A 72,089-nucleotide genomic window follows, 5' to 3' on the forward strand; every position below is an offset into this window, starting at 1 on the left:
TCCTTTGGAAGGAACTATCTCCCTTGTGCCCGTGATTGTTTCTTGACTTAGTTCATCCATCTAGCTAGCTCTAGCAATTCTACAAATACAATCCACATCTAATAACTTTAATACAACAAGTATTAGATCACTTAATGAGGTTTAATTCTTAATAGTAATTGTTGTGTGCTGTTAATTCACGTATTAGCCCACCAAATGGAGATTTAATCCTTAAGTAAATGCACTTGAAAATTGATTCGATACAGCGACCAACAGCTTTGCCTAATGCAAATGTTAGCTCGAGGGCTGCCCAGAAGAATGTGTCATAGGCAAGGGCAACAACCACCTTAAAGCATACATCAATGCCACGGGTAGTAGTTGGACTCACATAAATGGCATACATTACCGCCCTTTAATTGGGACCCTGGTCCCTGGTTGCTCTCCATAAGTGTCACTAATCATTCATTATCCCAAAATTGTTCAAAGATCGGTAGTCTTGGTTCGATAGTATTTACCATAGTTTGTGTTCATCAACGTTTTTAACTATATAAAGAAGACCATTGGACGACTATAAACGATCTGTAGATGATGTGTGTGGCAATTCATGGACTCAGTGGAGCACAAATAAGATCCTCGTGTGCTTGACAAGTTTAACCTACGGTAAGAAAGATCGTTCAACCGGTACAATAGGTATTTGAGACTTGATGAGGCTAACAAAACTAGTTTTACAAATCGACACCCACTTCGGTACAATCTATCCGTGTCCATATTTCTTAGGTTCATTTAGGAGTATAGTCGAGTCGAGCCGAGCCGAACTTTTGAATGTTTGAGTTTGACTCATTTATAATCGAGTCGAGCTCGAACTTTATTTAACGAATATATTCATGACTAATGAGCTTATTCGAGCTTTTATCGAGCCTAAACCAGCTTAATAAATATAAATTATAAATTTAGATATTTATTAAAAACTAAATTATATATTTAGAGAAAATTATAATATTCTTATTAAAATTTATAATTTTATTTTAATAAATAAATTTAATATATTTGTTTATGTTTTTCATAAGTAGAGTGTAAAATCTATAAATTCAATATCAAAACTATTATTTTTTATTTAAAAGTTTATTCATGAATTTACTAACGAACATGTTCACGAAATAACGAGCAAAGTATTGTGAATCTTGAGCTTGATTTGTTTATCTTAACGAGCCTCATTAAACGAGCTCAAACGAGCTTTTATCGAATCGAGTTTCGAATAGCTCATGAGCGACTTGGTTCATTTACACCTTTATGTTCATTTAATAATTTGGAAATAGATGTTAGGGCCTGCTTGGTTAGAACCACAGAATGGGAATGACATTGGGATTGATAAAGTGGAGAATGGGAATGGATATGATTGATAGAAGTGTGCTGTTTGGTTGGTATTAGGAAATCATTACCATTGTCATAGATGGTGTTTGGTTTGTTAATGAAAGAATCAATATATATGTTACCTATATTTTATTTACTTTTCAACATGAAATGTATATGTTACCTATACAAATTATTCATTAGATGAAATACATATTTTCGAAATAATTATTTTCGAACATTATGCACGTCGACAACTTCTATCATAACCTCAAAAATGACACCAGTTTCAAAACCTAGAGCATACAAAGATCATATCATAACCTCAAAATAAGAACAACAGCACTGCATTTGAAATGAAACGCCTAGCGTCAAAAAAATCAAAGTTTGAGAATCGAACTTCATAAGGAATGTCATCGGCACTTGAAGTTATGCGACTCATATGCTGGATTTTGTCTAAAATAGACCTTCTGAGATCAACTGAAGTTGCTGAATCCAAAAGATCAACGTCTGTATCAGTTGATTGTGGTGTGTTGCAATTTCCCACCAAACCAACCTGCAGCTTTCCGACTGAAAGCAAGCACATTGTAGACGAAATATGGTCTTAGCTCTCAATCTCAATGTTCATGGGAGTAGTAAACATATATATATACAAAGGAGTTCAAAGTGAGAAAAAATGATAAATTTTGTAGCACCTGAACTCGCATTGAGGCTCCCAATTGAGCAACTGTCATTTGAAAATGAAGCCTCCAGAATAGATATTGGGCTAAGCTGACTACTTTCCATTTCAAGAATTGAAGCAGGACGAGTTTTAACGTTGTCCTAATGGAAAATGAAATCAAATGTCAGATATAAAACTAGATGAAGTAGGATATTAAACTAGATGAAAATGAAAATGCAATGCCATAAGGACATTGCATTTCATCTGTTTTTGTGAAGTAGGAAAACTAGATGAGCCTAAGGAGGAAGACATGACATTTTTCTTGGAGCAGGCGCTAATCTGTTTATGTTCATTCTGTCCAGATATAAAAGCAGCTCCCAGATCTTGGAGACAAGGAAAAGACATTGCAGCCCCAATCAATTACCAGCTCAGCAGAGCTCCCTCATTCTCTTTCCTGCACCATCTGAAAGCGAACAAACAACAACTTCCACACATAATATATGCCAACAATAACTTCATCAAAATAAAACAGAATCTAAATCAGCAAGTGCTAAAGTTACAGCATTGATACAAGTTTTGGTCTAGCTGATGCCTAAATATTACAAAATATTTTTACCGACATACAATATAACTAGGTTAACACAATATTGCATGCGTCTAACTACAATATTACAACTTCAAAAATACCGAATGCAATTCAAAATAACCTAGTTATTTAACATCAATAAAAAAAACATGAATCCACACATGTTTCATGGAATAGAAGATGGATAGATAAATCCAAGCACATAGGATCTTCGCAAATGGCTTGGCAATGCAAACATAACTTCAACCTTGGCAGGGTCATTGTCACAAATTTCAGCAGCCCTACCAACATCCATTGGAGATATGCCAATATTAAGTAGTTCAGCAATAACCTCGTGCATTTTTTCACCACCTATGGATTCTGGCTTGGACTCTGCAATCAAAGCATTTGTAATAGTACCATATTGTGTTGCCATTTGATCGCAAATGACCTCAAACTTATTAGTAAAGTTGTCCAATCTCGAGTCAATGGTTTGTTGGGGTGTTGCTGCTTTCTTTTTCTTGTAAAAACTTTCCCTTCTTGGTGAAAGTTTTTTTCTCTTTTTCGATCCATTGTTACATGACGAACTCGAAGGTGAGCCTTGTGATAGGATGTCCAAAACAGGTTCATCTTCATTGTCCGAGGAAGAACTCACATTCAAATTCTTTTGTCAATTAGCATCCATGCTTGCATCAACCACATCTTCAGCACTAAGTCCCGTGGCTCTGTCCTTTCCCCACACAATGTCCAGTTTGCGCAAATATGGAAATTTAAAATCCCTCAATCCAGCAGTATTAGGGTGAGTCTACACAAAAGAATACAAATAGAGGTACAAAATAAAAAATAATATTTTTGAAAATGTACTACCATTATGAGAAATAATCACTATAGTACTATCTTAAAAAATGATCGATGCATACAAAGCACTTACCAGACACCATTCATCGAACCATTGCTTTTCACAGTTAATCTTGTGCTCCACGTCATCCCACTGACACCCACTTTGCATACACATCTCAGAGAGGGGATTGTACTTGGTTTTAAGATATTTGATCTTGGATTCAATATGAGGAATAACTGCTTTATTGAAACTTGGAATCTTACCCAATACCATTTTGTGTATTTGAATCATATAACCATTTTTAAAACCAGTATCTACCTTCCATAAAGGATCGGAAGCCAGTTCTATGAGAGCGTCAACCAACACTTCCACCTCCTCATCCGTCCAATATTGTTTGTTTTTCCCTCTTCCACGTGCAATTGATGGAGTAATTGTAGTCATCCTAACAAAAAAGATGACAGTGTAAGAGGTATGAAATGAATATCATATTGGCATAAAAGAACTTTTTTAATCATTAGTAATAACTGATGGATAAATCTTATAATGTCGAGTATACATATAAAACAAAACACCACATAATATACCAATATATGAATCTTATAATGTCGAGTAGAACTGGTACCATTCAAATACATATATAAAATCAGAACACGCAATTGTTATAACATTCTTACAAAATAGAACTCAATCACTAACATTGCCACTAGGTCTAGTAGACCATGTGCTATACATATTGGTTGCCATATTATTTCTAAATGATGACCACTCATTACTTGGATTAATTTGCGTAATATACTCTACTTCTTCATTGTCACTTCCCCCATCAGATTCCTCTTCCTCATCTGCTATAAGTGACTCTTGTGGATCAAAGCTCATAAACTTGCGAATCAAATTATGCATAAGACAACATGCCATGATAATCCGAATTTGGGTTTGAATGGAGAAAAATGATGGTGATGCAAGAATCTTCCATCTCCCCTTTAACAACCCAAAACATCTTTCTATAACATTCCTAGCCTTGGAATGCTTCATGTTGAAGTATTCCTCTGGTGTCTCCGGTCGATGGCCATCAAATTCTTTTAGGTGATATCGTTGTCCTTGATATGGGACAAGAAATCCATTTGCATTGCAATATCCAGAGTCAACCAAGTAATAACAACCTTCATTGTTGAATATAAATGAAATTGTTAGTAACATTAAAAAATAAAAATAAAATTTATAGTATACATTACAACGCAAATGTACCTCGAGGGACCCTTAGACCATGCGGTCTTGATATCGCATCTCGAAGCACACGACCATCATGTGCTGATCCCTCCCAACCAGGTAATACATATATGAATTGCATGTTTGGGCAACAAACACCTAATACATTAGTTGAAATACACCCTTTTCTAGTGCGAAAACAAGGTTTATCTTCTGTAGGAGGTGTAACTTTAATTAATGTTCCATCTAACGCTCCTAAGCATCCCTACAAAGTTAACAATTATACGATTAACACTTATTATAAAAAAAACATGTATTAAAGTTGATGTTAGATGTAAAAAGTACCTGAAAACATTTCCACTTCTCATCTTGACAATCTTGAGTAATAGGTTCTGGCTTCTTGAGCAAAATAGGATATAATTTTAAAATTGCATTAAGAACTTGATGAAATTGCCGACTCACTGTTTCTGTACTACGGTAAAAAAGTAGGCTAATTGTTCTACTTTTTTTGTGATGAGCCAAGGTATATATGAACATTGCTACAACCTCCTCTATGGATGTGTTCTTAGTGGGTTTTAGTCCTCCAATGTTTGCTACCATATCACACAATATCCTAAAGGTTGCTCTATCCATGCGAAGTTGACTAATGCAAGCAGAATCACAATCCATTGTCAATCTACACATCCATCTCATTCGATTGACTCTTTTTTCTTCTTTTGTTTTGATATGACGAACATTATCTCGAAGGTATGAACAAATGAGTACATAATATAGAGCAAATAACAAGACCAGCATATTGTTGGTTGTTTGTTGAAGCAATAATAGTTTCTTTAGTTTTCGTCGTTGTTCGGTAATAGGAAGCCGAGCCATTTGATCTACATAAAAAAATCCAGCAAGTAATTGTAACTTCTGGATTGGAAGGTAGGGCAAGCATCATTAGTAACAAGCAAATTGGTTACCATTTTTAAAACAAGAAACAAATCATGGGCATCATATATTGCTAGCAAATCTCTCAAGGTGCATCTTCCCTATAAATCAAATAACCATGTGTTTCAAGTTCTGTTTTCCATATTCTTCTTCATAAGAAGAGCTACTAAAAATATTCTTCTTCATATCATATAAAGATCAAGATCGAAGACAAAGTTGCAATTGCCAAAAAAGATGACATGGAAGAACATTCATATGTGTGGAAAACAAATGCATTCTGAGCAGCATGTGTGGAACAACATTCATATCAGTAGCTGGTTAGTTGCATGCTCACATAATATTACAAAGAAAATAAACGACAAGGCAACTAGATAGAAAAGATTGAGAAAAAATAAAAATACCTAAAGATGACTTGAAAGAAGAACAAAAATCAGAACTTGGTGAGGAACATAGCAGAAAAAAAATCAAGGAAGAACTTGGTGAGGAAGATAGCAGAACTTGGTGAGGAAGATGACAAGGCAACTTGCTCAGTTTTGTGGGGGGAAAAAAAAATCAAGATCGCAGAACAAAAATTAGAACTTGGTGAGGAAGATGACAAGGCAACTTGCTCAGTTTTGTGGGGAACAAAAAATCAAGATCGTAGAACAAAAATCAGAACAAAATCAAGATCGCAAAAAAAAAAAGGGCAGAGCTATGGCGAGAACTTGGTGAGGAAGATAGCTCACCTGGCGAGGAACTGCGTCGAGGAGAGGGAAGAGTCACGGCGAGGTCACGGATAAGGAAGATTCGCGACGAGGTTGACGTCGAGGAAAAAACCTAACGTCAAGGAAAGGGAAGAGCTATGGCGAGAACTTGGTGAGGAATGCCAACGCGTCACGGAGAAGACTCGGATTCACGGTGAGGACAACGTCGAGGAGAGGGAAGAGTTGTGGCGAGAACTGGTCGGGACGAGCTGTGGCGATTTGGACGGGAGAAGAAAAGAAATAGGGCAGATGGAGGGAAAGCACGCGCGCTAAATCGGGATCAGGAATGAACAGTAGTGTTTTTTCATTCCCCCCAATTTGCTAGGGATTGGAGAAAACCCATAGACTAGTATATGAAATTTACTGTTTAGGAAACAAGCCCACTCACCAAACATACCAATTGATTCCCATACTCTTTCCTTTGGTTAACTCCCTCTAACCAAGCAGGCCCTTAGTTTCACTTGTTCGCCTCCTTTCGAGTTGTCCTATCAATTTCCAACAAACCAAGATCAAGTACCTTTTTGTATTATCATGTGATACAGTGAGTAAGGTGGGACCCCCGAAGTTGGATTCAACGTCAAGAAAGTCGACTGATGTGACAGTCAAAGTCAAGAAGGGGTCAACTCTCGGGTCGTATTGATGCCATACCGAAATAAGTCCAGTGTCACCGCTGAGTGCTTTGGCCGATCGAACCAAAATGTCGATTGGACATGCTAGGCACATCGCTCGACTGGATCGAACTCTATATTTAAGTATAGCGGCTAAGTACAAGATGAACGCCCCGTATAAAGTCCGACCAGATTGTTCGAACGAATTCTGAATTATGAACATAAATCTGATCGGCTCAAAGGCCGGTCAGACTTAGGAGCTCAGCTCCCCTCTTCTCTAAATGCAAAGCTCTCAATTTACATTTGTCAGACCCTAGCGCCCGTCAGACTTATGGGGCTCAGCTTCTCACTGCTCCAAATATAAGGCTCTTAACTTACATCCACTCGGTCCTAGAGCCGGTCGGACCTCCAGAGCTCAGCTTCCTACTCATAGGCATGACCCTCAGCTTAATCTGCTTGGCCCCATCGCCGGTTGGACATTCGGGGCCCAGTTTTCCACATGAGCATGACTCCTAGTCTATAATCGGTCGGCCCAGAGCCAATCGAACTCTCTCTCTACGAGACAACATTATCTGAGAATCATAACAACATATCAGGGAATATGCCATTATTCTGACATATGCCTGTAGTGGAGCCTTCCTCTACTTATAGGAAGGCTATTGTACATACTCCATCACCCGACATACTCAGACATTAGATATTCTCGGCCAACTCATTAATGCGGAGATTATGAGAAACTGTATAAAAAGGGGTCTTCTTTGTAGGATAGGTATACACAAGAATGCATACGTATCTGCACACTCACGTATTTATACTATTGTTCTATTATTCATCATCTTCTCCATTTCACTCTGCTATTGTTCTGACTTAAGCGTCGGAGTGTCTGTGCCAGAGACCTCTTCCCTGATTCTCGCTCTAACATTCCCATTGGCTCTGTCTGTGGTGTGCACAGGTCTGTAGCTCGTTGCTCCAAGATCGTTTAACGCTATTTTCTTTCAGCTCAGAGTCTTCTTCCAATCAACATACAATCTACCTCAACGCCACCTCTAGCCAGTACACTATCTCTCCGGCTTTAAGACAAAATTATCATGCAACGGTTAATTTCTACGAGAAAACAGATGATACATGTTCGAGCATCAACAGACAACTGCAGGTGAGTTGCTCGAGTAAATCAGATGTACTATGTTTAATTTAAGATATGACAAATACATCGACTCGTCACGATGAGAGGTTCCTTAATTGCATCTAATAATCTTATTTTGTACGAATGGAATCCGCGACCGACACATTTCTGAGAAAATCTAAGATACTTTCGGTGCCTACTAATCGTTGTAGATTGTCGAACCATTTTAGTATCAGGAAGGAGATGAAAGGTATGCTATCATGATTTCCAAAAGCCAAAAATCTAACCAGCCTCCAGTCTCTTTGAACCAAATACCTGCAGCTGACAAGGCCCATGACGGTCTTCAGAGAACCTTCTTAACTTCAAGAAACCCTGATCGCTCTTCGTTTGCTGCTGCAACATCTTCAAGGGATGCAACAACCACTGCAACACCATTGTTCTTCACTGCTTCAATGGCATCCGCGAATTCCTTGAAGTGTGTTAGACTGCATAGGCAGAAAGAAACCTAGAGTCGATCAATCACACATCCCAAAGTACAATTCAATTAGATGGAACAACAAATTTACCTGGTTGATAAAATTTCCTCGCCTTCTTTCATGTTCCTCATCTGTCACACCCAATAAGTAGCGTAATAGACTGAAAACATTTAAATCAACTTTCAATCTAGACAAGTACGTGATCATACAGAAATGGAAGTGGCATAAGGAAGCTGGTACGAATCCACATCGCCAATGGTACTGATAATGGCCTTAGTGAGTGTGTTATCATCTAGTTCGAGATCACGAAGGAAGTTGGCAGTTCCATCATATACATATAGAGTTTTTAGTAGATTTGGATCTCGATAGGACAAGTATGAGAACACACCTATTATGGAAATCTCAACATTAGTCGAAAAACACAAATCAGTTGAAAACTTGGCACTACCTGAATGAGTATCAAAATCACAAAAGCCTCCATATGTACCACCACTGACACGAACACGATCCCATAACCATGTGTTACCGATGTACTTGGAGACGACATAGGCACTTCCATGGAGACGATACCCTGTTTCATATATATTGCCAGCCTTCCCAACATAATTTACTTGCATAGCATATGATCCCGTCTGGAATCCGAGTCAGATGGAGGCCGGCTGTGCTATTGCTAGTGTTGACGAGCACCCTCCACGTTAGGGACCAAGAACTAGGGAAAAAGTCTCCGGAGCAGCCCTCCGACGCTTAAATCAGGTACTTTTTCCCCATAAGAACAGTAAAAATTACAGAAAGTAGAAGACAGATGCGAAAATGTCAGTGAGTGTACCTGCGTAAGGGAGAGGGCACCCCTTTTTATATGACAATGTGTACTTCTGGTCTTTGGCAAATGTCAGAGAATGTCGGGTGTCAGATCTTGTCTGGGGATAAGTGACGCGTGACATCCTTTCATAGGTTGCAGGAAGGTTCTTTTATCAGCGAGTCACAGACCACACTATAAAAAAAATACCCATATAGGAGCGGTTTATTAGGAGCGATTTTAACACCGCTCTTGAAAATCAAACAATAGAAACAGTTTGAGCTAAGTCGTTTCTAATGCCTTACCTTTTTAGAATAGTTTTGCAACTGCTCTTGTTGAATAGTTTTAACACTGATTTGAATAAACCGTTGTTGAAATCACTCTTAATGATTCAACTATTAAAAATAATCTTGAAACTACTGATATTGGTACATTTAGCAGCGATTCTATATTAAACGTTGCTACTAACTGTTTCTATTGCTCTAATTTCTAATAACAGTTATCAAATAGTACACTTTTAGCAGTCATTCTGTAAACCACTCTTATCGAAGTTAAAATTGATCAATATTTTTTTTAAAAAAATAACAATTAAAGTGTACAATTTACTTTATGTAATTTTATTTTGTACATCTCAAATTTAAAATTATTTATTTAATATAAATATTTATTAGTCAAACAAATTATTCTTTAAATAACTTATAAAATCTTAATTTTATTTATATTGATTTTCATTCTTTTCTTATTTTTATTTTTGTTAAAAAAAAATTCTTAATTTTATATATACCAATTTTCTTTCTTTTCTTATATGTATTTTCCTTAAATTTTTTTCCTTAATATTTTTTCCCTAAACACATGACTTTCATTCCTGGCATCGCACGCAACCTCCACACCTTCATCTTCCTCTATCTATCTCCGAAATTCTAAATCTCATGTCAAAAAACTTTTATCTTTTTCTATTCAACTCCAAACCTAGATCTTACGCCAAAAACTTTTCTTCTTCCTCTATTCAACTCCAAAATCCTAAATCTCACTCTGAAAACCTTTCTCTTTCTTTATTCGATTTTATCCATCCTCCAATTCGCACTACTAGAATATAACTTTGATATTTTTTTATAAATATTTTATAATGACATTTATTAAAAATTATTTATTTAAAAATTAAAAATAATATTAGATTATTTATGATCAGAATATTATTAAATATTATTATTATTTATATAGAACCATTATTTTTAAAACATATTAACCTTATTATTTTTTCTTTTAAATTTTTTCTTTTATTAGCCTCTAATAGCAAGTAAAGCTAACCTAATTTTTTTCCTTTCCACTTTTCAACATCAACTAAAACCAAAGTCTTTTCCATAGATCATCTTAGTCTCATATTCCCATAGGTAATCAAAATCGTTTACTAAACCTGACATTGTTGGACTTATTAAGAATAAACATATAGTAAAAGAAAATTATTAATTAATTATTTAATAATTAACTAGCATATAAAATTATCTATCAGTAAGCGATTATAAATTAATAAATAAATGAATAAATATGTCTCTTAATCTTCTCCTAATTACTAAGAATAACAATATAACAAAAGAAATTATTGACTAGTTATTAAATAATTAACTAACATATAAAAACATTAATAGCTATAGTCTAGTTGGTTAGGATATTAGGTTATAATTTAGGAGACCTAGGTTCGAATCCCAGTAACAACTAATTTCTTTTTCAACTTTAAAAGAAAATAAAAATAAAAATAGAGTCAACGGGGGATTAGTGCTCCTATAATCATGACATTTAGGCATTTTTAAATCACTCATAAACCATACCTATAATAGGAGCGGTTTTTTAATCTTTACTTACGAAAACCGCTTCGATAGGATATAGGGACGGCGACAAGAGGAGCGGTTTTCAAATCATTGGTAAAAGTATAGGAGTGGTTGAAAGCCGCTCTTAAAAGTAAAAAAAAAAAATGTCCCTATATGGGTGTTTTTTTGTAGTGCCATTGGAATATATCCTGACACATAGCAGTTATTCCTTGACAGACGGTTACGATTCTCTGGCTTAATTGTCGTGTAGTGTTCTACTGGCTTGAAGGGAGAAGCTCTTGATGACTAGCCATCTAAGGACTCAGCTGGGGTATAATTGAGTAACATGTGAGGAGATCCGTCCAGGAAATCCCGACCGATCTATCCAGACCAACATATCCTGACCTATAAGTCCTGGTCTGCAAATCCCGCCCTGCATAGCTTGACCGGTAAGTCCTGATCTATAAATCATGACCTGCATAGACTGACCAGTAAGTCCTGGTCTGTAAATCCTGACCTGCATAGCCTGGTTCATCAAATTCTCATATATATATATATATATATATATATATATATATATATATATATGTTCGCTGTGCGAAAACTCACCCGGTAAAGATAGTCCCTTCTCCTCCTTCCCTGTTCCTTGTGTTACCAGCCAGTCCCTTCTCCTCCTTCCCTGTTCCTTGTGTTACCAGCCCGTCTTCCCGACCTGAACATATCAACCTAGCAACCATTCTGCATTCCCTACTTGGGTATCTTGCCCTAGCATCCATGTTTCACTCTCGACTGGGTATCTCGATCGATCATCCTGTCTGAATCCCCGACCTTGCCTTCTGACCGCCACATCCCCTTGACTCTTGACCACCACGTCTCCTTGACTTCTGACTGTCCCACCCCCTTGACTTCTTACTGCCACGTCCACTTGACTTCTGACTGTCACTCTCCCTTGACTTCTGACTATCACGTCCCCTTGACCAGACCCTACCCTTATGCACCGTATCAGCATATTTTGAGAAAGGCTTCAAACTCGTAGAAAGTATTTGGATGAGGAGTAATTCACCTGGGTAGGAAACACAATGGCTTCATTTGAAGGAGAAATTAGAGATTGCCAAGAGTCGGTCTCATTTGGTCGAGTATTTGGCAATAAACCAATAAACTTATCAAGATATTTCAAGCAGTTTGTCAGATTCTTTCCATTGGCAGTGACATTAATCAAGCAACCCTCCCTACTGAGCAAGGATCTACGAATCTCATCAAGTGAATGAGCAATTCCTTCCCAATCTTCATCGATATTCATCTCAAGATTTTGTATAAACTCAAAATAACTGGACAAATCCAAATTGAATATTTTAAACACATTCGATTTAAATGATTGTTAAAATGATATGATTTGATGTTTTTTTGAACAAAATAGACCTGATTCCACCCATCTGTTCAGGAATCCATCCAGCAACATTTAGCTTAGCATCCATTCTTGCAGCTGCAATTCCATGACCTCTACCTCGTAATCGGCTCTGTAATCAGTGACATAAATAAAGCTTTAAAATCAAGCAGAATTCTTAAATTTGGATCATCAAGACATGAACCGACAAGCCAAGCAATTGAAGTAGCAGTCCTAATAAGTATAAAATTGCAAAAAAGGGTAGTTACCTCCTCTTGCTTTGCTTTGAGAAACAAATTGCTTAAAGCGTTGTTGATCAGTGAACTGAACCTCCTGAAGAACATAATATTGTTGGATATAATTATCTCTATTAGGTGAGCTTATTTATAAGTTGCACATATGAATATGATTCAAACCTTTTAAAGTGATCTAACTTATGTTTAATGGGTTTCGAGTAATTGGATGTGGGTTGAATGTGTAGAACCCTTTAACCTGATCCATTGTCATCTATGGGCTGATAACAGATTGGTTGCCTATATAAGGGGAGGTCCCCAAGGGTTTAGGTAAGAATCTTGACAGAGCTTTTGGTTTCCCATTGACCTAAGGCTTTTCAACACCATCACCCCTAAGCTCTTTGGAAGACATACCTTTTCTTTCTGCTGCCACCTCTTCCACAGGGATTATTTCTGGACAACGCTAAAAACAAGGATGACTCTTCAATCAGGTTTCTTCTCATATTTGTTTATGTATTTATTTTTCTTATGCCATGTTATCAATGAAACGAAAATCCATGCTCATATGTTTTTGCTTTTCCTATTCGAATTCTATTTCGGCTTTTAGAATTCATACGACTTAGATTTTACAAGAACTATCAACTGGTATCAGAGTGGGGTTTTATTTCTTCATATTTTCATGACAATATAGTATTTGTTTTTCATCGATCTATTATTTGTATGTTAGATTAAGTTTTCCTAGTATAATACAATTTTTTATCATCGAAAATCATATAAGAAAAAATTAGGATATAATTGTTTTTCGAGTTTTTGTGTTTCTGCAAAGAATACGAAGAACGGTGAAAATCATCACTATTTAACCTAATTTTAGGTAAAATTGTGATGGTTCAATCAATTGTTTTGATCGAGTAATTGATTACCGAGTCTAAAATTTTGAATAGAAACGATTGAAATTCAATCGATTAATAACTTTAAACTCGCAGCTACGTTCGATTAGAATTATTTTTAATCGATTGAGATTTTTTTTATTAAGTTTATATTTTTTAATCGGTTGAGATTAATGTTTTAATCGATTAAGAAATGGTAAGGTTTCATATCATTAATCCTGAAACAATAGTTTTCCTATTTTACGATTTTTTTTTTTAAAAAATAAAATAGTAATTTATTATTTATTGTTTCATTATTAATATTAAAAAATAATAATAATAACTGTTTCAACGTAAACCGTATAAAGAATTAATAAATAAATAAATAAAATAAAAGACACTGTTCCAATGAAACAGTATTCATTAAATAATATTAAATAATACTATTTAATTATAGAACTTAAAGAAATTTTAATGTCTTAAGGGAGAGTTCTATATATAATCATGTAGTCGCATACTGACTTTCGAATCGATTGGGATAATCGATTGGATCATACTAATTGATTATCATAAAGTCAATCGATTAATAAGCCTAATTTTATGGTGTTAAGACTGATTAAGTAATTCCAGTTTGAATTAAGTTCCTAGAGTTTTCTTGGGTCTATCTATACAATGTGCTACTAAGTTGAATTAACATGTCGGCCCAAAGGAAGACACCTTAGGTAGATTTAGTACATTTTGTGTTGGTAGACGTATCTATGCTAAAAATAATCGGCCTAAAGAAATGTCACTTTTATGTCAGATATATGCATAAAGTAGCTTACAACTATGAAACAAAATATTTAGATCATGCGCAAAATATGTCGACCCAAAGGAAGATATATTATGTGGCTGATTAAGGTTGTTGTGAGTTATGGACCAAAATATAACTCATATAAAGTATCATATTATGCGCACAATGAGTCGGCTCAAAGGAAGACACATTGTGTGACTAATTAAAGTTTGAGTTATATTAGAAAGTATCGCTAACAAATAATGTGTCGGCCCAAATGAAGTAAATTATGTTGTACTTGGTATCTCATAAAGAGCTCATTTATATACATTTAAAATTTTATTTGTATAATTTTATATTACTTATATGTTCTTGGCTTTACTTAAATCGTGAGCTTAAATAAATTTCTTTCTTTAATTTCAGTGCAATTTGTAACTGGCAGCATTAATAACATCTCAACACTAGTTTGAATTTTCCTGAATGGAAAGAATACATGACCGTAGTCTTAGGCTGCATGGACTTAGACTATGCATTAAGGAATGATCGTCTCGCACCTATGACCAGTGCTAGCACTATAGAGCAGAGGGCTGAATTTTAGTTGTGGGAGAAATCAAATCACATATGTCTGAGTATCATGAAGCTTTCCAGACCAGCACCAATAAAGGGCTCAATAACAGAGGGAGGAGATGCTAGGAGTTTCCTGGACCAATTAACAAACTGATTGACCTCAAATAAAAAAGTCGAGACTACCACAATTCTTACGAAATTGGTAACCATGCGATACATTGGTAAAGGAAACATAAGGAAGTACATTATGGAGATGTCCAATATAGTGACAAGTCTGAAGGCACTAAAACTCGATATGTCTAAGCGTATGTTAGTGTGTTTCGTCTTGATGTCTCTGCCGGTACGATTCACTCCTTTTAAGATATCGTATAATACTCAAAAGGAAAAGTGGATATTGAATGAGCTCATTGCTCAATGCGTGCAAGAGGAAGAGAGACTAAAGATTGAGACATATGAGAGTGCTCACTTAGTATTTGGTTCTCAAAGTGCGAGCAAGAAATGAAACATGATCAATAACAAAGGAAAAGGAAAACAAACTACAAATTCTGGAGGTAATGGTCATAAGGAGCACAAGAAGCAGGATAAGGAATTCACTTGTTTCTTTTGTAAGAAGAAAGGTCATATGAAAAAAGACTGTCTCAAGTACGCTAAATGGGGTGTAAAGAAAGGGTTGTCTTAGGAGTCGACTTTCGCTTGATGGTGAAAGATACATCTATACAAGAAATAGAAAGAAAGCTAAAGTCGAGTCGATTGGTGTTTTTAGGCTTTGTTTAGGAATCAATATTTTTCTAGATTTAGAAAATACATTTATTGTACTGTCTTTTTGGCAGAATTTAATTTCAATTTCTCGTTTGGATAAATCAGGTTATTCTTGTTCATTTAGAAATGGAATTTTCAGTATTTTCTTTAATTCAATGTTGGTTGGCAATGGTTCTTTGATTGATAAGCTTTATAAATTGAACACCTTTATTTCTAGGGTTGACAATGTAATAATGCATAGTATAGGTACGAAACGTAAATTGACCAACGAGAATTCTTCCATGTTGTGGCATAGACATTTAGGACATATATCCAAACAACGCCTAGAAAGGTTAATGTCATATGGAATTCTCGATTCCCTTGACATGTCAGACTTTGATATCTACAGAGAGTGTGTTAAGGGGAAGACCACTAACAAAAGGAATAAGGAGGCTAGCCGTTGTAGTGACATTTTGGAGCTAATATATACAGACAGTTATGGACCATTTCCTAAGGCATCTTGGAATGGACACACATATTTTATTAACTTTATAGACGACTATTCTAGATTTGTCCATTTGTACCTTATTCATGAGAAATCGTAATCTTTGGACATGTTTAAAATTTTCAAAGACGAAGTTGAACTTCAACTAGGTAAGAAAATTAAAGCCGCCCGATCCGACTGTAGAGGTGAATATTACGGTCGATGTAATGGATCAGGTGAACAACATCCAGGACCTCTGCAAACTACCTTGCTGAGTGTGAGATTGTGCCTCAATATACCATGTCTGGTACACCCAGTCAGAATAGTGTAGCTGAGGGTCGCAATCGAATCCTAAAAGATATGGTAAGAAGTATGATGATTTTCACTTCTCTACCAGAGTCTTTGTGGGGTGAAACACTCAAGACTGCAGTTTACTTACTCAATAGAGTACCTAGTAAGACATTAACTAAACCCCCATTTGAGATATAGACAGGTAGAAAGCCTAGCATTAGGCATTTACACGTTTGGGGTTGTCCAACTGAAGTTAGGCCTTACAGGCCTAATGAAAGGAAACTGAACTCAAGAACAGTTAGTTGCATTTTTATAGATTATTCTGAGAAGTTAAGAGGGTATAAATTTTATGATCTTCTAATAGATCCTCCTTTGAAATGGAAAATGTCAAGTTCATTGAGGATAGTGGAAGTGATAAGGTAAGGGAAATATCTTTTGAGGAATGCATTGACAATCCTCCTGCAGTACTACTAGAGCGATCAGTAGCAGCGTGGTTACCATACCACACATTATGGACATTACACATCGTAATGAACCAAGATATTTTCATGACATCTCCAATGTAATTGGAGGAGTCTGCAACTGAAATTGAAGTATTACCTCATATTGATGAGCAAGTACCTTAAACACAAGTGCCTTTAAGACGATCCACAAGGAAACGGAGAACCACGAATTCTTGTGATTATATTTATCTCCAAGAGCATGACTTTGACATAGGGTTGGAAGGTGATCCTACATCTTTCCAAGAAGTCAAACAATGCTCTAACCCTGAAAGGTGAATTAACGCCATGCAAGAAGAGTTGAAGTCTATGGCAGATAATGACGTTTAGGAACTTATCGAATTGCTTGAAGAAAAGAAGCTCGTTGGTTGTAAATGGATATTTAAAATCAAGCGAAATTCAAGGGGCAATGCCAAAAAGTATAAGGCTCGTATTGTTGCTAAGGGATTCGCTCAGAAAGAAGACATTGATTACAAGGAGACTTTCTCACGTGTGTCGATGAAACACTCCCTTAGGATAGTCATGACACTTGTAGCTCATTATAATTTAGAGTTACATCAAATGGATGTAAAGACTACATTCCTCAATGGAGACAAGAGGAGTCTATATATATGGTGCAACCAGAGAACTTTGAGTCTAAGGACTTAAAGCACCTAGTATATAGGTTAAAGAAGTTCATTTATGGTTTAAAGCAGGCATCCCGTCAGTGGTACCGAAAATTTGATCAAGTGATTACCTCATTTGGATTTAAAGAGAATCACGTTGATCAGTGCATATATGTCAAGTTCAATGGGAGCAAGTTTGTTATACTTGTTTTGTATGTGGATGATATATTGCTTGCAAGCAATATAAGGGTATGCTGCATCAAACCAAGTCATTTCTATCTGATAATTTTGAAATGAAAGATCTTGGTGAAACATCCTTTGTTTTAGGCATACAGATCTATCGTGATCGTTCAAGAGGAATTCTCGGACTTACAACATGCCTATATTGAAAAGGTGCTTATAAGGTATAGTATGTAGAACTGTACACCTGGTGGCACACCTGTGTCAAGAGATAACAAGTTCAGCTTGCAGCAGTGTCCATGACTTGAATTTGAAATAAAGGAGATGGAACAATTCCCATATGCGTGGGAAGTCTCAACCAGGTATAGTATTTACAGTGGGGATATTAGACAGATATGTAAGTAACCCAAGACCATCGCATTGGAAAGCGGTAAAGAGAGTGATGCAGTATTTGCAAAGAACTAAAGGACATATGCTCACGTATCGGAGATCAGATCATCTGGAGGTGATTGGATATTCAGACTCCGATTTTATTGGATGCTTGGATAGCAGGAGATCTACTTTGGGCTATATTTTCATGCTTGCTGGAGGGGCTACATCTTGGAAGAGCGTCATGTAGATTCTAGTAGCCACTTCTACTATAGAGGAAGAGTTGGTAGCATGTTACAAAGCATCCAATCATGGGATTTGGCTACGGAACTTCATCACAGCATTACAAATAGTTGATGGCATTGACATGCCATTGAGGATCTACTGTGATAATAAAGTCGCAGAACTTTATGCCAAGAACAACCGTAGTTCATCGAAGTCCAAGCATATCGACATCAAGTTTTTAGCGGTTAAAGAAAGAGTTCAGAGTAGTCAAATTATGGTAGAGCACATCAGCACATATTCTATGTTGGTCGATCCACTCACCAAAGGCTTGGTGCCTAAGGTGTTTCATGTGCATGTTGTGGATATGAGAGTCCTTATGGAAGAAGAACTCATCTAGTGGGAGTCTGTATTTATCTTATTGCTCTATATTTGATAATAAAGACAAACATTTTGTTTTGATTATTGTAAGTACTTAAAGTTCAAAATATTAATGGGAATTTCTATGTTTGTTTGACACACTGACTGTGATATCATTATTTACTACTATTGTTTAGCATTTGGTGTTTGTAAATATGATATAGATTCCTTTTAGAATCATAAAATTGATCATGATTTGCTATTGCAGTTTAGCATAAAATATTTCGCAAATATGATTTGACCTCTTTTGAGGTCATTTTAGGACTAGTTGAAAATTGATATGTACCGATCTCATTTCATGTAATTTTCACTTTATACATCTACATTTTGATCTATGTTATTAATGACATTGGTATTGTGATTACTGTTGGGGCTTGTTACGATCATATAGAGTAGTTATGACCTCTTTAGTCCTATATCAATGAAGTTAATGAACCAGATTGTTTTCAAGGGTATCTTGTACCATCAAGTTTGATATCAACTAAAATTTTACTTGTATTTCACATACAACTCACATATAGCTCAAGTGAGAGATTGTTAGATATAATTGTCTCTATTAGATGGGTTTATTTGTAAGTTGCGCATGTGAATACGATCCGAACACTTTAAAGTGATCTAACTTATGTTTAGTGAGTTTTAGGCAATTGGATGTGGGTTGAATGTGTAGAACCCTTTAGTCTCCAATCCGTTGTCATCTATGAGCTGATAATAGATTGCTTGCCTATATAAGGGAGGTCCCCAAGGGTTTAGATAAGAATCTTGACAGAGCTTTTGGTTTTCCATTGACCTAAAGTTTTTCGGCGCCATCATCCCTAAGTCCCTTGGAATACCTTCCTTTTCTTTCCGCTGCATCCTTTTTTACAAGGATTATTTCTAGACGACGCTAAAGACAAGGATGACTTTTTAATCAAGTTCATTGTCATATTTGTTTATGTATTTATTTTTCTTATGTCATGTTCTCGATGAAACGAAGATCCATATTCATATGTTTTTATTTTTTCTATTCAAATTCTTATTTCAGTTGTTTAGAATTTATACGGCTTAGATTTTACAAGAACTATCAAATATATCTGCACGTCGATAATACTCACGCTTCAATTTTATATTCTGGAAGACAAAATAATTTTTATAGTAAATGGCAATACCAGATTAAATAGATCTTCAACCCTATTTGCCATTGCTTTTCCACGGACAATAAGACGGGTGCATGGATCTGCACTTCCCCGTACAGAAGATGTAAAAGGATAAACCGAAACTCCTCCAGTCTTTCTGCCAAGTTAATTGATTTAGTTGCACAAAATCCATATCTTTGGTGCCCATTTCTAGCAAAGACTGACTGAAAAAGGAGATTTCAATTAACTAACAAGTAAAGACAGAGATCGTCATACAGATTTTTGATTAAATAGTTTCACTCACCAGAATAACGGGACAAGTTGAAGTTCTTTTTTCAGGAAATTCATATCAAACACAATTTCTCAATAAAGAACATCATTGGTGAAAAGGTCATGCTGCAAAATCTTCACCCCATTGATTTCTCCTATCTACAATGAATTAGAAATATGCTGTCATTTAAAATTCTTCCGCATGATTGGAAATGAAATGAAATGAAAGGTTTAAAGAATTACTTCAGTTGAAACGTGGATAGGTTTCTTGGGAATATCATGCAAGGACAAACTGGGAACACATCTTAAAGCTTTTGGTGGATCTGGAGTCTCTTGTTTCGATCAAAGGTCTTGTGTATCACGCGCAAGCTCAGCAAGATCTTCTTCTGTCATGCTGGCTTTAACTTTCTTAAGGATTGCTTTCTCATCTTCTTCATCACGAGAAGCTTTATCTAGATCAGGCTGAAAATGAAAATTCCTTAAACTTGACATCGTAAAGAAGAACCAAGTACAAGATTATACGATACCTGCATCTCAACCGTGACACAATGAGGATTGTTTAAGATGAATTTCTCTAAGAGTGGGTAAAAGACTGCTTTTGATCCTTGTTCTGCTATACGTGCTTTTAAAGATTGCAGTGGCTTCTCATATCTTAAAGGTTCGAAGGGATTCAAATCATATATCCACTTATCCTAAAGGATGAAAATTTCTGAAGGTAAGCATGGTAATTTAGTTTCTTTCAATAAAAGTAGTATAGGAACAGATATTCATACAATGGAGCGAAGCATCAAAGAAAATCCTCTTGGGAGTGAACCTGTGTTGTTCTCTCTCAGTGAGAAGTCAATTGTGTTCATGGATGCTTCTACAGCTTCAGGTGTGAAACCTTCCTCTATCAGATTCTTAAATGTTTGTGTAATCAATTGCTCAACCTTATCGATATCATCCTCAGAGACACCTTTCAGTCCAATGCTGAACTTGGGTTGAAGAAGTTCATCTTCAATTCCACCGCCAACAATTGCATCTTCCAAGCCACTTTCTAACAAAATCCTTCTTAGTGGAGAAGCTGATGTTCCCAATAAGAGGTGATCCAAAAAACTAAGGCTATGTTTACTTGGGAGAGTGGAAAGTAAAATTAAGGAAAAGTTTCCACGGTGGAAAAGTTTCCGTCGTTTACTTCATTAAAATTTTCCGAAGGAAAAGTAATATAATCCATCCGTGGATAATTTTGGAGCCAAAATCAATCACCTCAAAATCGGACGGAAAGCAACGGATGGAAAAAAAAATGACGCATGTACCCCTTTTGCATTCACAAAATTACACCATATACCAAAAAAAAATAACGCATGCACCCTTTTTAAATCACAAAATTACACTATGTACCAAAAAAATGACGCATGCACCCTTTTTAATTTACAAAATTACATCATAAGTATTCACCTTCCTCTATCAAGATAAACAAGTGTGCAAAGGAAAAGATTTCTTCACCCTTTCTTTTCTCTTCCTCCAAAGACAACTTTCTATCGTTGATTCCTTTCCTTTCCTCATCCACCCTCTAGAGTAAACATAGCCTAAGTGTAAGCTCCGTCTCCAAATCTAATGGATTTTCAAAGAGGAGCCAGTTAAGGCAGACCATGTGTTTCTTTTTCAGATCACCACTATCACCAGATGGATATTTCTCAACAATCCTCACTGGCTCCTTGAACAGCTTTTGTGATAAAATTTTTGATTCATTAGGAGAAGAACTTGAGTCGAATTGATCCAGATACTCTGCATTTAGATAAAAACTTAGATTAACTTTTGATGTGTTAATTTACAAGTCTTAGAATCATTTCACCTTTCACTGGAAACATCCAACTACAAAGAAGTCAGAAAAACCTGAACTTAACAGGATATAAAGTAACTAGAAGTCCTCATGAATGCAAATTGTTTCTAAGAACTTCAGGCACGTGATAAAAATCCAAGTCTACAGAACCATTTAAAAGAGCAACAATAAAATCAATTTGGAAACTAATTCATACCACTTAAGATCCGTAGTCGCTCGCTTGGATCATCATTTCCATAAACCATATCCTAGCATTGCTCGGGTGGTAATATTTACGGTGGAAATCCTGCAATAGAAATGGTAGAATAGAATATTTCGCTAATAATCATTTAAAAGAGATTAACAATGAGTGCTGGATTTCTCCAAATGACAGTTTTCACTGGAGATAAATGATTGTGCAATTATACAGTACAAGAGTAATTTCTACTAGGAACAGAATCTAAAATACAGATTAGTAGCAAATGCTGGACATGAAGTTAGGTCCAGCGATTGCTTGTTCTACATATTTATCCTTTGTCTTAAGCACCTGTAACAAAACTACAACTACAACGAGGATTACAAGAATTATCTTTGCAAGTAGAAACAAGTCTACCTCAAAATAGACGTGATGCAGGATCAACCCAAGAAGACCTTCCGAAGATCTCCCTAACTTCAAAAAGTCATAACTTTTAACTCGAGTATTAGAACAAGACATTATTTGGCTTAAATTGAAGTTGGTCCAAAGACCTGTATTTGTTACTAGGTGGAACCCGTAGCCGCCAAATTTGGGATCGAAAAAACCACGTTACTACCTTTTCGAAGGCTCCGAACATCTATTTTACTATTTTTGATCATTTTTATTTTTTAGTATTTAGGGTATTTTTGATAGTTTTGCCTATTATGAGTTAGGGTTTATCTATATAAGTATCTATTTCGCTATTTAAGAGATTATCCTCAGTTATTAAATAGAATTTCCTTTTTTGGAAAAATCTAGCGGACAATGGTTTCTCTTATTGTTTTCTTCTCAAATCCTCTTTCTTGTTAGCCCGCAGGATAGTCACTATCCTGCTTGATGTTAGTTGATATTAGAACAGACAGGTTCCGATTGAGTAAGCCGAGCACCAGCTCTAAAGGAAGGTCATCGTGGTCGTGGTGGCGGTCACATAAACAGACAAGTTTCGATTGAGAAAGCCGAACACCGTGATCATAACGTTCAGGACATGATGATGATTGAGGATTTACAGAGACAAGTTACAGATTTAACCAAGTGTCTAGCGACATGAAATCTTAAGGATTATGAGATCTCATAATATGAATCTGAGTCTACCTTTGAGAACCTGTATCACCATTGGGCTACATATCAGGAACGCCATGGTCAAGAGGAGCCTTATAGAGACCTCAATTTTCGGATTGATCTACTTGAATTTTCAGAACGTTATAAGCAGAGGATTTCGTTGATTGGATCAACGACGTGGAGCGGATTTTGATAATAAGGAAGTTCCGGATTGGATAAAGGTGAAGCTGATTACCATTAGACTCAAGGGAACATCGGCGTGGTGGGAGCAGTTGCGGTGCTCATGAGACAGATAACTGATTGGGAGAAGATGAAGAAAAAAAATGAGGGAACACTCCCTTCATTTCGATTACACTCAAGTTCTGTTTCAGTGACTTCACATGTTAAGACAAGGCACGAGATAGGTCGATGATTATACAGAGGAGTTCTACTATTTGGTTGTCTAGAACGACCTATCCGAGATGGAGGAGCAGATAGTGACATGATACTTAGGGGATTGCACCAGCCCTTGCAAGACATCCTCAGCCTTCATTCGTTGTGAATGGTTTCTGACACCTACCAACATGGGTCAGAGGTGACCAAAATGGCTACGACCAAAACAACTGACTAGATCGCCCTCAGGATTCTCGTCCTTCACACTAGCAGCCAACACAGGTTAATTCTAAGGCCCCTATCAGGTGTTTTCGTTGTGGTGAACAGGGACATAGGGTAAACTAATGCAGGAAACCAAATCCTAAGGAAGATGTGGACAAAGAGATAGCGACAACTAGTGAATCGGTGTATGAAGCTAACGATGTTCTTTACGATGATGGCCATGAGACTTTGGTCATTCACAAGAGTCCCAAGGGCGATTTAGGGGATGAATGGTTTTGAACCAATATTTTTTCACACTACCTGCATCGTCACGGATAAAGTCTACAAGCTGATTATCGACAATGGTAGTTCTAAGAAGTAGTATCTGAGGAGGCTGTCCATAAATTATAGTTATAGATAGATCATCATCCTAAGTCATATAAGTTGTCGTGGCTGAATAAAGATAATGAGATAATAGTAGAAAGGAGATGTCTCGTGTCTTTTTTAATTGACAACAAATATTATGATTATGCTTGGTGTGATATGGTGGTCATGGATGCATATCAAGTACCATTAGGGCAGCTTTGGCAGTATGATTGCAGTGTTATCTATGATGGACGGAAGAATACATATACCCTTCACACCATGGGAAAGAAGATTATGTTAGTGCCATGGTGGAAAGGAACCACTCTAATACCGACAACCAAGGTTACTAATCTGTTTTCTATATCTAGGTTTTTAGATGAGGATGATGAAAATAGTAATAATTTAGAGGAGGATGAAGTTCACCCTACCTCTTATCCTTATATATTATGATAGACATGAGATGGATGATAACAAATTTGATGACAATATTGTCAAAAATTGGCATATCTCTCAAGATGAAATTGAGCATGATTAAAGCCAGAAGATATAGTGTCTGACGAAGACATGCAATATGAAACATAGGGTGAAAATTTTGAGGATAAACCTAAGGAAAAATTAGTTCGCCTGCATTGGTTTTGGATATTCCTTTGCAACTTCCACCTAGCCGACTCGATAGGATGAATGTTATTAAAGCGTCTCACATCATGAGCATTGAACCAAAGCCTTTTGATCCTAATACATATGTTGAAGATGTTTTTGTAATTGATGATCTGGTGTGAAGCAACGGATTCGCTTAGAGGACAATATTATGCGTTGGAGAATGGTGAAGAACTGTGATGACACAGTCTCTTATGAAAGTAATGCACTTCTTCCAGCAATGAACTTTTGTACATATGGATCTCACTTATTGCAACAGAATCAGTTAGCAACATCACCTAATAGCAGTCCCTTCATTCTTGCTAAGTTGATGATAGATGATCTTCCTCCTAAGTTATCATATGACACTATTATAAACTCAAGAATGAGTTTTTTTTCAACACGGGTGACTGATGCTGGATCGACCCAAGAAAACCTCCTAAACTTCAAAGGGTCATAACTTTTGACTCGGGTATTAGAACAAGATGTTGTTTGGCTTGAATCAAAGCTGGCTCAGAGAACTAAATTTGTTATCGGGTGAACTAGTAACCGATAAATTTCATATAAAAAAATAATATTTAGTACCTTTTCGGAGGCTCTGAACATCTACTTTACCATTTTTGGTCATTTATATTTTTTTTTGTATTTAAGATATTTTTGGCAGTTTTGTCTATTATGAGTCAGGGTTTGTCTATATAAATATATGTTTAGCTATTTGAGGGATTATAATCGGTTATTAAATAAAATTTTCTTTTTCAGAGAAATTTGGAGGACGACGGTTTCTCTTATTATTTTCTTCTCAAATCCTCTTCTCATTAGCCTGCAGTATAATCACTATCCTGTTCAATGTCAAGATGAATAATAGGACTGAAAGTTTCTTAGAAGAGGACAAAAGATTATTCTCTCTTGTCAAAATTAGATCAAATTATAATTCAAGTGATTCCAGTATTTCTCAACAACTTTAGTCCTTCAATGACCCATATCATTGACCTTTTTTTTAAAGAATTAACTGAACCATTTTCCATTAATTAATGTTTATAGTGCGCACTTAGATGAATCGAACAGATTTATCCCCAAAATCGATTACTGGAATAAAGGTAAAAATTGTGAGTCTAGTTTCTATAGCAAAATGGTTGTACCAGGTGGTACATTGAGAAATAGCAATTCTTGTAACTAGTTAAAAGAAATTATATATATATATATATATATCAAACACAAGCAACCATATGTAGTATAATCAGCTTGAGAGGTCATAATTATAATGGTCAGATAAAAACACACTTGAACATGTTAGCAGAAACAAAAGTAGTCAGCCACTTTCAATATGGCTGAATATTTTGAAGTGCACTAAGATACAAACCTTGAATTCTTCAAATGTAGTTTTGGAATGACCCTTGGATCGCCTCCACTATCAACACCATAAATATTTTCAGGGAAAAGGGCCTAAATAATTTACAAAAAAAAAAAAATCTATTAGACACCCTCAATTTCACCGATTAATGACTTTCAAGTGAAATCAAACAAAAGACATTTTTACAGCTTATAAGTTGTTTTAGGAGCTTATAAGTTGTTAGGTCTTATTTTAAAAATAAGTTGTTAAAGTGTTTGGGTGAACTTATTACAATCAACTTAAAGATATTGATGTGTTTGGTATTATAAGATCTTTTTATTAATAAAATTACCAAAAAGGATATAATACTATTAATAGAAGGTTTTAAGAAAAGGTAGATCCGCTACCTTAGCGGCCCCCCTAGTGCCGGCCCCACGGATATGGAGGGAGGTTCATGCAGGTACACAGGCCATAGGCGCATAGCGGGGTAATAATAATAGAAGGTTTTAAGATTTTTATTAATAGAGGGTTTTGGACGAATTTCTGCACCGGGAGAGAGAAAATTAGAAAGAGCCGTTGACGAAGAAGATGACACAACGTTGGAAGAAAAGTCGGCAGAGATAAAAAGATATTAGGCTTATAAAAATTTATGAAGGATAAGATGGGGATTTATGAAATTATATAAGGATATTTTAGAGAAATAAATTATTAAAATAAGATCTTTTTTTTTAAAAGTAGGGTCTTCCATACTTTTTTAAAAACAGCTTATAAGCTCCAAAACAGCTTATTTTGACAACTTATAAACTGTTTGAAAAAAAATTTACCAAACAAATTTGAAGAACTTATAAGCTCTAAAACAGCTTATAAGCTGTTTTAGAGAGCTTATAAGCTCAGCCAAACACCCTCTAAGAAAAGAAACAAAAGGCAAATTTGAAGCTATGGTGGAAAAGACCACTGTAGTCACATTGGCATTGGCTCAGTATAAGATTTGTTGATACAGTAAGCAAACAACAATTTCAAATATTGATAAGGCAATAAGCAAACAACAGTTTGTGCATTCACTCTTATCTTTGCTAGTTTATGCTTACCCAATACTTCATTAATAATTACCTCATAAAGATTAGCGCCTATAAACTAATAAACACAAACTAAATCAATTTTTTTGTTTGGTAGTTTTTCTCCACTAGTTCACTTGGTATCAGTGACATAATACAAAATCAGAATAGACTTACTACCCAATCTTTGTTTCTACTGCTTCTTGTTGTAACCATTTTCCATCCAATAGAATGAGGTCCATGAACACTGTTAGTGCTGGTCAAACAAGTTGGATGAAAAGGCAGAAAATACCTTGCACCATAGCCAGTATTCAATGAAGATGGATCTCGACTATACAGTCTAGCACAGGTTATCTAGCTACAAATAAGATGGATACTAAATGCAATATGGCCTTGAGGCTCAATCAAGGAAAAAACTATATTGCCACATTATAAAGCTACTTAATCGGTATACACGGGTGGTTGTTGTATAGTGTACGGTTTATAGAACAATAAAAACTCAAGAAACAAAACAAGATTTATTCATATACTATTTGTGTAATAATGCAAAATTCATAGATCTAGTTGAGAGAAATTTTTTGTGTGGAAGCCAATGTGGCACCAACAATTTTGAAGTGGTGTTTCGAGTATTGTTTATAGTTTCACACTGGAGTATTGTTCCCTAGTAGGTAGGGGTGGGATCGGGTCGGGACCCGACCCGTAACCCCCTTTTCTAATACCCGTGGCGATAAGAATTGAGATTTTTTTTTTCTCCCGATCCTATACCCGAAAAGTGTCGGGACCCGAATGTTCGGGATCCCGAATATTCAGGATCGGGTAGGGACCCGTAAGAATATCCCGAAAAATATTATGGAGACTCAAACAATTTTTGTAGTACAATACAAATAAATTAAAACGATTTCGTGGTACATAACCATTAAAAACTAAAATATCTTCCTAGGACATCATAAATATATTAAAACTAATAAAAAAAACTAAAACTACTATTTAGTTTATACTTTATACCTAATACAAGAAAATCCAAAAATAAAAGTTATATGTCAGTCATTGTATCAATAATGAATTGATAATATGGTGACCTTAGTCCTTAGAAATGCTTGGATTCAACCTACAAAAAAAAAAGATCACAAAAATTATTCTTTATATCATTTTATCAGTTTTCATATGCTAAAATAAACTAACTGACTATCTTTTTCACACATTGCCAATAAATTATTTAGAAACAAAATTATGATGAAGTATGACAAAAATGGAGAGACAAAAAAAAACATAATGATTAGATGCTTAAAATATAAAAAAATAATATTTTTAATATAAAAAATAATATTATAATATAATCGGGTCGGGACGGGATTCCCGTCGGGAGAAAAAAAAATTTCCTGATCTCTTTCCCGATAGTGATCGGGACGGGAAAAATCCCGAACCTTCGGGTCGGGAAAATGTCGGGTCGGAATATTTTCGGGCCGGAAATGGGATGGGATTTGGGAAGGGTCGGGATTTTCGGGATTTTTTTCAACCCTACTAGTAGGACATGTTGATGTGAATCAAACTATGCCGAGATGAGTTCTAATAGATTTTCGCATGCTAGGAATGTGCAAGAGTATCAAGTTGAGGAATATGGATGGTCTATATGACAATAGCTGCAAGAATGTAAAAAGATAATAGGAGAGATTTGAGAGAAATTGGGAGTGAAATGTCTTAGTATGAAAAGGTTGTTAAAGAACGAATAAACTTACCTGCTGAGTTACTCTGCCTAATATGTTATCAGGCTGGGAGTAAATTCCTTTCATCTCATTGAAAACAACACCTGAAATAACATTTTGAATGCCGAATCAATAGAAGTTCATCAGTAACAAAAAGAGTGATTACTTGAGAAAGATATAATAGAAATAAGATGGAGCCACAAATAACCTTTATAGGAGATATCTTCTTCAGAATGGTCTCATAATGCCAACCTTCTTGTTGAAATATTTGAACATCCTCAATGCATTTGGGAAAGAAAACAGCATCCAAGTACACGTCAACCAAATTGTAGAAGCCCTGATAAGTAGTTCGCCATAGAAATGTCATAGCCTTGTCAACTTAAAAATTAGTGTACAGGAGATCGGAAAACGATGCCAAAAACTCTGTTCACATCATCATTTGATAACGACATAATTTCAGCACCTGTCTTCTTGTGCCTGTACAGTACAGCTGTAGATATGCATTCATCTATTGTCTGCTCAGATATTATTTCAAATCCAAACTTCTCAGCAACATCATTTCTTCTATCTGTTTCTACAAGCAAGTATATTAATATACACATAAGATAGCAAATTCGGTTGAACTTACAAAAGATATTGCAAGCAAGTTCAAAGAATATAATGCCCCTAATTAGTGTACATATGAAATTGTGAGCTGAATAAGACATTGAACATGTGAAGGATAAAGCTTAACATTCTCATTCACATACTAAGAAATTGACAGAAAAGCTTATTGTAATTTCTATTCTATTAGTTGGAATATGAAATAGAGCATATTTTGCTGTTGTGTTGCCATGTGAAATATAGTATGTTTTGTTATTGTTATTAGTGATTTTTAGTATGTGTTCTTGCGCAATGTGATATATGACTAAGAATTTAGTAACCAAAAGAGGGTCTTGTTAGTTCTTCAAGAAAATATGAAAACGTAACAGCATCTAATTCAAAGAAAAATTAAATATGACATCTTGATGCAGTAATAACCAGAAGATCAAAAGGCATTGATGAACCAAATCCTCACGGATAGAAAAAATAAACTTTTGATAGAGAAAAATAATAAAAATGATCCCATACCGCAAAAATAAAGTAAAAAACAATTCTTTAGAATTGAAAGGAGGAGGAGGAGCTCCGTTCATCCATACCTCTCGAGACGGGGGAGGGAGAAGTGGAGACTGCGCGGATGGACGTGAGAGAAAAGCTTCGCCCAAGGCGAAGAGGAAGCGAAAAAAGTGGACAGCCTGCGGAGGGCATGGCGCGGGGCTGCTTCGGCCGCTGCCGGGGCCTGCGGAGATTGGAGGAGAAGAGGCGAGACGATGAGAGCGGAGAGAAGAGCAGGCGCTTGCAGGCAGTGGTGGAGCATGACAAGGAGCGGAGCAGCGCGCCCCTTTCCATGGCCCTCGCGCGTTGTTGGAGAGAAGGCAGGTAATTTAAAAGAAAAAACAATGTGGAGCGCCCTGATGATAACACGTTGAGGATTGCATACTGGACGTCTCGATTTTAAAATCATGCGTCCCCAACTCCAATACGTCCTGGGATAAGTCGGGTAACGTTTTTAGATGTCGATTTCGTCCTATGAAATTTTTTCATGGGATAAGTTGGGTAACAATTTTAAATATCGATTTGGTCCGATTAAATTTTTTCATCGATAAATTGAGAAGTACTTGTAACTGACAGCTCATGAGCTTAATATCCTAAATTTTTTTTATAAATTCATCATAACTAAAACTTGAATTGTGAATATTTGAGTAATAATTTGAATATTCTATTGCTACATCGTAATCCCGAGGTAATTACAAGAAATCAGGTAGTTTAAACTTGCAAGGAAGGGAGTTTGTGACGTTGATATTTTATTTAATTTGGGTGTGGCCTCCAACCAAATTGGAATTATCTCCGTAAACTTATTTTAGCTTCACATAATTTTATGGATGAATTTATCTATATCTCTCCCTGTTAAATTATCTCATTACGTCTCAATCCATTTTTAAATACCCTTATTCGATAATATTATAACAATTATGATCCAAATTATTATAATATGAATATTTTAATTTTGATCATCATTAATGATACAGTGATAAAAAAGAACCCCATATAAAATGAGTTAAAGCAGAAAAGAATGATTGACGTGAAGATCAAAGTAAAAGTAGTTAAAGCATAGGTCCCTTGATTGGGCGTAGTGGGCCGAACGGATTACACGGCTGCTCGGACATGGTTGTTCGGATAGCCGACCACGGGGAGCCTGTGACTGTGGCGTCCCGGCCGGACGCCATGGTCGGTCGGATGAAAGGTAGCCCTCCGACAACAGAAAGGCCGAATAAAGGAAGATAACTCTATTCAGTATGATCGAGCGGGGACATCCTTACCAAGCGAACTCCGGTCAGAGTCCGATCAACATGCGGTGGGACCCACCTGTGTATTTCATCATACTCTTTTGGAGGTTTGTGCCACTGACAACGAAGCATGTCCAGCAGCCAGATTGTCCTTTAGAAGCTTCCAGCTTGTCACATTAGGGATTTGTAAGGTTTCTTAAGAAAAAGTGTCAAAGACATTTTTTGACTTGTCTTTTCTTAGGACGCTTTGGAATATATGCATACGATTTGAAATGCGTGCATAAACACTACAGTGACTCTATAAAAGAGGGTTCCCATCTATAGGAGAATACATGTGCAATTTTGTTATTCTACACACTCTAGCTATAATTTTCTACCGTGCCCCATTAAGTGAAGGACTAACTTGAGCATCGGAGGGCCAACGCCAGGAACTCCTTCTCGGCCTAACACTAACACTCTTTGTCTTGAAGGACCATGTGAAGTCTTTATCCAGTCAATTACAGAGCCACATCCCCAGCCAACTATCTTCTCCACTTTCGGGCAAGATCATATTTGACACTGTCTATGGGAACTTCACCTATAGCCGAAATGTGAGGATGGAAGACGCTGAACGACTTACCACTGTGACGTTAACTTAAGAAGATTTGGAGATGCTGATAAGCACCTGAGTTGCAAAGATGATGCAACAACAGCAAGAAGCAGCAGTTGACTATCGCGCGCCGAACAACTCGGCAGTATTAGCCACGAGTCAACAAGCTAACCCAAGAGCTTCAGCGGACGACCCCACCGACCAAAAGTCAAACAACAAGCCGACTGACACCTTTCGGGATGCTCCAAATGTGTCAATCCCCTCCCACCGCATATTATTCTGCATGCCCTCGGAAGAGCAAGGCCAAGCAGAAAGGACACAAGCGTCCTCTTCAGAGGACGCGCTTGTCCAGGACGGGAGGAAAGGCAAAGCACCTCGACTTGATGACTCTCTCGAGCGGATCAATAGGTAGTTCTCTCAAGCGATCTTGGATGACCGACTACCACCTCACTCAAGACCACTAACAATCAGGGAGTATACGGGGGCAACTGATCTCGAGGACCATCTGATCAAGTTCGACAACATGGCCACACTACAGCTCTATATCGATGAAGTCATGCCGAGTATTCCTCACCACACTCTCCGGATTCGTGCAAAGGTGGTTCAAGCACTTGCTGATCGGATTCATATACAACTTTAAAGACTTCCAAATGGTGTTCCTCCAGCACTTTGCAAGCAGCCGTCGCTATTAGAAGATGAACGTCAACCTGTTTGTAGTCAGCCAAGGGCCCAAGAAAACATTGCAGGCCTATATTAAGAGGTTCAACCAAGTGTCAGCTAATCTAGAAACTTGGCAAGTTATTTTTCCTAAGGACTTACAGATGGTGACTTTTTTTGCTCGCTCATCTGGAAGCCCCCAAGAGATTTCGACCACCTACTTAGATGACTACTAAATACATCAACGGAGGAGGCCTAGGTAGGTCAGAAGAAGGATGTGATTCCCGAGCCGACGGTTGTCCCAGAGGACCGACCGACCCACACCCACCAGCCGCCAAAGGGACCTTGAGCGGGCCTAACGCAGCAACACCAAGAGCTCCAAATCCATGCAGTCCAACATGTGGAGGGCGAGCGGGCGAAATCAACCGAGCCTCGACCATGGACACCACTATTCTACAGTTATCACTGCTCAACAACTCATAACACCAAAGATTGCTATCATCTCAATTCAAAGCCACGCCGATCAACTCCTCCAAGATTTCACCCCTGATCCTCGTCTCCTGATTGCCACCATCACCGCCGATCGAGAGGACAACACGAGGGAGGTAGGCCTGTGATTAAACTGTTAGGACCGAAATGTAGCTAGAAGGGGGGTGAATAGCTAGCCGCAATCTCGTACTCATCATTGCTTGTTTCTTCAAGATGATATGCAGCGGAAATACAAGAAAACAAACACACAACGCTAACTCTAGGGATTTACTTGGTATCCACCTCAAGAAGAGGTGACTAGTCTAAGGATCCACACACTCACGCACCCTCCACTATGAAAACACTCCTTCTCGGTAGCTACCGAAGGCAGAGAAGCCCTACAACACTCTCAATATAACAAGAAATAAAGAGAAGCAAATACAAGGGAAAAACTTACAAGATTTACACAATAAACCCTAACCCTAGTTTCTTCTTCTTGTTGTATTCTTGCCTCTTGACTTGGATGTGCCTCCAAGATCCTTCAAGAATTAGCGTGAGAGTGGAGAAGAAAGCTGTGAAGAAATCGCCTCTATCGCTCGTGTAGTGGAATCAAAGTCTTGCCGAGAGAAACGCTCGCCAACGGCTAATATCTGCGCCAACGGTCGGATCCCAATTGATTGGATTGCTCCCAATCGATTGGGGAGGCTTTGGATCGATCGGCTGATCGATCCAGAGCGCCTCTGTGCTCTAGGAATTGCCTGAATCGATCGACTGATCGATCCAGGGCTTATCGCACGAAATCACAGCTCCCAATCGATCACCCGATCGATTGGAGGCTCTGAATCGATCGGCCGATCGATCCAGAGCTGTTCTGTGCGATCGCGAGTTCTCCCAATCTATCAACCGATCGATTGGGCATGAGCCAATCGATCGGCTGATCGATCCAGCTCATGGTTTTTGCCCAAAACCTAGTCCAAAGTCCCCTAACCCAACATCCGATCAACCATGACCTGTTGGTACATCATGCCTAGCATCCGGTCACCCTTGACCTGCTAGGACTCTCTCACCAAGTGTCCGGTCAATCCCTTTGACCCACTTGGACTTTTCTCCTCGTGCCAAGTGTCCGGTCCTCCATGACCCACTTGGACTTCCACCAGATGTCTGGTCAACCTTGACCCATCTGGATTTCCTGTGCCTGGCTTCACTCACCAGGACTTCCCTTCTGCCTAGCTTCACTCACTAGGACTTCTCCTCTGTCTGGCTTCACTCACCAGGACTTTCCTTACTGCCTAGCTTCACTCACTAGGATTTTCTTCTGCCTAACTTCACTTACTAGGTCTTTCACCTGGCTTCACTCACCAGGATTTTCTTCTGCCTAGCTTCACTCACTAGGTCTTTCACCTGGCTTCACTCACCATGATTTTCTTCTGCCTAGCTTCACTCACTAGGACTTTCACCTGGCTTCACTCACCAGGATTATCTTCTACCTAGCTTCACTCACTAGGACTTTCCATAACTGCCTGGCTTCACTCACCAGGACTTTCTAGTCAAGTATCAAGTCAACCTTGACCTACTTGACTCTTCTTCACAATCTCCCCACATGAACAATTACACCTGCAATCTCCATGTCTTGTCTTTATGTATTGTCAAGCATCGAAATCCAAACATCAAGACTCGAGCATGACCCAATTCAAGCTCAGTCAACCAGGTCAACCTTGACCTAGGGAATATTGCATCAACAATTTTTCCCTTTTTGATGTTTGACAATACCTCCTTTAAGTTAGGCTAATCCCATAGCCTCAAACTCCTTCATGCCAATATAAATGAGGATTTCCTTCATTCTCCTCCTTTTCTAGAGGGCAACCTCCCTCTTAGGTAATGAAGACCTAACTTAACCCTACATTCTCCCCCTATTGACACACATCAACAACTCTCCCCCTGAAGAGTTATTCAACGTTGTTTACAACTTCACTCGTTGTTCACAATAAAATAACGAAGGCCCCATACCCTTCATTATTCTTAACGCTCATCCTTGAGCATATACCACTTAGTATATTCACACACGATTCAAATGAAGGTCTCATACCCTTCATTGTCATCAAATGCTCATCCGTGAGCATACATCACATGAATAATGAAGATATCCACTCTCCATTACATTCAAATGCCCAACCTTGAGCATTTTCGCTAAAGAAGGTTAACCACCTTCCTGTATGAAAAATATATTTTCATGTCCTTAAAAAGTAACTCCCCCTAAAGACATGCACGTAACTTTTGTCATTGTACCAACAATGATTTGGAATCCCTAAACCTTTAGGAAACCCAAATTTAGAAGTTTTTGAGGTTCAAAAATTCAATATTGAAACCAAACCTCAACTTAAACCTCTACTTAGTCTCCCTTAACCAATCCGTCATTGTTTTCATCATGAGACTCCCCCTAAATGTATACAAATGTGTTTTGAGGGGTAAGAAATGGTTACCTAGACTAAAGGTGGTTCAAAATGCAAAAATCAAGCTTTCCCAGCCAAAATCAGCATTCCCAATCGATTGGAGTTGGGTCACAATCGATTGAACCTGCGTGAATCGATCCATTGATCGATTCAAGGGTGGTGGATCGATCGGCTGATCGATCCAGCGAGCTTCTGCTCGTGGGAAAACTCCTCTCAATCGATTGCCCGATCGATTGAGGCACTCCAATCGATCGGCTGATCGATTGGAGCTCTGAAAAATTGAAAACTTATTTCAGTGAATTTCAGAAACTCTCCTAAAATTCTACAAAAATCAAAAAATCATGAAAATTCATGTAGACATTCCTTAGGGCATATAATATCAAGGAAAAATAGTTTTCTATGAGAATACTTTCTATTTTCCAAGATTGACACAAACTTGAAAACTTGTAAAAACTTTAGTGTTTTCTCCTAGTTTGTGTCTAACTTTTCAATGATAATCACTATCAAAAGATAGTCTTCATCAAGGTTTTCCAAAAGTATTTTAAAATCATTTTCAAAACCAATTTCCAATCATGTTCTTTGGGCTCAATGCACATGACTTGTACATTAGCTTTCCCAATGATTAGAAAACACATAACTATGTGTTTTGATGAACTTAAAACTCAAAAGAATGCACTAAATCAACATCTTGAGTTTTGTTCATCATCCTAACATCTCACTTGTATTTAATGTGTTTGAAGCCACATACAAGTCACCTTATAGTTCTTAGTGAGATGTAAACTTTGGTTTTGCCCTAATCTACGGGTCATGCATATCTATCTAGGCATTTTGAGGTTATGAACATCCACCAAGGATGTTACTTGTTAATAAATACCATTTGTCCTTAATTTCAAGGAATTTAAAAATTATGCATGATGCGATATGACATACATCAAAGATAAATAATTTTCAAAAGAAAATTTCCTAGAACTACATGATGTATGTATGACATGACATGGTATTTTTGTATTTTTCATAATAAGGCATGAATGTAAAAATAAATATGATGTCATGACATATAATGGAGAAACAAAGCATGACAAATTATCATAAATAAAATACCTAGAATAACTATCTAAGTATCCTTAAACCTTAGCTAACTTAAAGTTTAAATCCTACATTGCCCAAAATGTCCCAAGAAAATGCTAAAACCCAATTTTGACATTTCTTTTACTTTTCCTAATTTGTGACAATTTAAAATAAGCATATTCTTCAAATTTTGACACATTTTACTCTTTCAAGAGTATCAAATTAAGTTAAGGCTTAAGTTGCCTTTAATTTCCTAAGAACATACCACAATCCCAACTTGGTAGTTCTTATGATTTTCCCAAATGTGCCAATTTAATTTTAAAATCAAACTTCTCACATTATGGCACATCTTACTCTTTCCAAGAGTAAGCCATTAATCCTTATCATTTTCAAAAGTTAACAATAACCTTGAAAATGCGCTTAGAGTGTCAACTTCATCATGATTGAGTTAACTACCCTTTCAATTAGAGTTGACACTCTCTAACCCATCTAAGGGGTAGAGAAAATGCTCCTAGGAACCCAAACCTTATTGGAGCTCCTTGGATGCTCTAGGTATTCACTAGGGATAACTTCCCTAGATACCTTTCTAGTGACCTTGTTAGACTTCTTGGAGGCCTTGGTCACTTTTTCTAGATCAACTCTAGGGATTGCCTCCCTTGTGACCTTCTTAGTGACTTTCTTGAACTTCTTAGAAGTCTTAGTCACGTTTGTTGTTGCAAAAAAACTTCTAGAGATAACTTCCCTTGTATTTTTGATTTGGCCATTTGACCTAGACTCGGTTCCATAGTTATATGGAACCCTATGGTAAGAAATTACATCCTTCTTAGCCTTAGGTTTGTATTCCAAACCTCTATGGCCATTGGATGTCTTTTGCACTCCTAGAACTAGGTTATGCTCATTTTGCCCTTTTAGGATATTTTCCATCCTTTTTAGGGTCTTTTCCATTTTATCAAGCCTTGATCTCAAGACTTGATTTTCTTCCCATAAATCCCTAGATTTTGATTTTTCCTTAAATCCTTGAGCATTTTTATTTCTAGAGTTATAACTAAGGTCCTTAGTGTTATTGCCTAAACTTTTACTTACCTTCCTAACCCTAGGTGTGGTAGTCTTAGCATGGAGAGTCATATGTTTTTCTTTAATGCTATCATGCTTTCTATTTTTATGGTAAATAGTATTAAAATGATAAAAAATTGGAATTAGCATGCTTTTTACCATTATTTAAAGGGGTAGGCTCAATAAATGATACCTTTCATTTTACCTTGGAGACTCCCCCTTGAGTTGTGCTTCCTCCTTGAGCCTTGACTGCTTTCTTACCCTTGGGATATTGACTCTGATAGTGTCCCTTTTGATTGCAAGAGAAGCACACAATATGCTCCTTGCTCTTCTTTGTTCCGGGAGCGGTCTCTTTGGGCTTCTCCTTGCCCTTTGGTGCCACTTAACCCTTCTTCTTGGCCAATTTAGGCCACTTGCTCTTGTAATGCCCTTTTCCCCTACACTCAAAGCAAATGATATGATCTTTATTATTAACAATTGAAATTGGTATACCTTTTCTTGTAGGGATGACTTCTTCTCCTTTTGATCCGGATGTAGAAACTTCCTCTTGTTTCGACAATGATGCTCCTCCAATAGATTTGACTCGACTTGTGGAGGTAGAAGCTTCTTCATCCTCTTCTTCTCTTGACCCGGATGTAGAGACTTCTTTTTCTTCTTGAACCGGTGTCAACGAAAATCGTTCCCCCTCAATCCTAGAGGTGGAGGCTTCATCATCTTCATCTTGTACATGGAACAAAGAGTATGCTCCCTCCTTGCTCTTTTCATTGCATTCCTTTGAAGATGAGGCTTCTTGGACTTTTTCTTCGGAAGTTGAGCATCTCTCAACTTCGGAGTCCACTTCCTCTTGGTCTTGGCCCATGGAGTTGTCCTCTTTGGATTCTTCTTGAATCGGTACAGTGGAGGGGATATCATGAATCGTTGGCAATTTGCTCCAAAGCTCCTTGGCATATTTGAATTCTCCGACTTGAGCCAAAATATTACTTGGTAATAAATTGACCAATAGCTTGGTCACTTTGTCATTTGTCTCGCTCCTTTGAATTTGTTCTTGGCTCCATTTGCTCTTCTTTAAGATCTTGCCTTTTGAATTCTTTGGAGCTTCGAAGCCTTCCATTAGAGCAAACCATTGCTCTATCTCTATCATAAGAAAATTCTCGATTCTTGATTTCCAAGAATCGAAGCTTGTCATTGTGAATGGTGGAGGCACCCTTGTATCGAATCCAAGTCCATCTTGGAATTCCATTTGAAGTTGAGCTTCTTGAAATCTTTGACTTGAAGAATTTTACTCCAACTTCTTCACCCTCTAGCTTTTTGCCCCTTCCGGCGATGATTCCAGTGAAGAGTGTTGGTGCAGCGGAGATCGGCAAGAGGGGGGTGAATTGCCTGCAATAGAAATTATACCCTCCTCGGATTTTCAACTCAACGAGATGCAATAGCTATAAAGTAATAAACAGTAAGACTTAACAAAAATGAAAAGGAACTCAGCAGTTAACCTGGTTACAACCAAGAGGGTTGTTAATCCAAGGCAATGAAAGAGCACACTAGAGAGAACTCCTTTGCTGAAGGCGGAGAAGCCTTTTACACTTAGAGAGCACAGAACTATTGCTTCGAGAATGAGAGTACAGAGTTGATAAAAATCGTTCGTATTCGTTGTACTGTAAAACTACCCGAGACCCTCTTTATATAGGGGATTCTCGAGCTTATCAGATCACCTGATCCTTCGGGATCAGGTTTGACTCGAGAGGGATCGGTTGACCGATCCCCAGGTTCGGTCGACCGAACCTGCTGTACCTACCAAGCTTTCCGTCCAGGTGCAGTCTCTGTTGATCGAGCTCAGGTTCAGTCGACCGATCCTTTTGTTCGGTCGATCGATCGGCCAACGGTCTTTCTCTGCGCTGGCCCGATGAAAGCGCTCGACTCAGTCTCTGGATAATCTTGGGTTCGATCGACCGATCAGTCCTCCAACGGCTGGCTTGCTGACGTGGCTTCTGACGTGTCACCAGCGGTTGGTCTTCTGAGGATTAGTGTTCGGTCGACCGATCAATAGGTTCGGTCGACCGAACCGTTGACAAGTCAACTCTAGTTGACTTGCTCCGGTTCGGCTTCTTGGGTGATTGCGATCCACCGGAATAGGGCTCACCCGAACCCAATTCCCGGCCTTCTCCTCGAGCAGGCTTCCGTCCGGCTTCTCGTCCCTCGAACGCCGCGCACGTTCTTCTCGCTCCACCGGAGTACTCTTCCGCAGCTCTCTCGTCCTTCGGACGCACCGAGCCCGTCGACTCCCTTCCCGTGCCGTCCTTCTCGCTAGCTGCGTCTTCCGCTCGACTTCCTGTGCTCCTAAGTTCCTGCACACTCAGACACAGGGGTCAGACAAAACGCAGGACCTAACTAACTTGGTTGATCACATCAAAACTACCACTGGGTCCAACAATCTCCCCCTTTTTGATGTGCATCAACCCAAGTTCAAGTTAGGGTAAAACAGACATAAGAAGTATTTTAAAGGAAAAATTACTAAACTAGCATATTAAGTATAAGTTTTGCAATATGTAAATATTGCAACAATATTTAGAGAGAATATTAAAAATTTAAATCTTCCTAAATCCCCCTAAACTTGTATTTTTCTTTATTCTCCCTATTTGATCACAGCAAAAATGGGGGTAAGTAGGTTTTAACTTAAAAAAAAAAAATTCTAAGTGTTAAAAAAGAAATTTCTAAGTTAAGATGAATTTTTCAGAATTTTCAAAGGAAAATTTTTAAGTTAAAATTTCAAGAAATAACTTTTCTAGAAAAAAAAATATTTAAAGAGTTCCTAAGGATATGTTTAAAAACTTTTTAAAGCATTGTTTAAATATTAATGCTTTTATCAGAAGGTTAATTAAACATTTTTATTTCGATATTTCAGCTTCCAGGTCGTGGCGAGGCACTAGGCCTTCTTGGTTATTGGAGCAACAACCACTTCCTTAGACAAAGCTTCCATAAAGAAACTCAAAGTTTAATTTTAACACTGTAAAATTAATCAAGTACAGATTTTGGAACCCAGTAAAGGTTCCTTCCTATGGGACTCTTTAAAAATATAGAGGGTATATAACTTTTAGGAATTTTCCTAAGTTGACCCTGATGTTGTTTAATGTACCAATTCAATTTTCCATAAATTCTAACTTTTGATTTTGGAAATCTATTTAAGCATGCATCAGTTTTTAATTTTTTAATTTCTAATTTTAAATTATCATTTTCTGATTTTAGATGATCATACAATTCTAATGGGCATGCTCTTGCTAGGTTCAACTTTAGTTCAACATTCTCTTTTTCTAATTGATCTAACTCTCTAGAAAGAGACTTGATAAATTTAAAAGATTGAGTTGGGGTTAGATTGCGTACCTTACTTACCTGTTCTGGTGACGCTCCCCCTTCACTGCTGCTTGCTTCTTCTGATGTTCCTCCCCCTTCATCAATGCTCATTTCTGAGCTAGATGTTTCTTCTAGCTGATGGTTGGCTATCAGTGCTAGTCCCGAGAATTCTTCGACTTCTGACTTGGAGGATGAAGAGTCGTCCCATGTCGCCTTTAGATTTTTGTGCTTGGAGGAATCTGGTTTCTTGTACTTGGTCTTTGTCTTCTCCTTTTGCTTGCTCTTCAATTTCGGGCAGTCATCCTTGATATGCCCTTCTTCGTTGCAGTTGTAGCAACGAATCGTTCTTCTTTTTCTCTCATGCCTCTGCGATCTAAATTTGTTAGATTTAAAAAATTTATTGAAGCGTCTTACCAGTAGTGCCGCTTCTGATTCGTCGACCGAGGCTTCAGAGTCAGAACTGTTGATTTTTGCCTTTAAGGCAATGTTCTGACTGGTCTTCTCTACTCCATTGAGCTCTGAAACTCGAGATTCATGAAGTTCAAAAGTGGAAAATAATTGTTCTAAACTACTTACCTCGAGGTCCTTAGAGATGTAGTACGCATCTACTAAGAAGGCCCACTCTAGAGTTCTGGGGAAGGCGTTGAGCGCATACCGGATAGAGTCACGGTTCGTTACCTCTTCTCCAAGATTAGTTAGTTGCATGATCAGCTCTTTGATCCTTGCTTGGAGCTGCGCTACCTTCTCGCCTTGGTTCATCCAGAGGTTCATCAACTGGTTCCGGAGGATGTCGCGCCTTGCTAGCTTCGCTTCGGATGTACCTTTGTGAAGCTCTAGGAATTTCTCCCAGAGATCTTTCGCGGAGTCGTAACTTCCGATCCGATTTACCTCCTGTGGTGGCAGTACACTGAGTAGATGGAACTCAGTCTTTCCGTTGGTGACGAAGTCGGCTTGCTCCTTCTTGCTCCATGTGTTTTCTTCTTTATCTTTCGGCGCTGCAAAACCATATTTCATAGTAATTAAAATATCAAAATCTATTTTAAAGAATACCTCCATTTTTCGCTTCCATGTAGCGAAATCTCCGTCGAACTTCGGGGGATGGATGTTCGCGCCGGCCATTGTTCTGATCTTTGTGCTTCAGATGGCGGTTAGTCCCTCTGAGGTTGTTGGGCTCTGATACCACTTGTTGGTGTAGCGGAGACCGGCAAGAGGGGGGTGAATTGCCTGCAATAGAAATTATACCCTTCTCGGATTTTCAACTCAACGAGATGCAATAGCTATAAAGTAATAAACAGTAAGACTTAACAAAAATGAAAAGGAACTCAGCAGTTAACCTAGTTACAACCAAGAGGGTTGTTAATCCAGGGCAATGAAAGAGCACACTAGAGAGAACTCCTTTGCTGAAGGCGGAGAAGCCTTTTACACATAGAGAGCACAGAACTATTGCTTCGAGAATGAGAGTACAGAGTTGATAAAAATCGTTCGTATTCGTTGTACTGTAAAGCTACTCGAGACCCTCTTTATATAGGGGATTCTCGAGCTTATCAGATCACCTGATCCTTCGGGATCAGGTTTGACTCGAGAGGGATCGGTCGACCGATCCCCAGGTTCGGTCGACCGAACTTGCTGTACCTGCCAAGCTTTCTGTCCAGGTGCAGTCTCTGTTGATCGAGCTCAGGTTCGGTCGACCGATCCTTTTGTTCGGTCGACCGATCGGCCAACGGTCTTCCTCTGCGCTGGCCCAATGAAAGCGCTCGACTCAGTCTTTGGATAATCTTGGGTTCGATCGACCGATCAAGAGGTTTGGTCGACCGATCAGTCCTCCAACGGCTGGCTTGCTGACGTGGCTTATGACGTGTCACCAGCGGTTGGTCTTCTGAGGATTAGTGTTCGGTCGACCAATCAATAGGTTCGGTCGACCGAACCTTTGACAAGTCAACTCCAGTTGACTTGCTCCGGTTCGGCTCCTTGGGTGATTGCGGCCCACCGAAATAGGGCTCACTCGAACCCAATTCCAGGCCTTCTCCTCGAGCAGACTTCCGTCCGGCTTCTCGTCCCTCGAACGCCGCCACTACAAGAAAAATCCTCATAGACATCGGTGGAACAACAACGGTTTTAAGCAAAAACCGATGTCTTTGAGTATTTTACACCAGTTTTTTCAAAAACTGATGTCTATGAGCACAGATTTTCGCTCATAGACATCGATTTTTTTAGCCGATGTCTATGAGCGCCTTTTTTTCATTAATAGACATCGATTTTAACCGCGGTTTTTAAAACCGGTGTCTATGAACCAAAATTTTGGCGGACTTTCATAGCGCCCTTTCTTTTGGGCTTCTCCTCGCCCACCATAAATCGAAACCCTAATCCTCTACATCCTCCTTTTAGGAGATACCATTTGAAAGATGAGCAATGGATCTCTCGACGGCGATGTGGACGGCGGCCGTCGTCGGCGCTATCGCGGTCTACTGGTTCGTATGGGTGATGGGCTCAGCGGAAGTGAAAGGCAAACGGGCAGTGAACCTTAAGATGGGATTGATCATGCGGGATAAGGTGCAGGACAAGTACAAGCAGTACTTGTCCTTCTTTCTCCGCTCCAAGGAGGGCATTGCCGCCGCGCCCGACGACGATAACGTCCCTGCCTTCGTTGACACCTTCTACAACCTCGTCACAGACATCTACGAGTGGGGATGGGGGCAGTCCTTCCACTTCTCGCACTCACTTCCCGGCCGCACCCACCGGGAAGCCACACGCATCCACGAGGAGCTCGCCGCTGATCTGAGAGATGGGGATCTCCTCTCTCAGATCCCCATCCGAGGTTGCTCGCTCCTCCTTCCCTTCACTATGACCGGCAAAAGGATGGCCGCCCCATTTCTCTTGCTGCTAATCGTGTCCTGCTAATCTCTCTTGTTGCTAATCGCGCTCCGGGGTGAATCGTAGCGCAAAGGGTGGCTCGGACTCTTTGTCCCTCCATCTCTGTCCTTTCTCCGTCTCCCATTGCGTCGCCCGGAGCTAGATCGAGATGGTGGTGAAGCTCTCGAAAGAGGAGAAGAAGGTCCGCTACGACAAGAAGCTGTGCTCGCTTCTGGACGAGTACGGGAAGGTCCTAATCGCCGCCGCCGACAATGTCGGGTCCAACCAGCTCCAGAGCATCCGCAGGGGCCTCCGCGACGACTCAGTCATCCTCATGGGCAAGAACATCCTCATCCACCGCTGCATCCGCTTCCACACCGAGAAGACCGGCACCGAGAAGATCGGCAACAAGGACTTCCTCAACCTCCTCCCCCTTCTCGTCGTACGCACTCTTCGCCATTCCCCATTTCCTCATCTTTAGTTCCTCCATGAATTAATCATTTAGCTATTTAGTAATTATCCTTGACTGATTCAGGGGAATGTGGGATTGATATTCACAAAGGGCGATCTTAAGGAAGTTAGCGAGGAGGTTGCCAAGTACAAGGTGTTGAATATAATAAATGTGATTTTTTGATGTTGGTTATCACGATTATCATAGTTTTTTGTCGAGTGATCAATATTTTTGGTGTTTTCCATTTGCAAGTTCGTAGACAACTTTTTTGCTAGATTGTATAAACCTTTTCCACTCCGTAGTATCTTTAGTTCAGTACCCCATGCGTACATTTGAATTCCTTCACCAAAGGGGCTAGATATGAAACACTGAATCTATGCTGCTTGATCATCTATCTGTTAATGTGTTTTTAATGCTATTTTATGTTGGATATTACAATGATCAGAGTTTTGGGTCAAGTGATCAATATTTGTTGGTTGAGGTTTTCCATTTTGCAAGTTCTTAGATAACTTGTTTGCTATATTGTATAAACCTTTTCCACTCTGTAGTACTTCCTGCACCAAAGAGACCAGATATGAAACACTGAAACTAAATCAGCGATTAAAGGTGATTAATCATCTCTAGTTTAAGCCATTTTGTTCTCCAAAGAAAGTATCTTTCTTCTAGTACTCTGTCAAGCAAATGAAACATTTAATAAGAGTGTTGATGCAGGCATTGATAATGAGAAGGCAGTCAAGCTTTATGAAGTTCCACTCGTCAAATTCTTGGAGCAGAAATAGCTTTGTCATTTGGGTGGTAAGTTCCTTAAATCCAAAATTTTGTATGAACTTTTAATACACTAGGAAAAGCATACAAGAATCTCTAGCAATATAAGACTCCTTATCAAAGGTAACACCTAACTCCAGTTTATGGATGATAGGTGTAAATGCTCTTTGCCTAAATGATCTTATAGAGCCTAGGAATGTATCTTACTTGTTTCCTTTATTAATATCGTCACATCACATTATGCAGACTTGTTTCTTTCGTCAGTTTGGAAAGTCGGTTGTACGGGCTGACTACCTTACCCTTCGTCAGGGTTTTATCTTGGTATGCTGGAAGTTTTAGAGACATTTTTATATTTGATATCTTGTTCATTAGTGATGTTGGCTTCATGAGTATAAAGGCCAGAGGTTAGACTCATGGAGTGTGATAATGCATGAGTATAGGATAAAACCTTTATTTGTTAGTTGTCTTTGGGCTTGCCATAGATTGCCATCTTAAATTAATACAAATGCATGCTTGCTTTACTTTGGGAATGTTTCCAGATAAAATCTTGTCTTTCTGACTCGCTTAATTTATTCTTCGTGGGGGGGGGGGGGGGGAAAGGAAGAAGGAATCACTTTTGGTTAGGTTGTAATTGGGCTATGAAGCCAATCACTTACATCTTATGGTTACAGTTTCTCCTTTGAAGATAAAAACATTGCATTATAATCTTTATTTCTAAGAAATTTTTTAGTAGTACTTTAAATAAGTCTTCAGTATTTATAGTATGACTAGCATCATTTATTCTTCTAGCTGCTACCAGTGTAGCCACTTCATATGATTTGCTAACTTAATATCTAAAGTGCGCTTTATTTTTTGAGCTCGAGGTATAGTCAGAACTGCCAATCAGACGTGCAGAGAGTTTTTATTTATTGGATGGCATAATGAAGGATCACTGCATCTGGAATTGAGTCTTTCTTGAGCACGTGGCAAAGTTATAATGTCTTGGCTTCTAAATGTAACTCTTGCTTTTCTGATTTTCAGTTTATTAATTGCATTTTCTAGTCTCATTCGCCTGACATAGGACTGTATAACCTGTATGCTCGATGTTCAGGTTTTTCTAATTCTCTCCTTTCCATATATTTGGGATTATTTGGGATATTTTCTCTCGTTGATGGAATTAATTTATTTTACCTAAAACTATTTTTCATGATAACTGGATTCTCCTTGGTATTATTCATGATTACCAGATATATTTCGTAAACATCATACTAGGGTGTATATAGAGAAATCACTAGGGTATGTTCCAATTTAAGAAAGTTATCTATGCTGTCAAACAAATTTTTAGAGCATGGTTTAAGAAATCACAAGGTTACTAAATTGATAATCAAATCTTTATTGAGTACAACTTGACAAACTAAGCACCATCAATGTCTATGCTCCATTATGTTCTAGCTTGATGGAGAGAAGTAGAATAAATAGTTATAGACTTCAATATACATCCCAAATTGCCTATCTATTATTTTATGTATGGGATTTGTATCTGATGTAATTTTACTCTTGGTATTAATAATATAATCCCTTATTCTTAGTTGAGTTTCAATTGTTAGAGATGAGTAGTTTTCGTTGTTTGGTGCAGATGTTCAATACAATTTATGTAAATACTAACTTGACGCGGTTGATTCTTTCTTGTTGGTTAGCATACCAAGTTTGTTAGCACCTAGCCCAAGCCCTGTGCTTTTACTAGTCTTGCTTTTGCTGATAAAATTACTGGGTCTCTTGGTACAGCCAACTCTTAATGGTTCAACATCTAATCTTGCGGACTCCTCAGGCCGACCCTATACCACATTATTTTCTGGCCAGTCTGTGGCAGTGCCTGGGTTCCATCCTTCTGGTTAGACATGCTGGTCCCTTTGGAGGCCGGCAAGAGGGGAGGGGTGAATTGCCCTACAAAATAAAACTCGAACCTTTCTCGGATTTCAACTATATAATTAACACTTGTAATAAATAAATAAAAGAGACTAAGTAAAGAAAAGCAGACACCAGAGTTTTACTTGGTTTGCAATCAGGGGATTGCTAATCCAAGGAATGTAAGCGCACTATCTGATTCTCCTCTGGGAGGAGTAGCCTCTTTACAACATTGACAGCACAAATGAAAAGAACAGAATTGAAAGCACAGAAGGAATTGATTACAAGTGAGTTACTTTCAATGTACGGATCAGTACTTTATTTATAGTACTGGTCCGGGCGCCTGGAAGTGGTTCCGGGCGCCCCCGGGGGGATAAATTTTATCCCCCAACGATCAGATTGCGAAAATCGCGATCCTGGTCAAAATCATGTTCCGGGCGCCCCGGACAGCTCCGGGCGCCCGGAAGCATTCCGGGCGCCCCGGACAGCTCCGGGCGCCCGGAATGGTTCCGGGCGCCCCGGAGTAAAAAGTCAACTACGGTTGACTTTTTGTCCGGGATCACTTCTCCGTTAAGTCCCAGTCTCGGTCCGGGTCTGTTCGCTCCAGCTCCGCTAGCTTGGGTGATCTCGGCCTTCCGGAATAGGGCTCACCCGAACCCATGTTCCGGCCTTCTCCTCGAGCAGCCTTCCTTCCCGGTTTCTCGTCCCTCGAGCGCCGCGCACGCTCTTCTCGTCCACCGGTGTACTCTTCCGCGGACACCTCGTCCCTCGGACGCACCGAGCCCGTCGGCTCTCTCCCGTGTCGTCCTTCTCGCTAGCCTCGTCTTCCGCTCGACTTCCTGTGTTCCTAAGCTCCTGCACACTTAGACACAAGGGTTAAACAAACGCAGGACCTAACTTAGCTTGTTTGATCACATTAAAACACCTTGAGGTTCCAACAATCTCCCCCTTTTTGATGTGAGCAACCCAAGTTAAGTTAGGGAAAACATATGAAATAAAAACAATTTATATTCAAATAAGTCCAAGTATTTTTCAAATGAAAAATTATATTACCTCCCCCTAGACTTAACATACTTCTCCCCCTTTGATCACATAAAAATTGGGGTTATAAACAAGTCTAAGGTAAATTAAAAAAAACTTAAAGTGTAACATATTAAAAAAAAATGTCTTAGTAAAGGCACCCTTCAAAATTTTTCTTTCGAGAAAAGTAAAACATTTTTCAGATAAAAAAAAATCATAAGTGTAAAAAAATTTTAAGTTTGAAACTTATTTCAACATTCCAAAACAAATTTCTAATTTAATATTCATAAGAAACAATTCTAAGTCAATTTTAAGCAAAATTATAAGGCAAAAAAATATTCTGAGTCAATTTTCATAAAAATTTCTAAGATAATAAAAAAATTTCTAAGTTAAGTTAAATTTTTTTTAAATATTTTCTAACACAAATTGAATAACTCTTTTTAAAGCATTAAATAATTTAAATTAATACTTTTTCAGTTTAGTCAATTAAACTTTTCATTTCGATACTTGGCTTCCAGGTCGTGGCGAGGCACTAGGCCTTCTTGGTTATTGGAGCAACAACCACTTCCTTAGACAAAGCCTCATAAAGAAATTAGTTGCTTAATTTCCTTGCTGAAAATGCTAAGTCTGACTTTAATTTTAAGTTAAACAGGTTTTTGGAACACAGTAGAGGTTCCTACCTACAGGATTAACCAAGTATTTCTTAGGTATATAGATTTTTGATATATTTCTAATTTGACTTTGATGAAATCTATAATACCAATTTAAACCTCTATAATTTCTAAAAGTAGAAATATTTGAACCATTTGATTTTTTCAATCTTTCTATTTCTTCTTTTAGTTTTTCATTTTCAATTTTCAAATTTTCAAAATCCTCTATAAGACATGATTTTGCCAAAATTCTCTTTGTTTCTAAAATTTCATTTTCTAATTTGGCATTTTTATTTTCTAATTTATACATGGATTTAGTCACAGCTTTGATACCAGAGTAAAGCTGATCAGGGGGTAAGAGGCATACCTCACTTACCATGTCGGACTTGAAGCCTGAATCTCCCCCTGCTTCACTGCTTTCATCCGAGGTCGCTCCCCCTTCATCGATGCTGGGTTCTGATGTACTTTGTCCTTCGTGGCTTGTCATCAGTGCAATCCCCGCATATTCTTGAGCTTTTGATTCAGATGAAGAAGTGTCATCCCAAGTTGCTTTTAGGTTGTGTTTCTTGGGTGTCTTCATTTCGACCTTCTTGAGTTCTGGGCAGTCTTCCCTTAGGTGTCCCTCCTTCTGACACTGGTAGCACCGCACCTTTCTTCTACCTTTTTGATTCTTTTTATTCTGCATTTTAAATTTATTAGATCTAAAAAACTTTTTAAAGTTTCTTACCATGTACGCTTCTTGATCGTCTTCAGAGTCTGACTCGGGTTCATCCTTATTGGTTGCGTTCAGCGCCATAGTCTGGGTTGTGTCCTTTGATATCTCTGCACATCTAGCTTCGTGTAATTCAAGGGTAGAAAACAACTCTTCTAAAGTACTTACCTCCAAGTCTTTTGAGATATAGTAGGCGTCGACGATTGATGTCTATTCCGGAGTTCTTGGAAACGCGTTGAGCGCGTAGCGTATAGTGTCCCGGTTTGTTACCGTTTCACCGAGGTTCTCGAGACCAGTAACTAGTTCTTTTACCTTTGCGTGCAAACCAGCTACTTTCTCACCTTTCTCCAGACGGATGTTCATCAGTTTGTTGCGGAGGATGTCCCTTCTAGCGAGCTTCGCTTCGGACGTGCCTTCGTGGAGTTCCAAGAACTTCTCCCAAAGTTCTTTAGCAGATAAATAGTTTCCGATGCGGTTGACCTCTTGAGGCGGTAACACGCTCAGCAGGTGATGTTCCGCACGGCTGTTTGCTACCGACTCATTCTGCTCCTTCTTTGTCCAGTCGCTCTCTTCTTTTTCTTTTCCATCTTTATCTATTGGAGCTACAAAACCATATTTCATAATAAACCGAATTTCAAAATCTGTTTTTAGGAATACCTCTATACGATGCTTCCAGTCTGCGAAGTTCCCCTCTAATTTTGGTGGAACAATGCTTGGTCCGACCATCTTTGTTGCTTCGATCGGCGGTTAGTCCTCCTGAAGCGCCTTGCTCTGATACCACTTGTTGGTCCCTTTGGAGGCCGGCAAGAGGGGAGGGGTGAATTGCCCTACAAAATAAAACTCGAACCTTTCTCGGATTTCAACTATATAATTAACACTTGTAATAAATAAATAAAAGAGACTAAGTAAAGAAAAGCAGACACCAGAGTTTTACTTGGTTTGCAATCAGGGGATTGCTAATCCAAGGAATGTAAGCGCACTATCTGATTCTCCTCTGGGTGGAGTAGCCTCTTTACAACGTTGACAGCACAAATGAAAAGAACAGAATTGAAAGCACAGAAGGAATTGATTACAAGTGAGTTACTTTCAATGTACGGATCAGTACTTTATTTATAGTACTGGTCCGGGCGCCTGGAAGTGGTTCCGGGCGCCCCCGGGGGGATAAATTTTATCCCCCAATGATCAGATTGCGAAAATCGCGATCCTGGTCAAAATAATGTTCCTGGCGCCCGGACAGCTCCGGGCGCCCCTGACAGCTCCGGGCGCCCCGGACAGGTTCGGGCGCCCCGGAGCAAAAAGTCAACTATAGTTGACTTTTTGTCCGGGATCACTTCTCCGTTAAGTCCCAGTCTCGGTCCGGGTCTGTTCGCTCCGGCTCTGCTAGCTTGGGTGATCTCGGCCTTCCGGAATAGGGCTCACCCGAACCCATATTCCGGCCTTCTCCTCGAGCAGCCTTCCTTCCCGGTTTCTCGTCCCTCGAGCCCCGCGCACGCTCTTCTCGTCCACCGGTGTACTCTTCCGCGGACACCTCGTCCCTCGGACGCACCGAGCCCGTTGGCTCTCTCCCGTGTCGTCCTTCTCGCTAGCCGCGTCTTCCGCTCGACTTCCTGTGTTCCTAAGCTCCTGCACACTTAGACACAAGGGTTAAACAAACGCAGAACCTAACTTAGCTTGTTTGATCACATCAAAACACCTTGGGGTTCCAACAAGACATTCCTACATAAACTTTATTAACATATTCATGTGAAATTTTGCTTGTATGTGGAATTTTGATTACGGTTTGTAAAAAAATAGGTGGTCTTCAAGGATTGCATAATATTCATGGAAGCTTCAACCTGCCAAATGTGCATGGTTTGCTTGCATCCAGAGAGGCTGCAATGGGTGTTGTACCATCAGGTGGTGTTAAGCAACCAGGAGGAAGCATTCTTAGTGGATGGTTCTCATCAAACAATCTTTTGGTTGCATTATCTCAGGTCTGGCATGAGTTTATTTCCACATTACTTCACTGCATCATATGGTCCTTTGAATGTGTTTTATAGTATTGATTCTGGATTTTTTTTCATGCAGATGCCTCATGGCTCTGGTGTCACAAATAGAGGGGGTATTAATGTTGTTGGAAATCATGCTTTTAGTAGTAGTAATATTAATGAAGTCACTGGGTCAATAACTGGTATTTCCTCAAGTTCAGCTTCTGGGAATCGTAGTTCTGTTCTTAGTTTGGGAGTTTCTCCGGTATTGGGTAATGTAGGGCCAAGACTTACAAGCTCTGTAGGCAACATTGTTGGCAGTGGTAACATGGGAAGAAGCATCAGTTCTGGAGGATTATCTCTGCCTGGAGGATATTCAGGATACCAAGATGGCATCAGAGGTAGTACAATAAATAGTATATCTCTTCATCAGAGGTAGCTTTGTTCTTCTATGCTTCCTTCACTGGATTTGTTGTGTAGTCATATTTCTTTGTTCAATCATTATCATGCCTAGTAAGTTGTTGTATGATGCTGTCGGTTCTTATCAATCTGTACACTTGAATTAGAAGGAGCAAATTATCTATGTTATATTCTAAGCAGCATATACTAAGTGTCATATATGAAAGTTTTAGATTCTATGTTATATTCGTTATCTTCCACAGCAACCTTTAAAAACTCAGTATTCTATTTTATTTGATACATGTACACATTTGTTTTAGTTATTTGACATATGGTGGATTTATGTATTTTTACAGTTTACAAATCTCAAGTACTCTAGAGTTGAAATTGATGAAGTGCGGTTCGAGTGGGCTGAATGCATGCTAGATTACATTTGAAGTGCGGTTCTACTTTGATGTGTTAAAAGAATGTTCTACCTTGATTTTGATATCTATTAGCTAGCTTTTGATGTAAAAAGAATGTTTGGATATTTTATGGATATTGTTGTAAGAAGATTATTTATATAATTTGTGAATATTTATGTATTTTATGGATATTATTGAATGAAGAATATTTGTATAATTTGTGAATATTTGTGTATTTTTTTTTGTTATTGTGGGTTTTTCATTGTTTCAGAAATCAAATTGTGTTGTTAAAAAATATACATATTACATCGGGTTTCCACCGCTGTAAAACCGGTGTTATTAACTAATATTACATCGGTCATTTACCGCTGCCAAAACTGGTGTTATTAACATACAATATTACATCGATTTTACACCGTTGATGAAACGGTGTCGTTAAGTGATACTACACCGGTTAATAACCGATTTGAAGACCGGTGTCGTTAAGTGATACTACATCGATTTTAACCCGATGTCTAAAATGGCAGACTTTTAACATCGGCTTCATAGACATCGGTCGAAAATGAAATAGACACCGGTGGAAAATCGATGTCTATGAAGGTTTTTGTTGTAGTGCGCGCACGTTCTTCTCGCTCCACCGGAGTACTCTTCCGCAGCTCTCTCGTCCTTCGGACGCACCGAGCCCGTCGGCTCCCTTCCCGTGCCGTCCTTCTCACTAGCTGCGTCTTTCGCTCGACTTCCTGTGCTCCTAAGTTCCTGCACACTCAGACACAGGGGTCATACAAAACGCAGGACCTAACTAACTTGGTTGATCACATCAAAACTACCACGGGGTCCAACAAAGAGCAACCTTGCTCTGATGCCACTTGTTAGGACCGAAATGTAGCTAGAGGGGGGGGGGGTGAATAGCTCGGCGTGATCTCGTGCTCGTCGTTGCTTGTTTCTTCAAGATGATATGCAGCGGAAATACAAGAAAACAAACACACAACGCTAACTCTAGGGATTTACTTGGTATCCACCTCAAGAAGAGGTGACTAGTCCAAGGATCCACACACTCGCGCACCCTCCACTATGAAAACACTCCTTCTCGGTAACTACCGAAGGCAGAGAAGCCCTACAACACTCTCAATACAACAAGAAATAAAGAGAAGCAAATACAAGGGAAAAGCTTACAAGATTTACACAATAAACCCTAACCCTAGCTTCTTCTTCTTGTTGTATTCTCGCCTCTTGACTTGGATGTGCCTCCAAGATCTTTCAAGAACTGGCGTGAGAGTGGAGAAGAAAGCTGTGGAGAAATCACCTCTATCGCTCATGTAGTGGAATCGAAGTCTTGCTGAGAGAAACGCTCGCCAACGGCTAATATCTGCGCCAACGGTCGGATCCCAATCGATTGGATTGCTCCCAATCGATTAGGGATGTTGATACAGTCTGACCTGGCTGTTGTTTTGATGTTGACACGGATTTAAGTTTGTATCAGATGTTAATTAAACTCGGTTTGATTAATGATCAAGGTTGATCAAGTGGAAGGGAAAAGTCCAAGTTGGAAACTTGGCACGCGAAGTCGGAGAGGGCTTGGTAGCTCGTTCTCCGGACTAGGTCAGAGAGGGCTCGGTAGCTCGTTCTCTGGACTAGGTCAGAGAGGGCTCGGTAGCTCGTTCTCTGGACCGGACGAAGTCGGAGAGGGCTCGGTAGCTCGTTCTCCGGACTAGGTCAGAGAGGGCTCGGTAGCTCGTTCTCTGGACCAGACGAAGTCGGAGAGGGCTCGGCAGCTCGTTCTCCGGACTAGGTCAGAGAGGGCTCGGGAGCTCGTTCTCTGGACCGAATTAGGTCAGAGAAGGACCTAAGTGGACATTCCATGGTACATTGGATCGGTCAGCAGACCGATCCAGTGATACATAAGACAATGGATCGGTCGGCAGACCGATCCAGTGAAACTGTGAAACTGAGTTTCCATGGATCGGTCTGGTGACCGATCAGGAAACACTCAGTAACACACTGAGTGTAATCTGATCGGTCTGCGGACCGATCAGGAAACACTCAGTAGCACACTGAGTGTAATCTGATCGGTCTGCGGACCGATCAGGAGAGGATATTGCGAAGAGAAGAAGGAGGGGATCGGTCATGAAGACCGATCCACTGGCAGTCTGATCGGTCTCCACGACCGATCAGACAAGCTTCGGACCGATCAGGATATGCCCTGATCGGTCCATGGATCGGTCTGGAGACCGATCCACACACAATCAGACTTGTTATTGTTTCTGCGATTCTTCCACTGCATTTGATTTACCTGATATATGTGATATAACCCTCTGTGCTATTAGCTTTTGAGTTTGCAGGATCACAGGTATCATCCAGAGCTTAATTTCAAATTAAGTCCATAAGAGGAATACGACAAATGGTCTTTCTGCTGTGATTCGTGGTGCATGGTGCATTTGAAGCATCAACGGCTACTGGTGTGATCTGGCTGCGATCCGCTTGACTCCTTGTGATTGGTTCGAGCTCAGAAGACACCAGTGAAGACTGTGATTTCATTGGTGTGAGTTCAGAGAACCAGGTAAGGAGGAAGAGGGATTGGCTGCAGCGATGATTCTGTGCAGTTTGATCACGATCCGTGACAGCGGAGGACAGAGGCTTAAGAAGCAGTAAAAAGCGAGAGGAAAGAACAAGAAAGTAAGAAGAAAGAAAAACGTTCTGTTGATCGTTGTGGTGTGCTAAGTTCTTGAGCTCTCGGGTGAAAAAACTGCGATCTGTGAGTTCTCTGTTTCCACTGATCCTCGCGTGGTTGTAAGCTTTAGTTCATTCTTCTTTGCCACCGAGCTCTGTAAGTTTTGTGCTTTAACATATATATTTCTTGAGACTTTGTGGAGAGGTTACTCCACCGAGAAGGAGAGCTTTATTAGCCGGAGTCATCCGGGGTGTGATGTAACGCCCGCCCTCCCTGCTACCCTAAGGGACGGGGCTACGATACTCTACGTATAAATTTTTCTTTTTAAAACAGCGGAAGACTTAAAATAATTTTTATAGTTTTAATAAAACTTTTCTTTTAAATTTCTTTTGAACTATACTATCACATGGCATCAAAATCATAACATCAAATCCAGTGGAACCATAATGTCAAGCCACACATGTTTAGGTATCACAAGTCATAAAATACCAATGCATAGTTCTTTAAAGAAACTTTAAGCAGGTTCTTATTTATTTGGTTGCCTAGTCACTGCCACACACATCTTCGTTGCCCCTCCTGCTGCTCCTCTAACTCATCCAGCTTTTTCCTTTATCTGTGGTACAAGGAAAGTAAGCTATGAGCACTCATGGCTCAGTAAGTTCCTTTCCTACTCACTAAAACCAACAATCAGCACATAATCAAGAATGCATCAACAAATCATAATCTCAACTAATCATGACATAACATAGCATTCTATTCAAGCATATCATGCATCATAATATAATCACAACTAGTCATAGCATATCAAGCATTACCATGGCCGAAACATATACATAGTGCATTGCATAAAACATAGCTAGACATGGCATAACAAACAAGTATTATGGTATATCAAAGCATGGCCGAAACATGTATATCAAAGCATCATACTATGGCCGAAACATGTACATCAAGGCATCATCATATCTATGGCCGAAATCTATATATCAAGCATCAACAAATCCATGGCCGAAACATGTCTATAAGGTATAGCATGAACATAACATAATCATACCTTATCATGGCATATCATAATCAAGAGCATAACATGAAACATAGCATAATCATAAGGTGTATGCAATATGATTTTGGAAAACATGTATCCGAAAAACATGTGTATGTCTCATGATCTTTAAAACCATTTTCTTTTACATATATACTTGAAAGTAATCTCAACATAAGGGGGATCCCGGCTATGTACCACTTACATATTGCGCGCAACCTTGTAGGTCCAAGGTAGCAAGTCTTGAACCCTACGAGGTAAACATACTAGGCCCTTAGTCCTAGGGGCACTTAGGAGCCCATCCCTAACGAGGTCCTTAGTCCCCGGGGCGCTTATGGAGCCCACCCTTGGTACAAGCCACTCACACATAAAGTAAAGTACATGTCATACATATCATGTATCATAAAAGCATGCATCACTTAGGCACACATCATATCATAAAGGTATGCATCACTTAGGCATACATCATGTCATAAAAGTATGCATCACTTAGGCATACATCATATCATAAGGTATGCATCACTTAGGCATACATCATGTCATAAAGGTATGCATCACTTAGGCATACATCACATCATAAAGGCATGCATTACTTAGGCATACATCATGTCATAACAATATGCATCACTTAGGCATAGATCATAAAAACATGCATATCTTAAGCATAAAGCATATCATCAAGCATGCATGATTTAACCACATAGCATATCATGAAAGTATGCATATTTTAAGCACTAACCATGGCATCAAAGCATGCATAATTCAACCACATATCATAACATAAGCATGCATATTTTAAGCACAAAGCATATCATATCATAAAAGCATGCATATCATATCATAAGTCATAAATCACAAGCATACATTTTAAGCATAAGGGTGTATCTTGTGATTATCCTATCATAGGAAACATGGTATCATATTTATCTTGGTTTTAAGCTTCCTAAACCCTTGTGGCCGAAACCCTTTAGAGCTCAATTTAGGTTAAACACAACATCCAAGCATGTGGCACCTAAATTATCATCATAACATTTTCATAGGAAGCATTATAAACATGATTAACTTAGTTTCTAAGTTCCTCAAGTCCCTAATTTCATATGGCCGAAACCTTAAGGTGTGAAACAAGGTTCCATATGACATAAAAGTATGGACAACTTTAAATCATATTTATAACATTTTTACCAAGGAACAAGGTAAACACATTTGACACATTTGAATTAGTTCCTAAATTCTTTAAGCCCTTAACATATGTCATGGCCGAAATTTAACAAGTTCTCATTAGGGCTACAAACAAGCATACAAGCATGTGAACTTGGACTAACATTATGTATAAATTCATACAAGGCATCATACAATAGTTATGGCCGAAACATACCCTAGCATCATTTTAGGTCATAAAACAACATATAGCAATTGCACCTTGGCTTTCTACTTATCATATTTCATATAGAGTGACATGAGCATATTTAATTTAAGTCCTAGGGTTTCTAGCGCATCCATTCCTTCATGACCGAAACATTCAAGGGTTCATTTAGGTCATGGAAAAAATTATACAAGCATGTGAAACAATCAACACATTATCCTATTTTCATAAGAAGTACTTTTAACACATTTGGTTTCATTTCTAAGGCCTCTAGGTCTTTTAAACCCTACTTGGCCGAAACTCACAGAATATAAACTTGCTTCAAATAGCCTAAAAGCATGAGAATTTATACAAGTTTCATAGCATGTATAAGGACAAGCATAATGAGTATACATATGAATTGTGTCTTAGGCTTTCTAGGTTTCTTTTTCTCTTTTTCTTTTATTTTTTTCTCATGGCCGAAACCTACCATTCCTTAGCTAGGTTTTTAAGTGGCCTAAAGCATGAAAAACCTATGTAAGTTTCATGGCAAAAGTTACTAAGAAACATATATACAAATTGGTTCATGAACAAGCTAGGACCCCTTGTGGTCATACATATTATATGTCATGCAACTAATTTTTCTACACCCTAATTAAGCATGAGGGCATTAAACAACTTACATATCTAAATAGCACAGAGGTCTTGAGCATATTAAAATTTTGTTTAAGCTTTTCTAAGATATCCATCTCATCATGGCCGAAAAAAAACCTAAGAAGGAGTTCATGAAATTCTAGCAATATTCAAGCATACAAATCCTTTAAGATCTTTGTATTCTATCACATGAGCATGGTTATTTAAATTTAAAGGTCTTCCTAACCCTAAACCCTTTCTTGACCGAATCATATGAGTGGGTTTTCCTTTAGTTTCAAGTATCTTCTAAGGAAGAAAAACTAATACATGTTCCTTAATATTTCATAGGGAGAACCTTGTACTAGTTGGGTAAAACAATAAATTTCCCTAGCCTCTTAAGAATATTTTTGGCCAAAATTCTAGGGTTCAGTACTCCTCTGATCAAGCATCATATAGGTATAAAAGCATGAAGAAGAACCCCCTTTCATAGCATAGAAAAATCTATCATGTAGTGAAGACTAGTTTAAACACCATTAGATTTTGAAAGCTCTTCTTGGCCGAATTTTCTCAAACTTGTTTCTAGGTTTTAAAATCTTCATAAAATCCAAAAAGCACATAAAAGCCTTGTACCACAGGTGAGGGGAAGCTTACATCCTTTTCTCTTGTGGATCTAAGGTATGGTGAAGAAGAAGTAGTCTCTTCTTCTAGTTCCTTTCCCTTGATTCCTTTGCTAAGTCCTCCTTGTATCTTAGGCTTTCTTAGGGAAAACCTTGGCTTGGGGCTGAAGATGGAGGAGAGGGGGAACTGAGGTTTCGGTGAGGGAGAGGAGAGAATGAGAAAAATGAGAGAAAATAGAATTTTCCCTTTACATATTCTCTTTTATGTTAAGGGGGAAGAGGTAGCAAACTTAGTTTTTGCTTTCCTTCTCCCTTAGCCCTTTTTTTTTCTATTTTATTTTTATTTTTATTTGTTTATTTATCCTCATCATTCATGGTGAAATAAGGGGGAATGAATCCCCTTAATCCCTCTTTAAGTTTTCGGCAAAACCAAAGAGGAAGAAAGAGAGAAAGGGAGGAAGACAAGTTGCCTTTCTCTTGCTCCTTTCTTGTTTTCTTTTGGCTAGCTTTTACTCTTACCTTTATCATGAGTTTCCCTCCTTTGTTATCAACATATTATTCCTATCCCAACTGGTTATTATCCATTAATTCTATGAAATATAATATAAGAGGTTCAAGGTTCAATCCTTGACCTTCACTTCTTTTTATTTCATTTTATTTCTTTTTGCTTCAACTCACTTCCTATTATTTTTCTAAGGCAAAATCCCACATTCATATATTTATCTTACAAGCTTAGTGGGTATTACATGTGATCTACCGAAGATCAAGGGCTCGTCCACCTTACGGACACGCCGAGGAGTAGGGGCAAGTTATCCCCGAACCTCGTAAATCAGTGTGTTAGTGTGCTTGTTTCCTTCTTGTTTTAGTTTTCTAATTCCGTTGTGCTAACAAGTTTTTTGTAGAAGGTTTTTGTTTAAGTTTTTAAGAGGCTATTCACCCCCCCACCCCCCTCTAGCCATCTAAGATCCTAACAAGTGGTATCAGAGCCTGGTGCTCTTCATCTGGACTAACATCCTAAGGAGCAAGAAGATGGCCATGAAGGAAGGATTCAGCACCAACAGGCCACCCTTCTTTGATGGAGCAGATTTCCAGTATTGGAAGAGCCGCATGGAGTATTACCTCAAGACTGATATCTCCATGTGGTTCTCGGTCAAGGAAGGATTCACACCACCGAAGGACGAAGAAGGTAAGGAACTCGATTCATCAAGGTGGTCTACTGAACAAACTCGTAAAGGGCAAGCCGATGCCAAGGCAGTAGTCACCTTACAATGTGGGATTGCCAAGGACCAACTCGTCAAGGTAGGTCCATTCTCGAGTGCAAAAGATTTATGGAACAAGCTTATCGAGCTCCAAGAAGGAACTCGAGATTCTCGGATAGCCAAGAGGGACCTATTCTTGAATCAACTACAAAATCTCACCATGAAGGAAAACAAAACGGTAAGTGAACTACATGGGAGGTTCAAAGAGATCATCAATGGTCTCCATTCCGTGGATGAACGCGTGGAGAATCGTGATCTAGTAAGGTACGCTCTTAAATCCTTTCCAAGGAATGCCTTGTGGTCATCTATGGTAGATGCCTACAAGGTTTCCAAGGATCTTTCCATTGTTAAATTAGACGAATTCTTTTGTGAAATGGAACTTCATGAACTTACTAACAAAGGTCAAAAGGAGAAAGGTATAGCTTTGGTTGCAGGAGAAAAGAGCAAGGATGGGAGAAGAAAGAAAGAAAAGAAGAAGGAGAAAGAGATTCCTTTATCTTCATCCTCCTCCGAGTCCGATGATGAAGGTGGATCATCATCAAGCGAGATGGCAAATTTTGTGAGGAAGATCATGAGAAGAAGCAGGAGATACAAAGGTAAAACTGTAGATCAAAATATTGATAAGTCTAACGTTACTTGCTATGAGTGTAGCAAGAAAGGACACTATCGGAGCGAGTGTCCAAAGCTAAAGAAGAAGGAGGAAAGGGCCAAGAAAAAGAAAGCCCTCAAAGCCACATGGGATGAATCTTCCTCAAGCTCATCGGAGGAGGAAGAGAAGAAGGAGAAGAGTACTCGACAATTGGCACTCATGGCAAGGGAGGAGTCCGAGTCCGAGAGTGATGACTCAAGCACTTCAGCCGCGGCTTCATCATCTTTGGATGATGAAGAGGTAACCTCTTCTCACTTAGAAAAATGTTATAAGACTATTACACATTTGTCTACCTTGCTTAAAAAATCAAAAACAGAAAATAAATCATTAAAAGAAGAAGTAGAAAACTTGAGAGCTCTTAGGGAAGATGAGGTTGATGACCTACATCTAGAGCTCCTTGAGGATGAGAACAAGGCCTTGAAGGGTGAGGTTGAGAAACTCAAGAAAATGCTTGAGAAATTCTCAACTAGCTCTAAGACCCTAGACATGATTCTAAATGCCCAAAGGGCGGTCTACAACAAGGCTGGATTAGGATACCAACCTAAGGAGTCTAGCTTTATTTCTTTAGTGTCAAGAACCCAATTTCATAGATCGCATGTTTCTAGGGTTCATGAGACTAGGAAGAAGGTAACAAAGGCATGGGTGCCTAAGTCTTTCATTGTAGATGCATTAGGTCCCAAGATTTGGGTACCTAAAACATCTATCTTTCGTGTCTTGTAGGCATTGGTAAAGGGGGAGCGTCTATCAACTTGGTTTGTTGATAGTGGATGCTCCAAGCACATGACCGGGGACAAGTCACTATTTTCTACCATTCAAAACAAAAATAGAGGTAATGTGTCATTTGGTAACAATGGTAGTCTTAAGGTTATAGGAGTTGGAGACATTCATATATCCGAATATCTCCAAATCAAGAATGTCCTTCTAGTCAAGGGGATGACTTTTAATCTCCTAAGTGTCAGTCAATTGTGTGATACGGGTTACACAATTGAGTTTCATTCAAGTCAATGTCTAGTAAAAAACATTGACACACTTGACACGGTACTAGTAGGCACAAGGGTAGATAACATTTATCAAGTTTCTTTTAAAAGTGCTACTAATGCTCTTGCTAAGTGTTTCATGTCAAAAGAAGAAGAATCGTGGCTTTGGCATAGGAGGTTGGCTCATGTGAACATGAAGAATATCCGGAAGCTGGTCAACAAAGGTTTAGTGCGAGGCTTACCAAGCATCAAGTACCAAAAGACCAAATTGTGTGATGCATGTCAGAAGGGTAAGCAAACTAAAGCGCCTCATAAAGGTAAAAGCGCTGTAAGTACAACTACTGCCTTAGACTTATTACATATGGATTTGTTTGATTGCAGTAGTGTTATTTCATTAAATGGAAGTAGATACTGTTTAGTGATTATTGATGACTTTACTAGGTTTACATGGACATTCTTTTTGAAAACTAAGGATCAAACCATAGATATTTTTATTTCCTTTTGTAGAAGAACTGAAAATGAAAAATCAACAACAATTAAGACCATTAGAAGTGATCATGGTGGGGAATTTCAAAATCATAAGTTTTTAGAATTCTGTCAAGAAAAGGGATATAGGCATGAGTTCTCTACTCCAAGGACCCCACAGCAAAATGGGGTTGTGGAGAGAAAGAACCGAGTCCTACAAGAGGCTGCACGAAGTATGCTCAATGAGTACTCACTACCGAGTTACTTATGGGCTGAAGCTGTAAATACAGCTTGCTATGTGCAAAACCGAGTCCTGATACCTAGGTTTTTAGGAAAAACTCCTCATGAACTTTGGTTTGGGAAACCCCCTACAATTAAACATCTTAGGGTGTTTGGTTGTAAGGTGTTTATTTTGAACACCAAGGACCATCTTGGAAAATTTTCGGCCAAGGCTGATGAAGGGATACTGGTCGGGTATTCGTTCACCAGCAAAGCCTATCGAGTCTACAACAATAGGACTAAATTGATTGAAGAGTCCTCTGATGTAGCTTTTGAAGAAATCCCTAACTTAAATGATCAATCAAGGGATGTAGGAGAAATTCAACTCGAACTTAGAAATCTAAGTTTGAATGATCAAAATGAAGAAAGAGTTGAGGTTGACTCTGATGATGATGAGCAAAGGCAACAAAGAACTCAATCTGATCCTTTGCCTGATATTGAGTCCTTGCCTGTGCCTAGTGAGACCATTCATGAGGCACCATCAACACCAAGACAATCTAGGATAGCCACTAGTCATCCCCAAGACCAAATTGTGGGAGACATCCAACAAGGAGTTAGGACTAGGTCATTCTTTAGAAATGAGTCTAATGAAGTCGCATTGATTTCAGAGACTGAACCAAAATTAGTTGATGAGGCATTGCGCGATCCTGATTGGATCATAGCTATGCAAGATGAGTTAGGTCAATTTGAAAGGAGCCAAGTGTGGGACTTAGTTCCTAGACCTAAGAAGACCACCATTATTGGAACTAAATGGGTCTTCAAAAATAAGTTAAATCAAAAGGGAGAAGTTGTAAGAAACAAGGCAAGACTTGTAGCCAAGGGCTATAGTCAAGTCGAAGGTCTCGATTATGATGAGACTTATGCTCCCGTGGCACGATTAGAGTCCATTCGTTTAATGCTAGCTTTTGCTGCACATAGAGGTTTCAAGCTCTATCAAATGGACGTTAAATCTTCCTTCTTAAATGGCTTTATTAAAGAAGAAGTCTATGTTGAACAACCGCCGGGGTTTGTGAATACCGAAGCTCCAAACCACGTGTACAAGCTCAAGAAAGCACTTTATGGGCTTAAACAAGCACCTCGAGCTTGGTACGAAAGGTTGTCAACTTACCTACTAGAAAAGGGTTTTGTGAGAGGTCAAATAGATCCAACACTATTTCTGCGTAGAGATGGTGAAAATATTTTTGTAGCCCAAGTGTATGTCGATGACATAATTTATGGCTCAAATAACAAGGACTATTTGAATGAATTTATCACCCACATGGAAAGTGAGTTTGAGATGAGTCTAGTAGGAGAATTGACATTCTTCCTTGGACTTAAAATCAAACAAACTCGAGATGGAATTTATGTCCATCAGACGAAATACACTCAAGAGATGCTCAAGAAATTCAACATGAGTGACTCTAAGGAAGTGTCCACTCCAATGGCAAACACTCGTCTGGACAATGATGAGAGTGGAAAATCAGTTGATCTAACGCAATATAGAAGCATGATCTGTAGTCTTCTATATCTCACAGCTAGTCGACCGAACATACTCTTTGCTGTGGGCATGTGCGCTAGATATCAAGTCTGTGCCAAGGAATCTCATTTAATTGTAGTTAAGAGAATTCTGAGATACCTTAAAGGCACAATTAGAGTAGGACTGTGGTACCCTCGTACGGAGTCTTTTAATTTGATAGGCTATACCGATTCCGATTATGCTGGATGCAAATTGGATCGGAAAAGCACTAGTGGGGGTTGCCAATTTTTAGGATCATCATTGGTTAGTTGGTCAAATCGGAAGCAACATTGTGTTGCTCTCTCCACGACCGAGGCTGAATACATTGCCATGGGAGAGAGTGTATCACAATTGTTGTGGATGATTCACACTCTAGAAGATTATGGACTTTCATATAAGGGAGTGCAAGTGTTGTGTGACAACATTAGCACAATAAACCTAACGAAAAATCTAGTCCATCATTCTAGGACCAAACACATTGAAGTGCGTCATCACTTCATTAGAGATCACGTAGCTAGGGGAGACATTGCACTCATATATGTTGAGTCAAAGTCAAACCTAGCTGATATTTTCACCAAACCCCTTCCGGAAAATGAATTTAGTCATTTAAGGATGGAATTGGGAATGTGTTTGGCTCAATAAGTCATTTTGACCACATCATGATCAATAAGGACAACTAAAACTACAAGAGAAATTGGGAAATTAATTTGGGCAACTTGGGAACATCTCACACAAACTATAAGGTTTAACAAAATATTTTTGTTTGCTAGAAATGGGGTGAGATGCTAGGATCAACCAAATTATTCAAAATGTATCATGCATCCCTTGAATAATTAGGTTGAAGAGACATAAATTGAGTATGGGGAAGACCATTACATAATTCATGTGTATTTGGTTCCTAGATCTTACTCATATATTCCAACCAAGGAATCTTGGTTGGACTTTTGCCTAGGAATCATCTAACCTTGTTGATGTGTTGATTGATACCCTTGATTGATACCTTCTTGCTTTTGATTGAAAATAGGACAAGTTGGTGAAGAAATTTTGACATATTTTGACAAACTTGTAACTATTCATAGCAAGGATATATTTTGAACCGATAGTCTGAGTCAGATTTATTACCTTGGTTCACTATAGAACATAGTTTCAGCAAACAAACAAAACAAACTTCTCTGGTTTTTGAAACTTTGAGATTCAACACATTTGTCATGCAGTGTCTGAAACTTTCGAGCCCTAAATAATTCCAAATCATTAGAGCTCATCATTAGGAAATATTCATTGGTATCATTGAATATAATCTGTGGGCTCTTCAGATCCCAGGTTCTGAACTTGGAAGTTGCTGAACAAGTTTCAGAACTTTCGATACGAATTTCAGAGACTGAAATCACTGATTATCAGACACTGATCGGTCCAGGGACCGATCAGGATGCTATCTGATCGGTCTCTACGACCGATCAGGAGAGTTCCGGTTCTGTCACCTATCAATCGACCTCTGATCGGTCCGGGGACCGATCAGGAGGTTCCCTGATCGGTCCCCACGACCGATCAGGAGGCTCTGGCACGCATCCACCTCTGATCGGTCCAGGGACCGATCAGGAAGCTCCCTGATCGGTCTCCATGACCGATCAGGACTCTCCCTGACCGATCAGGATGTTCCCTGATCGGTCAGGATTTCTCCTGATCGGACAGCCGTCCGATCATTTCATCAACTGTATACCATCAGTAAACCATTAAAACTTCCCGATCTCTTCTTTTCCTCTTTCACGCGGAACCCTAGCCGACTCCTTCCCTCACCTCACTCCTTCTCTTCTCGTTGCACGCGGACCTCTAGCCGAACCCTAGCCGAAGCTCTAGCCCTCGGAAACTCTAGCCAAAAGTTCAATGGCACCAAGGTAACTCGCTACCTCTCTAGAACTTGGCATTTCGGTTTCATTTCTCACCATATATGTTTTTTTTTTGTGTTGGTGGCTCCGGTGCTCACTCATTTTCCCATTTTACCACTTTGTTAACCCTTAGAAAGAAAGTAGTGGGTGAAGGGACCTCTAAATCTAAGTCACCTGAGAAATCCAAGTCCCAGGCACCCTCCCGACCTCAACCTTCCTCTTCTTCAAGATTCCCGAACCGCCAGTTTGAGCAAGCATTTCAACAGAGGACATTCAAGCTGCTTCCATGTCGATCTGTGGATCGAAAGTACATGGATGAATTTTGTCCCTCTGTATCCGAAACCCTGGCCTATTATAAACTTGACTTGGTAGTCTACTTAGAAAGGGACATCAACCTTGACCTAGTTTCTGAGTTCTATAACAATCTTCATCAGAACAGTGATGGTGTTTATAAAACCCGAGTCGCTAAAAGAACTATCGATTTCTCCATCAGAGAATTCTTTGGGTATCTAGGTTGCCGTATGTGTTCAGGAGATCCTTTTCCCATTTATCCTGATTTACCAGAGTCACTACCTCCTCCACTTGATGTATCACCTGACACTATATATGAGTATTTTTTTGGACACCCTAGACCTGATGGACTAGATGAGCTAGATGTTGACTTCCCTACTTTTGCAGCCTTGAGATTATCTCCTCAAGACTACATTCTTTTTAAGATTGTCACGAACTGCCTTCTTCCAATCACATCCAAACCTCTAGCAGAGATCCGACCATACCACTGTCTTATGCTTTATGGTTTACGTCGGCGTCTCGATTTTGATATCATGTCGAGCATCTATTCTTCGATCATCTCTTATTCTCAGCCTAGCAGCTCCACTGTTTATATGCCTTATGGGCATATAATTACAGATTGGCTCGAGACCCTTCAGATTAATGTCTCTAAGGGTAGAATAGTCAAGATGGTCAGACAGAATTGCAGACTTGGGAAGCGGGCATTTTCCAAGTCTGGAATCATAAGACAAAATGGGGATGTTCGGTGGAAGGATGGGAGAGCACTAGGTGAGTTACCACGGGGACCTCCACGACAGGTTGCTCCTGTTGCTGCTCCTCCTGCTGCTGATGATGGAGAGGCTGATACTGATCTGCGCTGGCAGATCGCCGAGCTGGAGAGTCACTTTGATCGACACGATGAGCTACTGGCTGCTGAGCTCCATGGACTGCGTGTTCGGATCGACCAGCGCTACGATGACTTGGCAGTCAGCAGCTGGTGACGCAGCAGCTACTTCTGGGCTGGATGGCCAACTACCCACCTCCGCAGCGTTTCTCGGGCCATCCACCTTCGAGCTCCAGCATGCCGCCTCAGGATTACGTGCCTCCCGCAGATGATGATGATGCTCCTCATGTTGAGGACATTGATTGATACATTCTGTTTGCCTGTCTGTGTTTTGGATGCTATTCTGTTGGATATTTTTGTATGACCTGGATATTTACTTATTTCATATATTTATGGTGCTCATTTTCCTGTTTTTCTTTATGTGTCATTTCCTATTGGCTATTAATATGCTGTTCCTATGCCATGACTTGATTGTATCTTATCTCTTTCTTACTGTCATATTATACACTTAGAGGGAACTCTAGGTGCAAGATAGTATGGGTTAAGGGGGAGCCTTTTGAGTTTTGTAACCTCATTTGCACCTTTTCGGTGTTTGACAAAGGGGGAGAGGATACCTAAGTTTAGAGATGTATGAATGCTTGATTTTAGGAGAGAAGATAACGGGAAGGATCTTGATTCCCGTTATTGACTTAGTGGTGTATCCATCTTAGGGGGAGGATCTTGATTCCCCTAAAATTATGAAAATAAGAACATTTCTGATCTAAACTTAAATCGTGTTGTCAAACAACAAAAAGGGGGAGATTGTTGATATAGTCTGACCTGGCTGTTGTTTTGATGTTGACACGAATTTAAGTTTGTATCAGATGTTAATTAAACTCGGTTTGATTAATGATCAAGGTTGATCAAGTGGAAGGGAAAAGTCCAAGTTGGAAACTTGGCACGCGAAGTCGGAGAGGGCTTGGTAGCTCGTTCTCCGGACTAGGTCGGAGAGGGCTCGGTAGCTCGTTCTCCGGACTAGATCAGAGAGGGCTCGGTAGCTCGTTCTCTGGACCGGACGAAGTCGGAGAGGGCTCGGTAGCTCGTTCTCCGGACTAGGCCGGAGAGGCTCGGTAGCTCATTCTCCGGACTGAAGTCGGAGAGGGCTCGTAGCTCGCTCTCGGACTAGGTCGAGAGGGCTCGAGCTCGTTCTCCGGACTAGGTCGAGAGGGCTCGGAGCTCGTTCTCTGGACCAGGTCAGAGAGGGACCTAAGTGGACATTCCATGGTACATTGGATCGGTCGGCAGACCGAGGATACTGATTTGACAATGGATCGGTCGGCAGACCGATCCAGTGAAATTGTGAAACTGAGTTTTCATGGATCGGCCCGGTGACCGATCGAGAAACACTCAAGAGCACATCAGTAATCTGATCGGTCGCATCGATCGAAAGTAGCACACTGAGGTAATCTGATCGGTCTGCGGACCGATCAGGAGAGGATATTGCGAAGAGAAGAAGGCATGGATCGGTCATGAAGACCGATCCACCTGAAGCCCGATCGGTCTCCACGACCGATCAGACAAGCGGTGGACCGATCAGGATATGTCCTGATCGGTCCATGGATCGGTCTGGAGACCGATCCACACACAATCAGACTTGTTATTGTTTCTGCGATTCCTCCACTGCATTTGATTTACCTGATATATGTGATATAACCCTCTGTGCTGTTAGCTTTTGAGTTTGCAGGATCACAGGTATCATTCAGAGCTTAATTTCAAATTAAGTCCATAAGAGGAATACAACAAATGGCCTTTCTGCTGTGATTCGCGGCGCATGGTGCATTTGAAGCATCAACGGCTACTGGTGTGATCTGGCTGCGATCCGCTTGACTCCTTGTGATTGGTTCGAGCTCAGAAGATACCAGTGAAGACTGTGATTTCATTGGTGTGAGTTCAGAGAACCAGGTAAGGAGGAAGAGGGATTGGCTGCAGCGATGATTCTGTGCAGTTTGATCACGATCCATGACAGCGGAGGACAGAGGCTTAAGAAGCAGTAAAAAGCGAGAGGAAAGAACAAGAAAGTAAGAAGAAAGAAAAACGTTCTGTTGATCGTTGTGGTGTGCTAAGTTCTTGAGCTCTCGGGTGAAAAAACTGCGATCTGTGAGTTCTCTGTTTCCACTGATCCTCGCGTGGTTGTAAGCTTTAGTTCATTCTTCTTTGCCACTGAGCTCTGTAAGTCTTGTGCTTTAACATATATATTTCTTGAGACTTTGTGGAGAGGTTACTCCACCGAGAAGGAGAGCTTTATTAGCCGGAGTCATCCGGGGTGTGATCTACCGAAGATCAAGGGCTCGTCCACCTTACGGACACGCCGAGGAGTAGGGGCAAGTTATCCCCGAACCTCGTAAATCAGTGTGTTAGTGTGCTTGTTTCCTTCTTGTTTTAGTTTTCTAATTCCGCTGTGCTAACAAGTTTTTTGTAGAAGGTTTTTGTTTAAGTTTTTAAGAGGCTATTCACCCCCCTCTAGCCATCTAAGATCCTAACAAGGGAGACTTTGGATCGATCGGCTAATCGATCCAGAGCGTCTCTATGCTCTGGGAATTTCCTGAATCGATCGGCCGATCGATCCAGGGCTTATCGCGCGAAATCGCAGCTCCCAATCGATCACCCGATCGATTGGAGGCTTTGAATCGATCGGTCGATCGATCCAGAGCTGTTCTGTGTGATCGCGAGCTTCTCCCAATCGATCGACCAATCGATTGGGCATAAGCCAATCGATCGGCTGATCGATCCAACTTATGGTTTTTGCCCAAAACCTAGTTCAAAGTCCCCTAACCCAACATCCGGTCAACCATGACCTGTTGGTACATCATGCCTAGCATCCGGTCACCCTTGACCTGCTAGGACTCTCTAACCAAGTGTCCGATCAATCCCTTTGACCCACTTGGACTTTTCTCCTTGTGCCAAGTGTCCGGTCCTCCATGACCCACTTGGACTTCTACCAAATGTCTGGTCAACCTTGACCCATCTGGATTTCCTGTGCATGACTTCACTCACCAGGACTTCCCTTATGCCTAGCTTCACTCACTACGACTTCTCCTCTGCCTGACTTCACTCACCAGGACTTTCCTTACTGCCTAGCTTCACTCACTAGGTCTTTCACCCGGCTTCACTCACCAGGATTTTCTTCTGCCTAGCTTCACTCACTAGGTCTTTCACCTGACTTCACTCACCAGGATTTTCTTCTATCTAGCTTCACTCACTAGGACTTTCACCTGGCTTCACTCACCAGGATTTTCTTCTGCCTAGCTTCACTCACTAGGTCTTTCACCTGACTTCACTCACCAGGATTTTCTTCTATCTAGCTTCACTCACTAGGTCTTTCACCCGGCTTCACTCACCAGGATTTTCTTCTGCCTAGCTTCACTCACTAGGTCTTTCACCTGACTTCACTCACCAGGATTTTCTTCTATCTAGCTTCACTCACTAGGACTTTCACCTGGCTTCACTCACCAGGATTTTCTTCTGCCTAGCTTGGCTTCACTCATCAGGATTTTCTTCTACCTAGCTTCACTCATTAGGACTTTCCACAACTGCCTGGCTTCACTCACCAGGACTTTCTAGTCAAGTATCCTGTCAACCTTGACCTACTTGACTCTTCTTCACAATCTCTCCACATGAACAATTGCACATACAATCTCCATGTCTTGTCTCCATGTATTGTCAAACATCGAAATCCAAACATCAAGACTCGAGCTTGACCCAATTCAAGATCAGTCAACCAGGTCAACCTTGACCTAGGCAATATTGCACCAATATAAACCACACCAATTGCAACCCAGAGAAGAGATTATCAAAGGCCTACCCGGGCATCAACCAAGTGGTCACGGCCATCAGCTCAGGAAGAAGAGAACCACAACAATACCGCTTAGGTGATGTCGGCATGATTCCGGAGACCTGGCCAACAATGATTCCAACCAGGCTTGGAAGTCGCATGCTCGACTATTGGAAATCCATGTTGTCGAATGCAGCAAAGAAAGAGTTGAGGGGCCAGAGATCGATTTTGGTCCTCAAGATTTAGAGAGAGTAGAAGTCCCTCATGATAATGCTTTGATCATTCGAGCGGTCATTCCTAATTATAATATTCACCGTAATTTTGTAGATACAGGCAGCTTGGTGAACATTATATTCAAAAATGTATTTGATCAACTACAAATCAATCGGAGCGAGCTACATCCTATGACAACATCCTTATATGGATTCACTGACAATAAAGTATTGTCAATCGGCCAGGTGTGGCTGGCCATATCGCTCGGAGAGGAGCCACTTAAGAGGACGAGAATGACGAATTTCATTATAGTAGATGCTCCATCCTCTTATAATGTCATTTTGGGCCAACCGACACTGAACGAGTTCTGAGCGGTTGTCTCAATGTTCTACCAAAAGATCAAGTTTCCTGTGGATAACTTGGTCGATGAAGTTAAAGGCAACCAGCTAGCAGCTTGTTGGTGCTACGTAGAAATGGTAAATATTGAGTCGTGAACCACTTGGAAGGCTCAACGGCTGGAGGTAAATATGATTCTAGAAGAGTCTCCCATGCTAGTCTATGAAGAAAAAGAAGAAGTTTGAGTGTATCCCACCTGACCGGAGGTCACAACCTTTATCGCAACAAATTTGAGCATGGAGAAGAAGGCGAAGCTAGTTGCTTGTCTCAGGAAAAACCATGATGTGTTTGCATGGGTAATTCATGAGTTTCCGGGTATCTCATCGGCCATAGCACAACATGAATTACATGTTCGGCTAGAAGCTAGGCTAGTGAAGCAAAAGAATAGAGATTTCAGCTCGGAGTAGAATTAGATCATTTGAGCAGAGGTGGAGAAGCTACTGGAAGCCAGACACATTTGTGAAGTACAATTCTCGAGTTGGCTAGCTAATATGGTGCCATAAATGACGGGTCTACATCGACTTTTGAGATCTAAACAAAATCTGCCCGAATGGCTACTATCCGTTGCCACACATCGATCAGATGATGGACTCCATGACGGACTACGAGCTGATCTATATGCTAGATGCGTACCAGTGCTACCATCAAGTTATACTCGCTAAGGAATGCCAAGAAAAGATCAGCTTCATCACGACTGACGGAACCTTCTACTACAACGTGATGTCGTTCAGGCTGAAGAACATCGGAGCCACTTACCAGAGGTTGATGAACAAAGTGTTCTGGTGCCAGATAGACCAAAATATGGAGGTATACATCGACGACAGATTGATAAAATCTCTCCTAACTGCTGACTTATATGCAGATATAGAAGAGCCCTATCAAACCCTGAGGAAGTATAGAGCTAAGCTCAACTCCAGTAAGTGTCTGTTCAAAGTAAAGAGTAGATGATTCCTCGGTTACATCATAATCGAGCGGGGAATCGAAGCAAATCCGAGTAAAGTGAAGGCACTCCAAGATATGCCCCTTTGCAAAATTTAAAGGAAGCTTAGCAGTTGACCGGATGGATAACAACCTTGTCAAGATTCATCTCCAAGTTGACTGATCAAAGCCACTCATTCTTCAAAGTTCTACACCGAGCAACCAAATTTTAGTGGGACACAGAGTGCAATAAGGTGTTGGAAGAGCTTAAGAGTTATTTAACTTCTTTACCTATACTAGAAAAGTCCATTGCCGATGAGCTACTTTGGATGTACATATTGTCCACAGAGCGAGCAGTTGGACAACGTTGGTGTGACAG

At 39.4% G+C, this 72,089-nt stretch overlaps 3 protein-coding genes, 1 non-coding gene and 1 pseudogene across 6 annotated transcripts; 2 read left to right on the plus strand and 3 right to left on the minus strand.

The window, feature by feature from the left end:
* Nucleotides 1-2,260: 2,260 nt before the first annotated feature.
* On the minus strand, nt 2,261-6,299 carry LOC122033448. 3 transcript variants are annotated; one of them, XR_006126549.1, is made up of 3 exons: nt 6,255-6,299; nt 3,487-3,838; nt 2,261-2,453 (listed from the first exon to the last, which is right to left on the minus strand). XR_006126549.1 is itself a non-coding variant. In XM_042592468.1 (2 exons), exons 1-2 carry the CDS (start codon nt 3,835-3,837, stop codon nt 2,433-2,435), a joined length of 372 nt encoding a protein of 123 aa, XP_042448402.1. In that variant the 5' UTR covers nt 3,838-3,920; the 3' UTR covers nt 2,261-2,432. The 3 variants fall into 3 exon arrangements, 1 of the variants encoding a protein (XP_042448402.1); XR_006126550.1 differs by lacking the exons at nt 2,261-2,453; nt 6,255-6,299 and adding exons at nt 3,349-3,360; nt 4,948-5,903 and having other exon boundaries at nt 3,487-4,867; XM_042592468.1 differs by lacking the exon at nt 6,255-6,299 and having other exon boundaries at nt 3,487-3,920.
* Nucleotides 6,300-8,346: 2,047 nt separating this feature from the next.
* On the minus strand, nt 8,347-30,280 carry LOC122034820 (annotated as a pseudogene).
* A 12,976-nt stretch (nt 30,281-43,256) lies between these two features.
* On the plus strand, nt 43,257-43,745 carry LOC122033809 (24-methylenesterol C-methyltransferase 2-like). Its single transcript, XM_042592970.1, has one exon. The coding sequence runs from the start codon at nt 43,257-43,259 to the stop codon at nt 43,743-43,745; it is 489 nt and encodes a 162-aa protein (XP_042448904.1).
* Nucleotides 43,746-43,866: 121 nt separating this feature from the next.
* LOC122033810 (60S acidic ribosomal protein P0-like) lies at nt 43,867-44,331 on the plus strand. The gene is made up of 2 exons (XM_042592971.1): nt 43,867-44,139; nt 44,233-44,331. Exons 1-2 carry the CDS (start codon nt 43,867-43,869, stop codon nt 44,329-44,331), a joined length of 372 nt encoding a protein of 123 aa, XP_042448905.1.
* Nucleotides 44,332-46,705: 2,374 nt separating this feature from the next.
* On the minus strand, nt 46,706-46,783 carry LOC122035632. Its single transcript, XR_006127161.1, has one exon. It is a non-coding gene; the product is annotated as a small nucleolar RNA snoR35 (small nucleolar RNA).
* Nucleotides 46,784-72,089: the final 25,306 nt, after the last annotated feature.

Source organism: Zingiber officinale, chromosome 11B, assembly GCF_018446385.1.
Source record: "Zingiber officinale cultivar Zhangliang chromosome 11B, Zo_v1.1, whole genome shotgun sequence".
In the NCBI taxonomy this organism is placed as follows: Eukaryota; Viridiplantae; Streptophyta; class Magnoliopsida; order Zingiberales; family Zingiberaceae; genus Zingiber; species Zingiber officinale.

What these genes read in the sequence shown, in the direction of transcription:
- LOC122033810 (XM_042592971.1), top strand. Translation starts at nt 43,867, where the DNA reads ATGGTGGTGAAGCTCTCGAAAGAGGAGAAGAAGGTCCGCTACGACAAG. An exon ending in ACCTCCTCCCCCTTCTCGTC is followed by an intron (nt 44,140 to 44,232) that starts GTACGCACTCTT and finishes TGACTGATTCAG; the next exon opens with GGGAATGTGGGATTGATATT.
- LOC122033809 (XM_042592970.1), top strand. Translation starts at nt 43,257, where the DNA reads ATGGATCTCTCGACGGCGATGTGGACGGCGGCCGTCGTCGGCGCTATC.
- LOC122033448 (XM_042592468.1), bottom strand. Translation starts at nt 3,837, where the DNA reads ATGACTACAATTACTCCATCAATTGCACGTGGAAGAGGGAAAAACAAA. An exon ending in GGTTCGATGAATGGTGTCTG is followed by an intron (nt 2,454 to 3,486) that starts GTAAGTGCTTTG and finishes GTTCGCTTTCAG; the next exon opens with ATGGTGCAGGAAAGAGAATG.